This window comes from Arvicola amphibius, chromosome 12 (genome assembly GCF_903992535.2).
Source record: "Arvicola amphibius chromosome 12, mArvAmp1.2, whole genome shotgun sequence".
Taxonomy (NCBI): domain Eukaryota; kingdom Metazoa; phylum Chordata; class Mammalia; order Rodentia; family Cricetidae; genus Arvicola; species Arvicola amphibius.
Window position 1 is genome coordinate 149,993,426 of NC_052058.2, and position 71,122 is coordinate 150,064,547.

Genomic DNA, 71,122 nt, shown 5'->3' on the forward strand with positions numbered 1-71,122 from the left:
GTTTGACATGCTTTGCCTTCGTGTGTTCAGGCCTTGGTGATTCCTGACCATGACAGCGCCATGTTTAGACGTCTATGATCCTCAGGCAAGCAATAAGTCTGATTGTTTGGGGATCAATTTTGTCCACTTGGTAATGGATAGGACTTGTTGTAAAGAAAACACTCATCCTCGCAGTGGTACTTATACAAATGCAGTTTCCCTTGTCCATGTGAATAAACCCTGCCCCCTCAGCATATCATGACCCCCAAAAACAGGCAGAGAATGAGCCACTCTGCACCATTTCCTGGCTTGTTGGAAAGCTGTCTGTCTTTCTTGGGTAATAATAATATAATAATAATAAATCATTTTTATTTAAAAATATTTAATTTAATGCAATGTAATTTAAGTTTCCCTCTCCTGGTGTTTTTGCCTGCATTCATGTCTGTGGACCATATGTGTGTGTGTGTGTGTGTGTGCCTGGTACCCTCAGGCCAGAAGAAGGCAAACTGGCCAAACCTTGATTAGAGCCAGAATGAAGGAAGGAAGGAAGAAAGGATGGAAGGAGGGAGGGAAAGAGGAAGGAAGAAGGATAGACGGAGGGTGGGAAGGAGGAAGGAAGGGTAGATAGGTGTCTTCTTTTTTTTTTTTTTTTGGTTTTTCGAGACAGGGTTTCCCTGTAGTTTCTAGAGCCTGTCCTGGTGTCTTCTTAACATTTTCTTTTTCCTTTCTTTCCTTCTTTCTTTTTCTTTTTTCATTCTTTCTTTTTCTTAAAGGCAGGATCTCAGTTATTTAAGGCTGTCCAAAAACTCATCAAGTAGCAGAGAATGTTTTGTATCCTCCTGTCTGTATCTCTCGTGCTGAGTCACTCACCTAGCCCATGCCTGCTAGATAAGTCCTAAGTCCTGTTCCAACTGAGTCAGTCTTTGCACCTATCTTATGTTTTTCTTTTTTTTTCTTTATTTATTTTGATTTTTCGAGACAGGGTTTCTCTGTAGCTTTGGAGCCTGTCCTGGAACTAGCTCTTGTAGACCAGGCTGACCTTGAACTCACAGAGATCTGCCTGCCTCTGCCTCCCTAGCCCTATTTTATGTATTTTAAATATCTTCAAAAGGTTTAACAATAAATTTTAACTTTTATTATTTTTATTAATGTGCATATGTGTGTCTCTTTGTGTGTGTGTGTGTGGTGTGCATTTGCCATGGTACACATGCAGAGGTCAGAAGATAGCTTGTGAGATTCCCAGTTCTCTCCTTCCATCCTGCGGGTCCCAGGGATCAAGCTCAGGTTATGAGGCTTTGTGGCAGGTTCATCTCATCAGCCCTAATAACTCATCTTTAAAAGGCAGAAGCAGTCTCTGCACAAGACGGTTTGGTGGTGGGAACTGGTGTTTGGTCTCGGGGAGCCCTCTTTCCTTAGTCTTACAGCTTCTCTTCCCTCTGAAGCGAATGGTGACCCTCCATTTTCTATGTAGCAGGACTTTGGTGACAATCAAATATATACAGAGAGGGAGCGGGGAGCTAGTGCACACTCGGACCATAAATTCTGCCTAATGCCTGATGCTATTGTTATCGCATGAAATGAAATGGCAAAACCCTAATGAGCAGACAACTCAATCTGCGATTTATAACCGCAATCATTCTAATTTTGAATTAGATTATAGAGAGAAGAAGGAACTTAATTTTCCTCTGTGCTCCCCAGGGTGTTCCAAGAGTGCAGATAAAAGCTGCCTGCCCAGGGATGAGTGCCAGCATAAATCAGTCCCAGCCGCCCATCACCACAGTCTTTTCCTAGAAACTGATAGAGACAGCAACCCAGCTCAGCTCGTAGGAGTTGTGCTGAGGGGTGAGGGTGAGCTGTTGACATTTCGGAGACAGGGAGGCCACGGGACTCCCCCTCTAAGTAATTCAGTGTTGCCTGCCCTTCAGAAGGTAACTGAGGGTCCCCATTTCTACACCCCACCACTGCCTCGGGTCTTAAGTGTTCATCAGGTGACCTCAGTTTGTCTGGAAGAAACAGGTTCCTGGATGGGGAAAGTCTCAGTGAAACCAGTGTTCTCCCATCTTCGGGGGGGGGGGGGGATCTAACTGGTTATTCTAAGAACCTTTCTTTATAGGGTAGTGGCCCACCATCCCAGTAGCCTTGGCCAGGACTCCATTCTGAAATAACTTTTCCTTTCTGTACAGAATGACTCGTTGCCCCAGGTTCTGAGGCTGTGGCCTCTGTGCATTGCTTGGCAGCTGACTAAGTCTGCTATGAACATGTGTATGGACTCTGTGTAGATTCAGCGACTGGTTCAGGTGCTAAGCATGATGGATAGCTTGTCAGTTTGACCGCATTTAGAGTTGCCATGGAAACACACCTCTGGCTATGTCTGTGAGGGTCATTCTAGAAAGATTAAATGAGTAGGGAAGACCCACCCTGAATGTGGAAAACATTGTCCAACAGGCTGGCGTCCGGGGCTGAACAGAAATAAGAAAGCTAGCTGGAGAGCATCTTCCATCCCGTGTGTCTCCTGACTGCAAAAGCAATGTGATCAGCTGCCTCACGCTCCTGCCACCACGAGGGTCTGTACCCTCAAGCCGTAAGCCACAAGCAGCTCTCCCTGCCTTAGGTCGCTTTCCTTATGTCACAGCAAGGAGGGAAGAAATACGGAAGAATATGTTCAGATCTGTAAGAAACTACAAAGCTTCGTCCATGCTGTCACATCTGCATTTCTACCAGCAACAGGTTGCTTCTGACCCACATCTCACAAAACACGGTGTTCCAGATGTTGGTCACTTGAATAGGCACACTGTGGTATCTTGCTGTTTTAATCGATGTTTGTCAAGTCTGTGGTATGACGCTTATTGACTTTATGGATCTCTGCTTTGGTGAGGTGTCTCTTGTGGCCCTGTCTCAGCCTTAAATTCAGCTATTTTCAGGCTGGAGAGATGGCTCAGTGGTTAAGAGCACTGCCTGCTCTCCCAAAGGTCCTGAGTTCAATTCCCAGCAACCACATGGTGGCCCACAACCATCTGTAATGAGATCTGGTGTCCTCTTCTGGCCAGCATGCATGCAGACAGAATACACTGTATACTTAATAAATAAAATTTTTTAAAAATTCATCTATTTTCTTCTTGTTGTATTTCAAGAGTTTCCTGTACAATGTTGGTCACTATCAAATACATCTTTTGTGTGCATGTCTCCCAGTTTGTGGCTTGTCTTCTCATTCTCTTCCTTGAATTAAATAGTAAAGTGATGTATAATTTTGATTAAATCTAGTTTATCAGTGGTTTTTTTTTTCTTGAATTATTCCTTGAACGTTGTACTAGCTCAGCAGGTAAAAGCACTTCCTGGGCAGGTCTGGTGACCTGAATTCCATCCCCAGATCTCACCAGCTCCTGAAGGTTGATCTCCGGCTCCCACATGCACACCATGACACTTTTGTGCCCACATCACGCACACATAACACACATACACACACACAGATACACACAGAGACACACAGAGACACACAGAGACACAGACACACACACATCACACACAGACACAAATGCACACAGACACACACACAGAGACACACATAGACACACAGAGACACAGATACACACACACAGACACAAATGCACACAGACACACACACAGATACACACATAGACACACACAGACACAGATACACACACATCACATACACACAGGCACAAATGCACACAGACACACACACAGATACACACATAGACACACACAGACACAGATACACACAGACACACACACAGATACACACATAGACACACACAGACACAGATACACACACACACAGGCACAAATGCACACAGACACACACACAGATACACACATAGACACACACAGACACAGATACACACACATCACACACACAGACACAAATGCACACAGACACACACACAGATACACACACACATAGACACACACAGACACAGATACACACACACATCACACACAGCACACACACAGGCACAAATGCACACAGACACACACACAGATACACGCAGACACACTCAGACACATACACACAGACAGAGACACACACACAATTAATTTTTAAAAGGTCATTACCGTGTCCAAGGCCATCTAGGTTTGCTTGGGTGTCCCTCCCTTCAGTTGCTCTTTCGGGTTACTTTGTCACAGACAGGAGTAAAGTGACTACTCTGCCTGTTTCCAAAATCAGCAAGGGACATACTTATCACTTCAGCTCTGGAGGGAAGTGTGGTCAGAAACAGAAGCAAGCTTAATGGAGGAGAGGCTGGGGCCAGCTGTGTTCCTGAGTTAACCAAACAACCAAATGTCCCTTATCAGCCTTTTTGTTGATAAACGCATGCTATGTCGTGATCACTGAACACCCCAGGCAAGATCTGAAGCAACCTCCCCAGGTCCCTACACCTGTCCCAATTATGCCCATCTGGACCAGGGCTAGATAGGGGACAGCGACACAACAAATATCACTCCCTCCCTGTCTCTGTCATAGTACATTTATCTATAGAAATTACACAGTCCTGTTTCAGAAAATTTGGGAAATGGTATAAAAAGAAAAAAATAATAAAAGTTTCTGTGATCTTTTTACTAAAGTATAAATGACCACATGTGATGTGTCTCTTTTCTATTGTTTGATATATGCATGCTGCACTTATTTTTTATTGTTTTTATTGAGCTATATATTTTTCTTCACTCCCCTCCTACCCTCCCCCATGGTCCCCATGCTCCCAATTTACTCAGGAGATCTTGTCTTTTTCTACTTCTCATGTAGATTAGATCCATGTATGTCTCTCTTAGGGTCCTTATTGTTGTCTGGGTTCTCTGGGATTATGAATTATAAGTTGGTTTTTCTTTGCTTTATGTCTAAAAGCCACTTATGAGTGAGTACATATGATATTTGTCTTTCTGGGTCTGGGTTACCTCATTCAGTATGATGTTTTCTAGATCCATCCATTTGCCAGCAAATATCAACATGTCATTTTTTCTGCTATGTAGCACTCCACTGTATAAATGTAACATGTTTTCCTTATCCATTCTTCGGTTGAGGGGCATTTAGGTTATTTCCAGGTTCGGGCTATGACAAACAATGCTGCTATGAGCATAGTTGAGCACATGTCCTTGTGGTATGATCGAGCATCCTTTGGGTATATACTGAAAAGTAACATTGTGGGTCTTGAGGAAGGTTGTTTCCTAATTTTCTGAGAAATCGCCATACTGATATCCAAAGGGGCAGTACCAGTTTTCACTCCCACCAACAATGGAAGAGTGTTCCCTTTATCCCACATCCTCTCCAGCATGCTGCTTTTTAAATGCTGCAGGAAGAACACGGAGCCTTGTTCTTTGCTATTGGAGAGAGGAGGCTACAGCCCTGGAACATCAAGGTAGAGTCAAAGGATTTGAGGCTTCCCAAGGCCGAATTCTTGGCAAGGGCCATTATGGTGATCCACAGAGTCAAGCTACTTACAATGAACACATTTGTCCCTATGCCATACAGCATACCATCAAGCAGTCCAGGCAAGAGCAGTTTCTTGCCCAAATGGCAAGCTTTGTCACACTGAAGGCAAGTTTCATAATGAATTTCTTTGATGCCCATCAACTTCTCTGAAGTAATTGGTGCTGCCATCGTTAAGAATGTGGGCTAGGATTTAGCTTTATTTTTAATTTACCTCCCAGTGCTGGAGATGGTATGGTGGAAGAGTACTCGGGCCTTGCGGCCGCTGTAAATTGGCTAGTTGAATTCATTGGGAGATAATTTTACATTTTGTATCTAGAAATTCACTCACACCTACCTACATCAGCCCAAGGGCCGAGTACTCTTCCACCATACCATCTCCAGCACTGGAAAGTAAATTAAAAATAAAGCAGGAAATGAAAATGTTTGTGTGTCAGGGGCTTGGTGGGCTGCCCATTTCAGAGCCTACCAACTGAGCTAAATCCTAGCCCACATCCTTAACGATTCAGTCAATGAGGTGATAACTCATACAGAGGAGACAACTGGTCTTTTCAGTAGAAATTGCTGTAGTTACTGTGAGTGAAACAGTGTATGATCTGCCTCTTCATACACAGAGCAAACAGCCAGAACTCCGTGAAAAGATGCTGGTCAACTACCCACCCAATGCTCTGTGGAAATATTGGTGAACCATCTGCCAGATACACTGTGAAAATGTTGGTGAACTATCCCCCCAGAAACGCTGTGAAATTGTTGGTTTGAACTATCCAGCCAGAAACTGTGAGACTGTGGCTGAGCTTTCCAGGGTTCCAAGACGATACTGAGTGGATTAACATGAGTGTCCTTAGACTCACAAGTGCCGTATCTTTAAGAGACCGGCGCTGTGCTAAGGGACAAACCAAACAAAATAAAAAAGAGCTGGAAGAGTCTACTTACTACCAGAGAACTAGGACAATCCAGCTGAGAAGGATGAGCTGCAGAAAACCCACACCGGAATTGATCTAGTGTAAAATTACCTTGGTGTGCATTCAGAACTTACAGATATTTAAATAGGAGAACAAATCCATATAAATAAAAGCCTGCTTGTCCTCAGGGCGATTATACTGCTAGGGAAAGAAGGTAATTTCCTCCCACACGGGTACATGTACTTAAAATGTCCATTACGACCAGTGTGTAGGAGCTGGAGCAATGGCTCAGTGGTCGAGAGCCTATGTCCTTACCTATTTGATAAATGGTTTAATAATGCATACAAAAGAGACAACTAGTCTTTTAGTTGCCACCTGGATGTGCCCCTGAATTTGGTTCTTAGCACCCACATAGTAAGATTCACAATGGCCCATAACTCCAGCTTCAGGAGATCCAACACCCTCTTCTGGCCTCCTTGGGTACCCTCTCACACAGGACACTCACTCACACAGACAGATACCCTTTCACATGGATAAAAATGACAAAGATAAATCTTAAAAACAAAAGCAGCGACGTCTGGAGCCCATTAACATCCCAACACATTGGGGGGAGGGGCTCACGAGGCCCCACCCCTAGCTTAGGAACTGTTGTCCTAATAGCTGCTGCTAGGGAACGGTGGGGGAAGGGGTGCTCTTCAGTGGCGTCATCTGCTGGTAAATTGGTCATACTTCAGTAGATAATCCCACACTCATGTTCATGCAAGTAGACCTAAGTCAATTCAGTGGGTCAGGAAAAGAAAATACATGCAAGTAGGAGAGATGGGGACTTGATAAGAAGAGGGGCTCCAGAGGGAGTGGGGGAGGAAGAACAGTGGAAAACAGGCATGGGTATGATCAAAGTGCACTGTGTGCACATATGAAATTATCAAAACATTAATTAAAACATTTAAAAGGGGTGGGATGTGCTGATCCCAGCTCTTGGGAAGCCGAGGCAGGAGTTCCCAGGCAGCCTAGACCACATGACAAGACTTTGTCTCCAACAGAATTATTAATGACGGATCAGGTGAGAGAGGGCATGATGTGCCCAGTGGTCTTTGCTCTTGGGAGGCTGTTTGTGTATTTGTGTGTATAGTGATGGGTTGCATTCATGACAACGGTTTTTACAGCTGTATTTAATCTGCCAAGCAGAAAATGTAAACGTTACCACGCTGTGTAAGAACAAGTAAGATGGGGGGGGGAGGGGCGGTGCTTTCTTCCTATTTTTCGTCTATTTAGGAATAAGATGTTTATTATTCCTTAAACAAACTAAAGGATGTTCTTTCTTAAGACACAAGCTGCAATCCCCAGCACTACAAAAGAATGTTCCATGTGACCAAATCCCTCAGTGATAAAGGAAAACCACAATTCTTAACTGTTTCCAAGCACCTGAATATTTGACCTTGAACTTACGGTCCTACCCCGTCAGCATCCCGAGTGCTGGGACAAGAGGCAGACACAGCCATACCTGGTTTATGATCTTTTAAAATAGAAAGAGGAAAGGATCGTCCCTACACACACACACACACACACACACACACACACACCCCTAGCAGGAGAAGTCCCCTTGCTTGTGTTGTCTGGATGGAGACCCCTGTGTTACCTGTGCCTTGATCCAGTGTCGGGGCTGCAGGGCACTCCCCAGTGTGAAGCGGGAACTGGCCCTGAGGGAAGCCGCCATTAGCTTCTGAGCAGTGTGGGTCACGAAATCCACATGCCTCCAAGACCCCGCTAGTAATGTCAGTCAAATGAGGCAGGTGAGGATGAAGCACACGTCTCCTCCCCTTAACTCTAAAGGAAATCTATGTGGATGAGAGGGTGGTAACAAAATAGCCTTGGTAACCCTGCCAATAAGGAGAGGCAGGCCTTGAACCCCCAGCCCCTTCAACAAGGGAAGCAGGCATGACATCAAGCCTCCGTTGAAGAGGAAAATCCAGATTTCCATTATGAAATTCTCCAGTCTTTCTGACCAAGGAGGGGGTTAGTAAATGCGTCTGTGTCTACCGAGTGCGTCGCTATGAGTTTGACACCTAAGATCCTAGGAGGGCTTGCTATTTCCTGGTTTGGTTGGCTGCTTCTGGAGCCCTGGGCGAGCATCCGGGCCAGGTATGAGGAAAAGAGACAGGTGGTTGGTTCTGCGTGGGTGCCGCCTCGTGGGGGGAGCTCAGGAGCGCTCTGGTCGCTGGAAAGGGAGTGGGAACCTTGGGCTGCCAAGTCCCAGAATTAAAGAAAATCGCTGTGTGTGGTCAGGTGAGCTGGATCTCACCGGCTGGGTGGGGGTGGGGTAGAAGGCTAAAAGTGCTGGATTCTGTTAGGTAGCCTCTGGGAGCCTAAGGGCAGCTGATTTTAGGCTCTCACCAGCCTGGGTAAGGACTACGAGGAGGACCCTACACTGACTGCCTCGCCAGGTGCAAGCAAGGCTAAGTTCAGGACTCCTGCATCCGTACTAAGGGGCCCTTAGTGGAGAGAGAGAGAGAATCCGGGCAGGCGCTGTATCCCTTCGCCTCTCCTCCGAAGCTGTTGCCATGGCCACAGGGGACTTTTGACGTGAAGCGCAATGACCCCCTCCTCTTCCTCCCTCCTCCTGCCCCCCTCCCCCCCAAGTTCGCCTTCAAGATGACGTCACAGACGTCCGCCTCCCTGACAGGCCACCTGTAGGCTGGCCTCGGCTTTAAAGCTGCTGTGCCCCTGTCCCCCAGAAGTCCAGCGAGCGACCGCCATATCCACGCTTGGGAGAATGCTGCGACTCCAGACCTACCTACCTCCCCTCAGCGAGAACACTGCGGCGGACAGTACAGACGACCCGAGTCAGGCAAGTACCCACCGAAGTCTCCACCACCGAACATCCTCCTCACCCACCCAGTCCCCTCGCCCACGCTTTGACTCCGGGATGAAGGGGGTTTCTTCCAGATGGAAGCAGAGAGCAGAGGCTTTCCCCTACGGCTGTCTTAATCCCAGCCAGTTCTCCTGTCCAGTCCCTTCACTTGGTCAAGGGTTGAGACTGGAGGAGCAGCCAACCCCAAGTCCCAACCGGATTCGCGACGTCGAGCTCCCGGGCTGCCCTGGAGGGGAGGGGAAGAGGCGGCTCGGCTCTAGGTACCGCGTCTCCCTTCCTCCAAAAGGGAGGGCTGGGAAAGCGGCTCCGGAGCTCGCCCTGAGCACTCCTGCCTCCTGGGGTAAAAGGGTTGTGTGAGGGCGAAGCCACGCGCTGCCACCGGGTCTTCCGCGCCTTTCCATCAGACCGTAGGTGTAGCCGACCTGTTGCCTGCGGGAAAGCGTCCCACAAGATCCGAGCGCCAGGAGTCCACGCTGGAGTCAGCGGTGATTCCACGCGGGAGTCAGCGGTGATTCTGCTGGGGAGCAACCCGAGAGTCCAGCGCCCACAGAAGGAAAACATATACAGTGCCGGGGAAAGCAGCGGGTAACCATCCCAGTGCAGCCATCCCCACTTCCTACCCTCTAGCCCGGGGAAGGGAAGGGAGAGGCTTCGAGGGACTGTGGAGGCCGGGGAAGCATGTCCTGAAAAGGTGAATACGGGGCAGATATAACCCAGTCTCGCCTTCCCACTTTCAGGGTTTCTGTCTGGAGGTCAGGATTCGGCTATTTAAGGTCCCTGTGGCTCCTCCCTGAGGATCCCGACTTCAGCACCAGAAGCTGGACAGCAGCTGGTCCGCACAGCGCGCCAAGGGTCGCTTCCCAGGCTCTGCTCAACCTGAGTGTCGGGCACATGCCCACACTCCCACAGAGTCCATTCAGACGAGGCCAGGAGGTGAGATGCAGTTTGTAGAGGAAGTGTGTGGGGGGGGAGGGGTCGGTTTTCTCATTTCTCCAAGGGTTAGAGTGCCTAGGGAATTCTATGTCGCCTTCACTACCTAAACCAGAGGGGAAATAGAGATGAACCCACAGGGTCTGGTGGGGTCCCTGAGCACTAGTATTCTATGAAAAATCACCACATTTGAGTCTGTCTTCTCCCTAAATCTTACTGGGAATAAATGAAAAAGAAAAAGACCATGAAGTTGGAGAGAAAAGATATTGAGACTATGGTAGGAAATAGTACACTGTGTCTGGGTGCCAACCTTTGGGAGTAGATGATTGTCTGCCCAAAATGAACATCCAGGTACACATTTTTTTCAATCTGAAGAAGCCCTAAGGGCCTTTGTAGAGGAGCACAGATGATTGTTTTGCAAGGGAGGAAAAAGCGGGGGGAGGGTGGGGGGGGGAGGCTGTCACAAAAGGGCTAATGGAGGTGGGGGAGGAGAAGAGCAGAGCGGACAGGACGCCAGCTCGAGTGTGGTTACCAAGCAACCACCCGCAGCCCCTGCTTCCTGTTGCCTTGGTAACAGTGAATGGAGGGGCTTCGGCTACTGTTTATCTGTGAGCACCTTGATTCTCTAAATTAAATATCTCCTGGTAGCCCCGCCTCAGCCTGGGCTGCGTGGGAGTCACTGCCATTCCCATATACTGCTCACTGTAATTACCAGTGAGGACGCCCTAGGAGGTGATTTTTCCCCTTTAAATCAAGGAGGTAAGACCCATGAAATCCTTCCCGCCCGTACCCCAGCCTACTTCAGGGATGAAATCAGAACCTGCCCAGCCATTTTCTCTGGACTTGCAGTTTAGGGTCCTCTCATTTATCCCTTTATACTAGAGGAACTGATCTCCTCTAACCTGCTCTCCCCCACACACCCTTTCCCCTTTAAATGATGAACATTTAAAGAGGTAGACATGCCTCGCCCTTAATGTTTAGTCTCTTGTACGGCAGCACTGGATTCTTTAAAAGTCTTCCCTGTTTTTTTCCTCCTCTGCATTGGCTTCCTTAAAGCCCACACTTGCAGACTCGGTCCTCTGGCCCTTTCCCCTGTCCCTGTTAGTTAGTGTCCGGCAAGCACTGACTCTGCTTTCCATCGGTCAACATCACTTGTCAGCACTCATCTGGAACACGTGGGTGAGAAGTCATGGTTCCCACAGACTCTCAAAGGTGACTGTAGCCTTCTCGGGGCCCGAAGGGAAAAAGGAAATGCCTAGGAAGGCACCCGAGTGACCTGCTGTAGGCATTGGTTCATCTGGTGGTTCTCAGTAAGAGCCGAGAACTTGCTGCTTCTGAAACCGAGTCGTTTTCACACTGCTGTCACCTGGTGACACAGATGGAGGGAACCCTCCCGTTTCAGGCAGTAACTCCCAGGATGCCTCACACCAACAAATGCAATACTTCCATCCCTCCATATTGCTCAGACAGTTTTATAAAGAGCCATTCTAAGTCCAGTGTATGTTTTAGTTCTCACTCCCCAAAAAGCCCATTTAGATACAGTATAGGGGGCATTTACATCAAAGTGCCTTTCTCTCCCATGTTTCTGTAGAAATTTCCTTTTACACCAAACCAGACAGCTGGTCTGCTTTTTTTTTTTCAGTTTTCTGCTCAGGGAACTGCTTTTCCTTTACTAGTTCTCTGGACCAGCTATCACTGATCACATTGGTGATGTCCCATGGCAACAATAGTCTTTTTACTTAAAAAAATTATTATTCTTTTTTTCTTATGTCTTTATTGACAAAGGGTTTACTTTCCTTTCAAGAAGACAACTTAGACCTTATTAGCCAGAAAGGAAAGCCAGTCTTTCATTGGTTGGTATGTATCACTTTGTTGACCAATAAGAGGATGCCATTTATCCTTTACTGACTAGCTGAGAGGAGCAGGGGTACCCAGAAATGAGCAAATCTGCCTTAGTTTTACCCAGAGCCAAAGGACGGGTTCTGAATTCTGGAACCCAGGATCAAGGTTTTGCTTTGCCCAATTCAGACTGCACTTGATTTACCTGAATTAAGTTTCCTGCTTAGCTATTGGTGGCTCACTCGAACATATCACAGAATACATTGTTCTGTATTTTCCTGTTTTGTGATGCCATCATAAATATATTCTAAGCCAGTACAGGTTATTTCTAGCATCGGCACACCAGGGGCACAGGGATCTGAAATCTCCAGGAATACAGATTTGGTCCTTAAGTGTGAGAGGGAGGGATTTGTGAAAATTTGGAGGGAACAGGATGGAGAAGAGGAGGAGGAATGCCGCCTCACCTGCGATGGGCAGGCATTTCTGCATTTTGGACTCACTCTGCTCAGCCTTGTGCTCCGGGGTGGTTTGACTTTTGCACTTTGGCTCTCGGCTGCCCTTTCAGTGTGAGACCTGGGAGGAATGTTGACAACGACTCCGACACGGGAGAAGAGCGAGCTGACCACTGCCCAGGAAGGCTCCTGGCAGGTAGGTGGGGAGGGTCCCTGGAACTGTCCTTGGCAGGTCAGCTTTTCTGTCCCTGTTTTCTTCTCTCCGCTCCAAGCCCTGAAATGCTGATGTGGATTTGCACTTCTCAGGAAAAAAAAAGGCAGGCCAGGGGAGCCCACTGAAGGTCCCGTTCATCTTGGACAAGAGCCCTGATGACGGCTTGGAGGATGCCTGAACGTGAGTACTGGCTCAGTTTGTCTCTCCTTGGTTCTTGGGAGTAGTCAGACACCTGACCAGGATTTCGCCATCAAGGGGCACCCCCTTTGCCCCTGCCCCATCCTGAATACAATTGGGACCATGCGCTCCAGGGCAAATCAGAGACTCTGATTCCTCAGAGGTTAGCTGTGCTCAAAGTAGAGGCCTCAAGACTCAGTCTTTCAGGACAGTATCGAGAAAGGCCCCTGACTTCTCTGTGAGAAGGGTAGTTCAAGTCATGTACCCACCCCCACCTCGGGCTCTTCCTCCATATCTAAAGCTTCATAGTCTCCAGCCTGCTTCACAAAAGATACATGAAGGCTCAATTAATTGTTACCATGGTTACGTGGAGTGGCCATACTGAGGATTCCTATCACCCATTACTGTCATGAGGTAAAAGAGAGGAGGGGTTTGGGGATCGTTGTCATGGAGGAGGAAACCATGGAAACCAGGGTTGCTAAGGGGACAGCTCTAAATTCAGAGGAAAGAAATGAGAAGTGGGGAGTGACAGTGGGCTCAAGGGCAGGTCACTTTTCCACGATGCAATCCTCTCAGACTATGCAATGGTTTGGGTACCTCGCATCTTCCTCCAACTCAGAGAGAGCTGGAGTTTAAGAATTTCAGAGAACCTGAACACCATCAGGCCAACCATTCTCACCGGATCTATCAGGAGAAAGGCAATAGTAATGGGTTGGTCCCACTCACAGTTCTGCCTCTGGGCTCTACCTCTTTGCCACTGTTTTGCCAGGCTGGTTAGTAAGAGCCTCCACTCCCTTGGGGAGCTTAAGGTAGGGCAGTGACTCAGTTGGTGGCTTTTGAGTCTGGGGTTCTCAATCCAGGTCTGCAAAGTGATATACAGATCGCTTCTCTCTGAAGTTCTCTGTCCTGTCCTTAGCAGACCTCTTATCATCTGAAGATCATCAGAAGGTCCCGAAAGAAAGTTCCACATCCTCCAGAAATACTGTAAGTATCAACCTTTCCTACTACCCGCTCATGGCTCAGCAGCCCTGTTAGACTGTTTGCTCTTTAGCGTGCGCTGAGGTCTCTGAACCTCCGAGCAGTCCTGCATTAGGACTGGGGTCATGCCTTGCATCCTCACAAGGAACGCCTTGGGGTTCAGTCAGGTCTGTGTAGATCTGTGCCCCCGTCCCAAGCTCTGGACTCTGAAGGGGTTGGACGGGAAAGGCCTTCTCTAAGCATTCCACCCGATCTGTCACTGACTTTCTCCATGTCCAGGCAAGCCCTTCCCCAGGCTAGGATGAACAGAACAAATCAAAGAATGGAGGAGGGGTGGGGCGAAAAGGAAGAGCTAGCAATTAAAAGGCAAAGAATTAAAAGCACCGATTGGGAAGGGTAATAATCCTTCAGCTGCTGCAGAAATACAATTAGGGCCATGCGCTTTTGGAGTTGCCAGGATATTGTGGCTTTTCCTAATAAGGAGCGGATATGCCCTGCCCGTGTAATTAGAGGCTTGGCTCAGCAGTGGAGGCCTCTCCTACTTTCTATCAGCAAGAGGAAATTAACCAACCATACAGTCTACGTCCCCTGCCCGCTAGCTCCACTTCACTCTGAGTTGTGGCTCATGAGCACTGGGACGATGTTCATCTTGGGCTCTTGGGACCCCCTTGGGAAGGGGAGAAAGAGACTGGGGTGGGCCACTACTTGGAGCTCTTTCTTTCTCCTTTCTCTGCACAGGCTCTTGTGATACTTGAAGAAAATATAGCGACGAGCTGCCCACCTGCATCCCATGAGAATAAGATTTCCCTATGATTAGAGGAAGTGTCTTCACCATGGAAAATAGGGCACTCCAGAGGGAGAAGAAAAAAGTAGAGAAATTATTTTTTTCCTCCGTTTGGAGCTAGAGATTCTGGGGAGTTCTGGGAGGGCTGGGAGGTACGCCTGGGGAGGTGGGCAGTGTCGTGGAGAACATAGGGATCGTGGGAGCGGAGGAAAAAAAGCTGGCCTTCGCTACAGGAGTGTCCAGTTGCTGATGACAGGTGGGGTCAAGGCTCAGAGGAGGCGGTCAGCAAGGCCATGGACCGGCCAGCCCCATATGGAAGACTAGTGATTTTGTTGTTGTCTGTCTATACCCAACAACAAGTCCCAGTCTACCACATGGTGCTGGTCCTCTCGGCAGCTGTGGGGAGGTGGGGGGGAGCCCCGTTTCTGGATGTATTTTCTCTGCCTCCTCCTTTCCCTAGCAGACACCTCCAGAAACCACCGAAATATTCCTCTAATGCTGTGACGACTGACAACTGACGACACCTCAGAGGGACACCTCCAGAAACAAGGGCACGGTACCTAGAGTGGGACAGGGGACAGGATGCCTGTCCTCGGGGGGATGGTGAGCTGCTCTGCATCCACAAAAACTCCTATGGGCTTATTCATTCACCCTATAAACTCCACCTTGGTGAGAGGCACCACGGGGCCAACACACAGGGCTCGCAGAGGGCAGATGACCGTGTAAACCAGCACAAGCACGTGCGCTGCCAACCTAGGAGTCCAGGAGATTATTCCCTTGTGGGCAAGTGTGCCACGCAATCCTGGCTGGTCCAGAATGTCTGTGCCTGCCTGTGGGGAGTGAGGAGACAGGAAGAACTTCTTCAATGCCAATAAACAGAATTTTGGAAGCCCTGTCCCCTGCCTGTCTTTGGAGACCACCTCAACGTCAAAAGTAGTCATTTTCCCAAGAACGTGGTGGCACACACCTTTGATTCCAGCCCTCGGGAAAGCAGAGATTAGCCTGGGCTACACAGTAAACATCTATCTCAAAAGGAAATAAATAAGTGAAGGACCAAAGAAAGCCTTCCCTGTCCTCCATCTTCTTTCTGGGTATCCCGTAGCCCAGGCTGGCCCTCAATTACCTTGGTAGCTAAGGATGGTCTTGAACTCCTGATCCTCCTGCTTCTGCCCCATGAGTGCTGGAATCACAGGCATGTACAACCATGCTTGGTTTATGCAGTGTTGGGGCACAAACCCGAGGCTTCACACAAGAGAAGTAAGCACACTCTACCCGTACTTTGATTTTTCCGCCTTTTTTGAAAATTTTGCTTTCTCTTCTTTTCCTCCTCTCCCTTCCCCCTCCTTCCTTCCTGACATTCACTCATTTATTCTTTTGCTGTACTAGACACGGAACCTAGAGTCCCGTGCATGTTAAGCAAGTGCTGTACCCCAGCTCCTCCCTTTCTTGATGCCCCTGTCTGGAGGCCACCTTGCCCTAATTTGGGCCCCAAGTCCTGATGTTGACACCCTAGGTGGAAATAAGTTTCTCAGCAACAAGCTCGAGTCCTTTCCGTGCTGAATTGCACTGTTGTCCCGAACCCGTGAAGCAGAGTGGGGTGCATCACCTTACACTGAGAGTGGCCAGTCGCCTTTAGAAATCATGATCTGTAGCCTTTGGCTAAGCGCAGCTCAACGGGGCAGTCTACCACTTGGAAACCGTTGTGACCTTTGGAAAAGGCACTTAGCATCTCTGAACCATGTCACTTCACCCCCGTTGCCACCGCCCCTCCTCCAAGTGGCTCTTTCCAATTTCCAGCCTCTCAAGTTTCCCCTTGCTCCAACCCTGCCAGTAGGCAGCCACTCCTATTGAAAATCTCATTCACACTCAAGAAGGCTACAAATTGGGTCACTCAGCAGGTGTCCGTCCTGCTACCAGCGGGCGGCGCGGACCTGCTTGCACCTGGGCGCGTTAAAAGAGAGGGCGTGCAGAGTTGGCAAGACGAAAGGAGGGAAGCGGAGCCTCTCCCCAGGTGCCCTCCGCATCCAGGGGTGGCACGGGGATGAGAAGGATTCCATCTTGTGTTCGTGAAGCCAGACTTTAGGAAAGGGAAGGAAGTGAGGTATATCTCTCATCTGAGAGCTGGATAAAACCCATCTATGGGTGTGGAGCACAGTCCTGGCTCTGAAATCAGACTCCTCTGGTTCAAGCCTCCTTCCTCTGCTTTCATGCTGTGTGGCTTCGAGATAGGCACTTGCCATCTCTGAGCTTCAGACGTAACTGATCCCATCTACCTATCTGGGTGGTTATGATAATTAGGCAAGGGGTGGGGTTTTATACAACGGGATGGCATTTGGGTCTCTGTTGCCTCTCACCAGTTTTCCTCTTCACCAGACTCGGTCACCGTCTTTTACTTTGAAGCTGGAATAAGTGAGAACCACATTTTCTAGAGCCTCTCTTGCCATGTAGCCTTATCAGTCCATTTAATATTAATCTACCCCATCCCCAGGGCAACATCTTGTCTATTTCAAGCCAATCGATACATAATAAAAAATATATATGGAGTTTGATCAAACCTCTCATTTTAAAGACATAAATCAAGGTTTAGACAGGTGACAACTTTCCTCTTAAGTTACTTGGCAAAATAGACAATTCTTTACTAAGACAAGGTGACGTTTTAGGAACTCTACAACACAAAGGGGTCGTCGACTCAAGCAAGGGTCAGAACCTCTGGTAAGTTCACCGTGCGGACGTTTGCTTTAATACACAGGGCTGCAGCGCCCTCTGCTGGTCTCTGGGCACACGCTCTTCAGCGGCCGCTCTCGGTGGGCCAGGTCAAAGACTCCAGGTCAAAGTCAGAATCTTGGGCTGTGACCCAAATGTCGGTAGTTTTCCAAGCTCTCCAGGATCAGACGGAACTGAGGACTACTGTTTTAAGGATTAATTTGATATGTGAAAAAGATGTGGCTTAGCAAGCAACAATGGGGAATAGAATTCTCCAGGCGGAAACACCCCAGTCTTGCATAATAAAAAGTAAAGTGTAGTATTAACCCAGGCCTGAGTGCTGCCACCTTCTCAGGAGCTGGGAGAATATAATGGCACCACAAATGTCTAGGTCCAAAGTCCGGCTCAGCTACCGTTGAGTTTGGAGTGCTGTTGGAAGGGGAAGCCGTGTGAGCGTACACTGTTAATATTAACAGCGTATACTGTTAATATTTCACCGGATTCTCAGAACCCAGAGGCGGAACGGGCTGCAGGTCCCCCTAGACAGACGTGGGTGTGCGTGCTGCGTGTGTCACTAGATCTTAAAATGCTGAATATCACTGGGCATCAGATCAGAAACCGGACGCCTTCGTGGGCGTCAGTGGCAAAGGGCGCCTGTGTCATTCGGTCTCTGGCAAACCTCCGAACACCGCCCTCTCCCCACACAAGCCACGCCCCCGTCTATAGCTCCTCCCCTTCTGGTCTCTCACACCCACTCAAGACAGACCAATCAGAAGAGGCCTTAGGCGGGCACTACGGCACAGCGAACCAATAGACAGACAGCAAAAGCCGGGCTTGTCCGGGCAAGCAGCCGGCTCAGCCGGCAGGGATTCCACGTGTAGGCCGGGAAACGCGGCCGGGTCTTCAGGTAAGCTGGGGGTCGGCCGTGGGGGGGTCCCGGGCCGCCGGTTCCTGTCGCCAGTCGCCTGCAGCTCTCAGGGCGGGGCAGAGCGGTGTGCAGCCTGGCCTCACGCGATCGTGGCCTGGCTTGGGAGCTGTGGGCCTGAGGAGGGGGCGGTCCTGGCGAGGAGCATAAACCGGATGGCACAACCACTGGGGAGCACGGGCTCTCCTCGCCCTTTTTCTTTTTTTTTTTATTTTTTCCTTGGTCTGGTAAGCTTTTGGATAGCACCGGGAACCTTATTGCACCAGACCTCCCCAAATCGGGGTGATTGATTATCAGTATCGTGACCTGAGGATAGGGTCTCAGGTCCTGTCCCCAACCTTTGCCTTCTAACTAGTCCAAGCTCGCGGTTAGTGGTTAAGGGACAGTGACTTTCGCCGAGGTCATCTGGCTAGTTCACGCTAGAACAGGGTCTCGACCGGCCCCTCTGATAGACAGTCTGGTCTACCAGCAGGCAGGCGGCCCTTAGACTTTGCAGTTCCTTGGGAGCCGTCTCATCTGAAGACCTTAGGACCTGGGACCATCACCGGAAAGCCAGGGCGCCTACCATATTGACTCTTGACCAGAGTTAGGGTGAGAAAACTGCGTGCCCTCGCCGACAGTGGCCTCTACTTCTCTCCAGCTAAATTGAGCTCCATTCAGGGGCCGCCAGCCCCTAGACGTGGGTTCGCTTGATAATTGTTGGTTCCGACATGTCCATAGGGCCAGGAGGACGGTAGGAGATGACCGCTCTTATCTCTTCAGATACGAGGCCACACAGACGGCTTCTCGAGGGACCCTAATTTTAGCTTCTTTCAAACCTTGCCAGCAGGGAAAGTCTGTCCTCCTCCCCAAAGGTCCATGATCAGCAGGGCCAGTGCAGGGTCCTGTAGGCCGGTTTTCCTCCCACTGCTGGGCCAAGGCAAAACTGAGATAAAGTTAAGTTTTGTGGATAGGAGGGAGTTGCTGACAACCTCTTGAAAAGAGGGGGGTGCTCTTTTGAGACCGGAGGAGCAGGCTGAGAGCAGGTGAGTCAGCAAGAGTCACTGAGTCTCCCCCTGGCTAAGTGGGTCAGTACTCCTCATGCAGATGTCTGGCATCAGCAAACACAGGCGCTCCCCTCCTTTTGGCTTCCTCCTCCTGTGCCACTCCTACCCAGGCTCCCAGTCTGACCTCATCCCCGAGTGAGGTAGCTGTGATGTCCCCTAAAGCCCTCCTGTGACTTCCCTCTCCTTGTCTTACTGAGCTCATGCCTGTGTCCTTTGCAGTGGCTCACTGTGCCCACCCACCTGTCTCCACGCCCCCATGCTACCTCACTGTTCCCAGGCTGCACCCTGATTCTTGGCCCTCTCTCCTTCGGCTCTTGGCTTTGTGCCTGTTGCTTCTGTTTTCTGAGCAGCCCGTCCCTCCCCTGGGCTGCCTGGGAAAATCCATCTGCAAATCCCTGCAGCATCCCCTCTAATTGCTAGGCTCTCCTTAACTCTGTGCTTCCTGTTTGATGCCTGCCTAGCTTCTCAGTTTCCCTTCCCGTCAGTCCCTTTGCTCTATGGTTCCAAGGACGTTGAGCTCTGTGGTAACCCCAGACCAGACACCTGGGAGACCCAGCTTGGGCTTCTGAAGAGAGTCTCCGTCCGAGAGGGAAAAGCGGGACATAGGAGGGCTCTGCAGCTTGCTGCCATGAGGGAGCCCTGAGGAGGACCACCTGTTGCCCTGAGGAGGCGGAAAACCTCAATGTATCGCAGCACACAGGGTCAATGGGTCACTTCTTTGCTCCCCTGATAGATGGTTAACGAACATCCTGGATCAGGTGCGACTGGTCCAGTGAGTGTCATCAGGCCTCCCGTCACCTGACCAACAAGACGCTGAGGACACCAGCCTGGGGTAGGGTTGGCTCGTGGAAGGATCACAAGGTCAGTGGCAGAAGATGAGTGGTACAAAAGGAGCTGTATCCGTCTTATACTTTTTAGTGTGACCTGGACCTCAGGTGGCCCCTCTGCCCCAGCACCAGGTTATATCCTCTGACAGGCCTTCATCCTTGTGTCTCTGCTGCCCCCTGCCCTCTTCCCCGCGGGGTTACTGTTCCCCATGTACACGGAAGGACTTCTAGGAACCATCCGCAGGCCCTTAGTCTTGTTTCCTCCGCCTTCCTGGTGCTTCTACCAGCCCTCGGCACACCGTCGGCTGCATCTCTGTGTCTCCGGGCAGACCAGGGCTTCTAGGCCCAGAATTCATCTCTCAGCCGCCCATGCATCTGGCACAGTTTGGGACCCCAGAGAACCTCCTGGCCACGTTGGGAGATGCAGGGGTTCATAGCTGCAGCTGGGTCGGCAGGCCTTGGAGGGGTGTCTATTGGGAGTCCAGATGGCGGCAGCTCGGCCTAAGGATAGCTGGCTGTCCAATGTAGGACGGAGAATCGCCTCGCTGAGGAAGGGGGGCAGAAGAGCGATCTTACTGTGGTGTGGGGTGTATGTATGCCAGACCCGGGGGGTTGGGGGGCATAGCAGGTATAGAGACCTAGGTTAAGCCTTGCTCTGCAAATTTCAGCTTTGGGGGGTTTTCGGCTGAGTGACGTTAGCTGGAATCGGTTGCTGTAACCTTTGCTTTCCTGTAGCTATCCTCCTAACAGTCGGGTAAGCTACCACTTTAGAAGCGAGCTTCAGCGTGGACTCTGGAGTCCCGTCAGCCTTTACCAAGTTCCTCAGCTCCCGGGCCTCATTTCTCTTGTGCAAAAAATAAGGGCGATGGTACTAGGTGTGGTCAGTAGGGAGGTGGAATGACAGCATGTGGCATTTTGGCAGAAGGCATGTACGGTATGTGCGGTGTCATACCGTGCAGTTCTTAGTAAAGGTGTCTGAGTTGTTCACGTGCAGTTCTTAGTAAAGGTGTCTGAGTTTCCGTCAGGGTGCGTTGAGCTGCAAATACCACAGGATGAGCGGCAGTGGTGGCCTGGCGTCCTCCTCCCAGCCCCTCTTCCTATGTGATCTCTCTCCAGCGCCCTGTTCCGTTGGAAGATAGCCTCCCGGGCTCCTCTTTGCCTCTAGCTGTGAGCTGCCTGGCATGGTGCTGGAGAAGCCCTCAGTCTGCTCAGTGTCCATCCCTCACCGGCCTGAATACCAAGGATGTGTTTCGGAAAGGCACAAGAGGAGGAGCCGGCAGCACCAGCGGTTTCATGGCCCGCAAAGCCTTGCTCCAGGAGCAGGAGCTGCCAAGGCATGGCCCCAGGGCCAGGATCCTGCCCTCCGCCCTCCCCGTCACAGACGCCATCAGTCAACGAGAGGCTTCGGGCAGCAGAAGGCAGCGTCCCAAGGCCAGTCCAGCACCAAAAGGGCCTGTCCCCAGAGAAGCCCCAAGGCCTGGGCCCAGCAAGTGTGTCGCCATTGACTGTGAGATGGTGGGGACAGGCCCCCATGGGCGTGTGAGCGAGCTGGCCCGCTGCTCTGTGGTGAGTTACAACGGTGATGTTCTCTACGACAAGTAACTGCCGGCCTGAGATGCCCGTTGTGGACTACCGCACCCGCTGGAGGCGGCGTCACCCGCCAGCACATGCGCAAGGCCATCCCCTTCCAGGTGGCCCAGAAGAGGTGAGGACCAGAATGGTGCAGGCTGGGGAGAGAAGCCCTTGATTTAAGTCGGCCACCGAGGAGTGTGGGCGCCTTGATAAATCACTTCAGGCAAACACGCAGTTCCTTTTCCAAGACTGGGTTGTTAAAATGCAGGGGCTGCCAGGCTAGGCAGGGAGGCAGCTGCTAGGAAGGCTTCGTGAAAGGGGAAAGGCACAACGTCTCAAAATGTTTGGAGGGCGTAAAATTTGCCTACGTCCGGTCACATTCAGGGCCTCTGTTTTTGCCCATCTCCTTATGGCTCCTCAGTGCTTGGAGAAAAATGATTACTATCTGGGGGATCCCACTAATATACTAGGAATCTGCAAAGGCATGTACCTCAGGAAACGTTAAAGCCTTGTAAGTAAGTAGACTGGGATCTTTGCCCCAGGATCATTTATGAAGACTGTTCCCATAGGTCTCTAGGGCTCTGATATGGTTGTCTAAAAATCATAGATAGATGGGCATAGTGACCCACGCCTTTAATCCCACCCTAGGGAGGCAAGGCAGGCTTACCTCTTTGAGTTCAAGGCCAGCTTGGTCTACAAAGCGAGTTCTAGGACAGCTAGGGCTATACAGAGAAATCATGTATTGAAAAAAAACAAAACCAAAAAAAATTATGCTAAGAGCAAAGCTTGCCCCATAAATAAGCCACAGGGTTAATTAATCAACATGAACCATGCCTAGTATTGGTAAAATTAGTATCAAAAAGCCCTGTCTTCATGACCCTGCTCCCTTGCTCATCTGTATATTGGCTCCAGGCTCTCCATACTGTCCTATGCCAGGGAAATGCTAGTCAGGGCAGGCACATACTGAATTAGAGGAGCTATTAATAGTTGATATAATTATATGCAAAAATATTATAAGTAGTACATATATTAATGTATAATGTATTACAGATATATTTATAAGGCACACACCTCAAAGACTTGGTGATGCCACAGAAAACAAAGAGAGACCTGATTAAAATGCACTACAGTTTTGCCTGTGGTTTAGGAAATGCAGGGGACACACGTAATGAGACCCGTGACTAGGAAAGGCCGGAAGCTTGCTGTGGCAGCAAGGGCAGGAGGAGGCTGGGGCTGTGGGCCGTGGGGTGGAGGTCCTGAGTCTGACACTGTTAGACTGCCGTGGCTCAGCACCAGGCAAGCAGACAATTGCTGGCAGATGTTTGAGATCTGTAGTGCTGTCTGCTCTTGGTTCTGCTCAGCTGGCAGCAGCTTTCTGCAGTCACGTGGTGTTTCTTCAGGGGTAAAAATGCAGAAACAAAGGTGAAATTCACACCCTCAAGTAGTACCCTGTCACAGTTGTGTTAGAACAAATACTTTTTCAAAACGAGCATTAGAACAGAACTGCTTTATTATTGGGATTAGGACGGTTTGGGAAATACTGATAAACCTCATCTTGTGACCTTTGTCACAGTGTGCCGACTACTTTTGTTAGCTTGACATAAGCCCAAGTCATTTGGGAAGCATGAACTGAAATTGAGAAAATGCCCCCACCAGACTGGCCTGTGAGCAAGCCTGTGCTACATTATCTTGATTGATAATTGGTGTGGGAGGGCCCAGCCCACTGTGGGCAGTGCTACCCCTGGGCTTGTGGTCCTGGGTGTATAAGAAAGCAAGCTGAACAAGCCAGTAAGCAGCACACCTCTATGGCCTCTGCAGCAGTTCCTGCCGTTGAGTTCCTGTCCTGGCCTCCCCAGTGATGGACTGCAGCATGGAGCTGAAAGGTGAAATAAACCCTTTCCTTCCCGAGTTGTTTATGCTCGTGGTGTTTTGTCACAGCAGTAGAAACCCTAAGTTAGATACGTTCCATGATGCCCGAAACATTGCTTTGGAAAGACTTGATCATGAATAGAAGCAGTAGAAACGTAAGTCCACGTGAGCCCTCCAACTCTGATCCCCGCCATCCAGGTTTGTAGTTGGTGGTGATCCCCGGAGCAGGCTCACTTAGGCTAGTGGGGGACAGGTTTGATCTCTGTCCCACTTGATGACACATGGGGTATGATGCTGGGGGTGATCCCAACCAAAAAAACCTAAATGTACCCTATTCATCTGTCACAAAAACTGGGTCCATGCTAACGGGCAGGCTGTGGGAGACTAACAGCTGATGATAGGAGTTAGCATGCCTTTAGCCCTGTTTCCCTGAGTGTGAGGGAAGGTGCTGGGCAGGGAGGAACAAGAATGTGCCCAAACAGAGCTGCAGAGCAGGTTAGAGGGTAAGGAGGAGGAGCCAGTGCCCACAGGAGCAAGGAACAAGGGCTTCTGCTTACTGTGTATCTACCAGGGCCTGGCACGGTTCTGTAGGGTTCATTCAACAGGTCTTTATTGTTCTAAAAATAAGTTGGCTGGGGAGGCTGAGTAGTAGGGATAGATGTTGTAGCTTGAAACTGCTGAGCGTGAGCCTCATCTCCAAAGGGACCATCCCAACCAACAAAAGCAATCAGTAAATGTTATGCTCCCGTAAGCAGCACTGGTCAAGAAAATGGAGCTAACGGCGGGGCCTGGGTGGGGGCGGGCGACTAGATTATCCCAGAGCTAACTGTGAAAGCCAGATCCATACTTAGAAAGTTGGGTAGCTTAAAGGAAGGACCAGGCTCCTAGGTAGATGAGCCTCATGGGAGCCCCTCCAAGGAAGGGCTGATGAGCTGAGCCTGAAGGGGTGAGAAGACCTTGTAGCCAAGAATTAACCTGTGCCAGTGGAAGCCGCTGATGCATCTTCGATTGAGGCTGGCTCACATCCATGGCTTCCTTACGACCCTCACAACTGTCCCCTGAAATGCCGAGATAGTATCCCTTTTGCATTGGTATTCAAACTTGGAGCATCACGGTTGACTGGGGCACCTAGACTCACTGCTGCCTCCTATAGAGGGGTCCGTGCCCAGTGCCACGGGTTGCTCATGTGTGTCTGTCTCGTGACAAGGGCCTTCCTGCCTCCTCTCCTCACAGATCCTCAGCTCTTGAAAGGGCAGTTGGTGGTGGGGCACGCACTGCAATGACTTCCAGGCCCTCAGTAACGTTCATCATCCTCGGAGCCAGACCCGGGATACCACTTACGTCCCAAACCTGCTCAGTCATCCCAGCTCCCACACCCGAGCTCGGGTCTCCCTTAAGGACCTGGCCCTGCACCTGCTCCACAAGAGATCCAGGTATGTGGTGCCGAATCTCTTGGGAGAGGGGGAGGCTCATCTGACTGTCATGCTGCTAACTGGGGATAGGGCTGTGGGCCGTCGTTTGCATACAAGCCACAACCGGTGTAGCCCCTTCCTTTCCTGTATGAAATTCCCCTAGTGGTCGTCAGATTTTTCTAGGCTAATTTCCTTTAGAGTCTTAGCCCACCTGACTCCCTGGCTATAATCCTGTATCCCCATAGGAATTGTTCTGACTCACACTTAGATCTAGGGGCCTGTGGCTTGCTTTGGGGGGCTAGAAGAGGGCATGAGATGCCTCTGGGACTGGAGTTATTGACAGTTTGAGCTGCCATATAGGTGGCTAGGATTGAGCCTCAGTTCTAGGGGATGAGCAGCCAGTGTTCTTATAGCCACTGTGCATTCTCTCTCCAGCCCCAACATAAAAGGGGGGGGGTTATTTTGGTTCACTGCTAAGGACAGAACCAGTCATGGTGGTGGGGAGCATGTGCAGTTATATACATCCCCACAGTGACTAGGAAACAGAGGAAATAGGGACAGAATACCCCCCCAGGTCGTTCTCTGTGATCTGTTTCCTTAAGCTAAGACCCACCTCAGAGTTTCTAATGTCTTTCAGAATAGAACTGTCAGCTGGGGAACGACCCACAACACAGGAGCCTTTGGGATATATTTCATTTCTAAATCATAATAGCCTCCATCCTTGGGATGTGTTGCTCTTGACCCTTAGAAGTTGGCTTCGTTTCTGTGTTATGGTCAGGCCCATGTTCAGCACCTAGTGATGTCTTCTGCTTCCTGTCCACAGGTAGGACATCAGGGACACTCGTCTGTGGAGATGCCATGACAGCCATGGAGCTCTACAAGCTGGTAGAGGTGCAGTGGGAACAGCAGGAGGCCGACAATGCCAAGGCCCCACCCCGAGGACGGGGCAGCCGACAGCAGCACTGACGTGGAGGGAGCAGTACATGGAGGACCAGTACTGGCCGTGACGAGCTGGCCCAGAGCACCAGTGGAGACATAGGGGAGTGAGAGGACAGGAGCCTGCGGGTGCCGGATGGGGCAGGGAAGCCGGGAGTGGTCTCTCTAGGCAGACCTGGGAGATGGGGTCAGGGCACTCCCTGCCCACATGCAGTCGGGTTCACAGCACCTTTGGTATCTAAGGGATGCTTTTCTTCAATACCCTGTGGTTTTGCAAAGGACACTAGTGTCGGTAGTGCCCAGGAGGTGCAGGAAAGTGCCACAGGACTGTCCAAGGCTGTCCCTGGCTCCCTGAGCCAAGTCTGGGCTCAGTGCTCTGCTGCTCTGGGGATAACAGCGTCTCCCTGGGGTACTGAATTGCTGTGGGTGTCCCTGGAGCTCCCTCTCTCCCTCTGGCAGGGTGAAGTTCCGCTGCTGTTGCCACCACTCTCCTCTACAGATATGTTTAGGATCATAATAACTTAAATAGTTAAGAAAGCCCTTTAAAGAAGACACCCGTTTCCCTGTCCCTTACTTTCTTAGATGTCCTATGCCCTAAGGATAACTTTGGGTTCCGATCACAAAACAACGACAAAACAACACGTTCCTAACAAGCCTCATCGTTAGGCAAGCCTCTGGTGTCTCCGTTGAGCCTGTTTCCCCCGTAAAATGGGGGGAGAGTGATAGAACCTACCTCGTGGTATTGAGGTGTTTCGGTGTGTGTTCTCGTGATAAAAGAGAATCTATTCCCGCCACTATGCCTGACTTCCCAGCCGCTGTGGCCCAGGCAGGATTCTGGCTTGGCTTTTCCAGCAGGTGAGGTGAGCCAGGGCCCCCGGGCACTGCAGGAGAGCAGAGTTGTCTGCAGGTCTTGCTACCAGTGTCTGGCTTCGTAGCAGCATCCCGCCCGCTGTGTATTTGGGGAAAGTGACAACAGTCACCCAGACAGGGTCAGAAAGGAAGGGACACTACTGAGACCACACTTGACTGCTGTCAGCCAAGCCCTTATTGCACAAAACCTGAGTCATGGATTGTTTGCTGGCCGGCTCCTCCCTGCCAGGGAAAGAGAGGAGCTGGCCGAATCACATCACCACTTCTGGCCTGGCGCCAGGGGCGAGCTCTGGTTTCCTTAAAAAGCAGCAGCTTGTGCCAACCTCGCTGCTGGGTGAATCTTGATGGCTTCATTTGCGGTTGAGGGTTGGGTGGATGGTTAGCCTGTGTACCAGGAGAAACCTGCTTGCTCGTATAGGGTCATTAATGCAGAATAAAGTTCGATTGGACAAGTGGCTGAAGTGTTCTCTCTAAGAGTCAGGCTGGGCTGAAGGGGGGGTTGCCTGAGGGTGGGGGGGGGGGCTAGAGAGCACCGAGTTTTGACTGGGTGGCCCGGTCTTTAAGGTGGCATCTTTCAAGAGTGGTAGACGTTAGAATCTAAAGCTAGCTTTCCGGCTTCCTTTTGGAGTGCCCGCTACACAGCATGATCTAATTTGATCTCTCCCCAAAGCTATGTTCTCACATTAAAAATCGGGGGATTTTTGTGTTGCTGTTGGGAAAGTGATCTCATGATAGAGCCCACGCTGCTATGACTCCTTGCGGAGGCTCAGCAATCCCTCCAGCCTCAGCCCAATGCAGTCAGTGCTGGCACTGAAAGCACATGTTGCCATTCCTGCTGGACTTCCCTCTAGGAGTTAGAATTCCTTTGTGTGTAACAATAAAGTCCACCTGGCCCTGCACACTTGCGCAGTCATTTCACCATTGGCCAGTGCGAAGAAAGCAGCCGTAAGCATGACATACAGACATCAACTCATCCTGCTTTCAAATTAGTTGGATAGATTCCCAGTAAGGGAACTGGCTGGGTCCTGTGGTAATTCCATGTTTAGTTGTCTGGGCAGCTCACTCTTACCGCAGCAGCAGCTGCGGCATTATATTCCCAACGACAGCTCACAAGAGCTTCAGTGAATTGAAGAGGGTCTCACCCTATGACCGAGGTGGACTTGGAGCTTGTGGAGACCCTCTTGCCTCCGCCCTCGATTCAGACATTTGAGCTTATAGGGCAGGTTGCCTCTAGGGAGAGCTGCCTCTGGTGCGATCAATTGTCTTAGTCTATTTTGTGGCATATAATTAAAAGGCCTGAGTCTGGGAACTTGATGAAGACTTAAAGGCTTGGGGTGCCGGGCTCTGCTCATGGCCCTGTGGTGGATGACTGATTGTGGGAGCACACGTTGAAAGGGCCTCACGACGAGACAGGAGGTGGGGGAGAGTGGCGTCGCTCACCCACTGAAACCACTCTAAGCCCATGTGTACCATGGCAAATACAGTTCACGAAGGCCTAGAACTCCCAAGAGAGACCGTGTTAATCCGTTTGTGAAGACGGCGTGTGTGTGTGTGTGCGCCCTCACTTTCCTCCCGCCTCTTCGTGACTAACTGGAAGTAGCTCTCCAGAATGCTGAGCAGGTATGTGGTGTGGAGCCCTGTTCCTTAAGCAAAAGCCATATGAGCTGCACCTGCTTACGGTTACACGTTCTTGACGATTGATACTCCCTCGGGGAGGGGCTCGAGGGGGGTCTTGAAGCCCGCAGCTGAAATTTCAGCCTGCTCTCCCAACCATCAGTATGCACTTCTGCCCTAATCACAATGGGGCCTGGGGGCTGGGCGGTGGTAAGGTACTCTGTGCTGGGGAAGACTGCAGCGCCAGCAATGCACTCAACGGGAAACCAATCGTCCGAGTACAGGGGGAAGCCTTAACCAATGGGTTTTTGTTTGACGACCTCCCAGGCCTCTCGCGCCCTTGTCCTCCCTAAGTAAGCCCCATGAATTCATCAGTTCCCCAAGCTGTACGTACCTTGGTAGAATTGTTCTTTGGCTTGTTGGGGCCTTTCAAAGGGAAGTAATAGACACTGTTTCCCCGAAAGTGATTTTTGAAAGGGCAGCAAATGCAGGCAGAGATATGAGCATGCCGGAAAGTACCCTCATTCCTGCCACGGGACTCCCACCTAGAGTGATTCCGCCAGTCCAATGTTTCTCAGCCTGTAGGTCATGACCCCTTTTGGGGTCAAATGATCCTTTCATGGGAGTCACAGATAACTGGCTTATCAAATATCTATATTACAGTTCTTAACTAGCAAAATTACGTTATGAAGTAATGACAAAATAATTTTTTGGTTGGGGGGTCACCACAGCAGGAGGAATTGCATTAAAGGGTCGCAGCGTTAGGAAAGCCGAAGACAATAGAGTCTAATCACTGGTCCTGGCGCTGGGGAGATGGTTGATGTCGCCTGAAGAAGGCCGTGAGACCTGTAGGCCTGGGAAGAGTGGCCGCACAGAGCCCCAGAGCTCAGGTTTAAACTAGAAAAGGCCATGGTTCAGAGGATACGAAAGGACTGGAAGGGGCCAGTGGGACAGATGGACGGACATCACATGGGAGATTTGTTTTAAGGCAGGGTCCAGATTGGTCTTAAACTTGCTCTGTAACTGAGGATGACTTTAAATTCCTGATCTCCCTACCCCAATCTGCCAGGTGTTGGGATTACATGCTATACCACTACACCTGACTACCATTAACATCGAACCCAGGGCCTCTCGCGTGCTCAGCAAACAATCTACCACACTGAAATACACTCCCAACTCCAGCATTTGATTTTTGAAACCTGTTCAAGTCAGACATCTAGTTTGGCAAAGAAACCACAGATCTGGGCAAGTTCCTTTCCAAACCACAAATCTTGGTGGCGTCATATCGGGCTGAGGGCTGTTACTGATGTAGATCCGGGCAGGGAAGCAGCCAGGCCTCTCCCCTTGTCGGACTCTCACCCCAGCGCACAGTGCAAGAGCGCTCCTTTCAGAAAGCCCAGTCTGGTTTTGATCCAGGTGTACCTCGTTTGTTTATCAAAAGAATACTGGGCATTCCCCTCATGACAGCTACGAGCAGAGAGCTCGGTAAAGAAGCCGCTGAAGCAGGGGTTTTTATTGTAGTATGAGACAACAGCCAGAGGCGTCCAGAAGCATCCAGAGAAGAGAAGGAAAAACAAAAAAAAAAAAGCAGATGGGCCAGGGCCAAGAGAAGAGAATATAGCAGGAGAATTGGGGGAGGGGAGTGAGCTGGGACAGCTTGGGAACTAGCATAGTGGAGAGGTGGGGGAGGGAAGAAGGCCCGAAGGCTGGCATGGTCTTTAAAATGCTGAGATGCATGGCAGGTACATGTGAATAGGTATGGCAGGAGTCTGGGTATGTAGCCGCCATTACAGGCTGTCCTAGGTATCCCAGGTGTGTTCTGGCAGGCAGAAATCAAAACAGGTTTCTGAGGAACAGTGCCTCTGAACTTTGATTCTATATACCAGAAATCCTATAGTCCAGCTGAGCTGAGCCTAGGTTTGTCACTGTGCACAAAGGCAGTGAGCCTGCCCCTTTTGGGGCTTCTGGGATTTCTCTCTTTGGACCTAATAAGATTAGGAAATTAGGAAACCACTCTTAAGAATTCTAAGTTCCAGTCCAGGGAGTCTATAGCCCGGCTGAGGCCCTGTCAAGGTCTACCGTTTGTTTGTCAGACTATCCCAGGTAAAGACTGGCCCACTGAGGCACTACTGAGCTGGTAGAAGCCACCAATGGTTCCAACCACCACCACCCCCTGCCACCCCCACAGCCTCCACTGCCTTCACTGGGGCAGAGGCCAGGGACCTGCCCCCTCCTATCCAACCAACTCTCCCGTCCTTCCCCAGTTAATAGCCCACTGTTTCAGAACCGGCTTGCTCTGCCCTCAGAAGACCTCACTGACAGCAGTGACAGCAGATCCCAGAAGTTGTAGGACATTCCTCGGGCTCCCATCCCGGGATGTTTATTCTCTGGGTGGAGGGTGAAAAAGAAAGATGTTGCAATCCACTCCATCCACGTCAGACACAGACACGTCATCTGAAAGGGAGGAGGGCAGGGCCAGAGGAGGGACACCTGAGGCAGCCAGCCCTGGACTGAAGCCTGCTGGCTGGCCCCCCACCTGCTTAGCCTGAGGGGATGGAGCAGCCCAGCCTACAAGGCCTGCCCCCCCCTCCCCCGACTTCCCTTGATAACAAAGCAGAAACTGAAACTAAAACAGGCTCAAGTTAGAGATGAGTCACTTCCCAAAGTAACTGCAGTAACCGAGCGGTGACAACAGAAAAGAGAACCCGGGCACTGAGCAGACAGGTGAGAGCAGGAACCGCCCACAGCAGCCCAGCCTGGGAAGCAGAGGGAGGGGGTTGCTTGTTGGTGGGACAGCCAAACAGGACGTGCAGGGGTCTGGCCAACCTAAGCACCGAGAAGCTGAAGGGTCCCCTGTGGCCAGGTGCCATTGGGACAAAGGATAGGGCTGAGGGTGGTTCTGGCAGGGTGGTGGCCCAGGATGCCTGGAGTCTTGTGGGTACTTGAATGACACCCTGGTCTTCCCCCGCTTCCATCCTCCAGGACTTTCTGAGGGTCTCCAGGAACATGGCAGGCAGCCCAGATGTGGTGGCCATAGACTGCGAGATGGTGGGCGTAGGGCCCCTAATGGTGAGTGGCCTTGCCCGCTGCAGCATCGTGAACCTCTATGGCACAGATTCTGTACGACAAATACATCCGGCCAGAGGGCGAGATCACCGATTATAGAAACCAGGTCAGCGGGATCACACCTCAGCACATGATGAGTGGCTACGCCTTTTGTGAAGCCAAGCTAGAGGTAAGTGAAGGGGACCAGGAGTCAAGCCAACGGAGTGCAGGGAGCCCTGTCCTTCCTCCTCAGCACCTTCCCTAGGGTCTGTGACTCTACCATGAGAAATTCCTCACCTTTCTGAGACATGAACCCTGGCCTTGTTATCACAGCCCCAATGAGATAGTTCCCCCCCGCCAACAGAGAACCTTAGGCTCCCATCTGGGGCTGCTTCCAGAGCATCTATCTGGTCTAATTTTCGGGTCTTGTGCTGGGGAAGTTGAATTGCTGCTGATCTCTCTCTCTCTTAGACCACACTGCCCTGGTGAGCCTGGGAAATGAGGCTCCGAGGCAGAGCAGGCTTGAGTTCAGGTGCCAGAGATTCCTGGACTGGAGTTCTTGTTCCCTAACCAAGTGCTCTCTGGGCAGTAGCAGGCTACCTCTTGAGCTTGAAGACCAAGGTTTTTACCCTTTAGCCTGTGGCCACGTCTCCCAGATACTTTCTGTTTCTTTGTATGACTGAAGGGAAATAAAAACTCAAGTGGAAATTTCCCCAGGGGTTCATCACCTCTAAGCAGTTCAGCAGGAGCTTGGGGAAGTTCAAGATCACAGGAACTGAGGTTGGTCTCCACGGAGACATGCCCAGTATGTACCAGAGCACTGAAGGCTAGACATAAAAAATTCCAACAGTGATGTTGGACGGTGGTGGCGCAAGCCTTTAATCCCAGCACTTGGGAGACAGAGGCAGGCAGATCTCTGTGAGTTTGAGACCAGCCTGGTCTACAAAAGCTAGCTCCAGGACAGGCTCCAAAGCTACAGAGAAACCCTGTCTCAAAAAAAAAAAAAAAAAAAAAAAACAACAGTGCTATTACTTACTAGTTAGTGGGGGTATTTTCTCTCTCTCATCTCGCCATCTCGTCTCGCTCTCTCTTCTCTCTCTCTCTCTGTCTTTCCCTCCTCCCTCCCTCCCTCCCCCATCACTCTCCTTCTCCCCCCTCCTTCCTCCTCCCACTCCTCTTCTTAATCTTCCCCTTAGCCTTTCTCCTCCCTCCTTTCTTAGCTCTCCCCATGCTCATTCACTCTTCCTGAGCTCATTTCTACCCCAATCCAGCCCAAGTGTTACTCAGGAATTAACTGTCTCACTGGGAAGCAGACACTCTTGAGTCATGACTCCCTGCTGCTCCAATGCAACACTTCATCTGTATCTACCAAGTACATACTGCTTAGACTTTGGAAGGTGCCCCGGGACTGTCTGTGGGATAAGAGCAGACCTGAGTTTGTGCAGCGACGAAGTTGCCTCTATTCCACCATCCACCCTTTCGGGAGTTGCAGCTGACACACACAGGCAGCCAGGGGAAGGGGCCAAGAGCAAGCAAGTATTGTCCCCGGGATCCATTCCCAGCTCTGCCACCTGCCTGCTCTGTGTCCTTGGGCTTGATGGCCACCCTCTCTGAGCTCTCTCATCAAGGGTCTGTGATATGAGGATGATACATCAATATGAATGTATCCGGTGCCATGCTCCATATCCTATCCTAGGCAAAGTCACACCACGTTCTTCACTCCGTGGCACCGGCAAGAATGAGGTAGCCAGTCTCATCGCTCCCGCTTTCAGATGAGGGAGACCAAGGGGCAAGGTCAGTGGTACGCAGGGAGGTGGAGTGGAGCTCATTCTGACTCAGGCTTGGAGCTGTAACATTCCAACCTTCTGCATCAGTGTCCAGTATAAGGGGCAGTGGCCAGCACAGCACACTCCATCCATCGCAGCCCAGGCTACTTGAGCCCTTGACTGGAGCTAACCTAACCTGACCTTAACCTTTCTCAGCCTCCTAGAACAGGAGCCTAGAAACCGTATCTCATATCCCCTCACCCTGCTCCACCACTTCCCAATGAAGTAGCCTTGCCAGAACCTGGCCCCACGCCCCATCCAAGGCCTTTACGAGGCTGCCTGTGTACTAGGTGCACAAGCACCAAGCTGTCCTTGACTTTCAGGAACGTGGGATCGACCAAGATCCCTGAAGAAGCTGGTTCACGACCTGCATGACTTTGGGATTGGCCAGGCTAGCGTAATGAGGAACGAAGACACGCGTACAGAAAACATGGGGTGGGGTGAAACCCCTTGGCTCTGATAGAGATGCACCATAATCAGGGTCTCAGACTCCTTCAAGGCCCAGCTAAGGCACTACATCCGCAAAGGAAATTAACTAAGAAGATCTGAGGAGAAAAAAAAGATTAACGCACCACATTTTTCCTTAGCATGTCTCTTTATTCTTTTTTCTGCTGCAAATGCTTCTAGTTTATACACTCTTACAACCAGCAAATTTCCCAGCCCGGGGCTGTCCAGGACTAGAATTCTTTTTTTGTTGTTGTTTTTATTGATTTTTATTGAGTTCTACATTTTTCTCTGCTCCCCTCCCTGCCTCCCCCTCCCCCTTCAACCCTCTCCAAGATCCCCATGCTCCCAATTTACTCAGGAGATCTTGTCTTTTTCTACTTCTCATGTAGATTAGATCTATATAAGTCTCTCTTAGGGTCCTCATTGTTGTCTAGGTTCTCTGGGATTGTGATTTGTGGGCTGGTTTCCTTTGCTTTATGTTTAAAAAAACCACCTGTGAGTGAGTACACGTGATAATTATCTTTCTGGGTCTGGGTTACCTCACTCAAAATAATGTTTTCTAGCCATCCATATTGCCTGCAAAATTCAAGATGGTTGTTATTTTTTTCTGCTGTGTAGTACTCCATTGTGTAAATGTACCACATTTTCATTATCCATTCTTGGTCGATGGGCATTTAGGTTGTTTCTAGGTTCTGGCTATGATAAACAATGCTCTATGAACATAGTTGAGCACATGTCCTTGTGGCACAATTGAGCATCCTTTGGAGGTGTACCTAAAAGTGGTATTGCTGGGTCCTTGAGGAAGGTTGTTTCCTAATTTCTGAGAAATCGCCACACTGGCATCCAAGGAGCTGTACCAGCTTGCATTTCCACCAGTAAATGCAGAAGTGTTCCCTTTTCCCCACAACGTCTCCATAAGTTGTCATCAGTGTTTTTGATCTTAGCCATTCTCCCTCTCTCCCTCTCCTCTCCCTCTCTTCCCCTCTCCCCCTTTCTCTCTCTCCCCCTCTCTCCCTCTCTCCCTCTCCCCCTCTCTCCCTCTCTCCCTCTCCCCCTCTCTCCCTCTCTCCCCCTCTCTCTTTGTTGTTGTTTTTTGGTTTTTGAGACAGGGTTTCTCTATAGATTTGGAGTCTGTCCTGGACTAGCTCTTGTAGCCCAAGCTGGCCTCGAACTCACAGAGATCTGCCTGCCTCCGCCTCCCAAGGGCTGGGATTAAAGGCATGCGCCACCACCGCCCCACCCAACAATCTTGGCCATTCTTTCAGGTGTAAGATGGAATCTCAGAGTTGTTTTGATTTGCATTTTTCTGATGACTAAGCATGTTGAACATTCCTTAGTGTCTTCAGCCATTTTAGATTCCTCTGTTGAGAGTTCTCTGTTTAGGTCTGTACTCCATTTTTTTTTATTGGATTATGTGATCTTTTGATGACCAATTTTCTTGAGTTCTTTGTATATTTTGGAGATCAGACCTCTGTCTGATGTGGGGTTTAGTCAAGATCTTTTTCCCATTCTGTAGGCTATTATTCTGTCTTGTGGACCGTGTCCTTTGCTTTATAGAAGCTTTTCAGTTCGGGAGGCTCCATTTATTAATTGTTTCTCTCGGTGTCTGTGTTGCTGGGGTTATATTAGGAAATGGTCTCCTGTGCCAATGCGTTCACGTGTACTTCCCACTTTCTCTTCTATAAGGTTCAGTGTGGCTGGCTTTATGTTGAGGTCTTTGATCCATTTGGACTTGAGTTTTGTGCATGGTGATAGATATGGATCTATTTTCATTCTTCTACATGTTGATATCCAGTTATTTCAGCACCACTTGTTAAATATGCTTTCTTTTTTTCCACTTGATATTTTTTTGCTTCTTTGTCAAAATCAGGTGTTGAAGGTGTGTGGATTAATATCTGGGCCTTCAATTTGGCTCCATTGGTCCTCCTGTCTGTTCTTATGCTAATACCAGGCTGTTTTCAGTACTGTAGCTCTGTAGTAGAGTTTGAAGGCAGGGATTGTGACGCCTCCAGAAGTTCTTTTATTGTACAGGATTGTTTGGGCTATCCTGGGTTTTTTGCTTTTCCGTGTGAAGTTGAATACTGCAGTTTCTACACTCTTAGAACCAGCAATTTCCCAGCCAGGGGTGGGTGGTGTCCAGGACTGAAATTCTTTAGGGCCATAAAAGACAGATAGGACATAAAAGACACACACACACACACACACACACACACACAAACACACAGCTGTGACTGTCAGCTCAAAGATGGGAGTGGCTTAGTGAACATGTGTCCCTCCCCTCCCCTTAAGGTTGATTAAGGAGGAGATTAAATCATCAGGGAATTCTAGAAGGGGAGACTGGTGTGCTATGCTATATTTTTAGATGGTTAGATAAAAAGCTAAGAAGTTTATATTCAGTAAAACCATGAGGAAGGCAAAGATTGTCTTTTTATTCAGTGCTCTGCTTTTGTCCCCCCCCCCCCCCCCCATCATGCATAGAGAGTATCGAGTAATCAGGCAACCTACGTAAACAAATGGGAAGCTATGGCCCTTGATCCATTAGCACATTTGCTAGATGTTGCAAGCTCTCAGGCCTTTTAGATCTGAAGTTGACACCTTTGCTCTAAGTGGTTGAAGCAAAAAAAGGAGACCCAAACCTCTAAATGATCAGATCTGGGGCTTGATACTGATTAGCCTTTCTGATCCTTGGCGGTGTGGGTCTGTGGGGCCAGTGAGAAGAATGTCTTTCTTGCTGCCTCTGAGAGTAGAGCACAAGCAGTACGTTTCCTGAGCTAAGATCATCCGTAAACTGAGGTGAAGGTGAGCATAACGCAAGGTTAGTCTTAGGTCGCCGCTTTCCTTATCTATAAGTGAGGTAAAACCAGGGCATGCTGATTTTTTTCTATTTATCTGAGCAGCTATGAATCAACAGCTTTGGGCATATAATAATTCTATGTTTGGAAATGTCTTAAATAGAATCCCTTTATCTAGATTCTAAACACTGCCCAAATGCCTGTCAATAAGATAATTGCAGGAAGCCAGACCCCTGTGTTTACATAGGAGAGAGGAACTGAGACCTGGTAGTGGAAACTGTTTTCACACATAGCTGGGGAATGTAATCAGTACACCCCAAATGCATAGGGAAAATTGTGCTCAGTAAATGATCAAATAGTGCTGGATTGTGGGAGATAAATCCTGAATTTGTAACAGATGGGAGGAAGCTACAGCAAGAAATTTACAGCAAGAAAACAGCCACTTTATTCCCAAGGCAATAGTCACCATCAGCTCAGAAACCAAGGAGGCAAGTTAGCTAATCTTGGTTGGTGTGTCTCTGTAGGGGACTGGTCTCAAGCCACAGTCATCCAGGGGGAGGAAGCTGTGGCCAATTATTTCTGTACATACTGCTTTTTAGCTAAAGGTTAACCATTCATCAACAACTGTCGGACCAGGGAAGGCTTTGCAATTCTCCTGAGCCAGACCTGGGTAAAGCCTCTCTGTCTCCATGAGTCTGCAGCATTTTTTATCCTTGGCATGGCCAGGCTCGTGTCATGAATGTTGTAAGAGAGGGTGCAGGGAAACCACCAAACTGAACCACACCGGGGGTGAAAACCGAAATTGTGTTCAGACTGCGACGCTCTCTCGGGTGCAGGAGGAAAGAAACTTGGCATGGGTGTCTTTGGGATGTCGGTGGGTACATGCTGGTAGAGACTGGTGAGCTTGAAAGATCGCATTGGCACAAGTGTATGTCAATAGAGAGCTATGTCCCCTTTGCCAGAGGCAAGGGAAGATATGGAAGTGGCTCCTTCTGGCAGACAGAAACCCTTCTCACAGGTTCCTGAAGAATGCTGTGTAGGAATTCCAACCTATCACCTGGAAACCTTAGTTTCTCCTCCAGCTGGAGCCTTTACTGTCATCCTGAATCTAGTCAGAGGGCCTGCTCTTTTGTGTGTGGGGGGTGGGGTGGAGGGGAGTGTTTGGACCTGGACAAATGCTTACTCACACAGAGTGCGCTGGTTCCCCACACAGCTGGTTCTCACTCACTAACCACGGTATTTGTTACTTGTTTCTGTGGTGCTGGGATTGAACCAGGCCCTTGCACATGCCAGGAAGGAGTTTACACCAACTGAGTCACATCCCCAGCTGTCTTTTTTGAGATACAGTCTCACTAAGCTTCCCAGGCTGACCTTGAACTCACTAACCAGGCAGGTTTTGAACTTTTGGTCTTTCTGCCTCAGCTTCCTGAGTAGCTGAGGGTACAGACATGTACTTCCAAACGCATTCTTCATAATTGTGTGTGTGTGTGTGTGTAGCCTGTGTGCACTTGTTTGTGTATACACGCGTGGGTACAGGTCTACACGTATGTGGAGGCCAAGGTCCATCAGTGTAAGGTGTCTGTCTTGATTTCTTCCCACCTTATTTTTTTGCAACGGGGTCTTTTTGAACCTGAAGCACATTGTTTTGGGAAGGATAACTTATGACCAGCTAATGAATTTTGGAAATCCCTTTGTCTCCATCTGGCCCCCAGCATGAGGCATATAGACATGTGCCTACACATCCAGTTTTTAAGTGGGTGCTGGGGATCCAAACCTAGGTCCTTAATGCTTGTGTATCTGGCCCTTTCTGACTGAACTGTTTCCCCAGCCTCATCTATGTTTTTACTCCTAAAAGCAGAAAATACACATGGGCCCCAAAATGTCCTGGAGACCCCCAGAAGAAAAAGCTGCTAGCCTTTTCTCAGATCCACAGGCAGTGGAATCTTTCAGGGGCATCTTGGGCTTGCCAGAGTTGAGTTCTGGGCAGGTTTTCTGTTCAAAGCTCTTCAACCCCAGGTTAAAGGGACAGTGAGTAGGCCCAATTCATGGCAAGCAGTAAGCCAGCCTGTGGTAGCCAGGAGTGCTGTGAGCTAGCCTGAGCCCCCTGACTCTGCCCAGGAATGTTAGAGCACTGACACCAGCTCCATTTTCTTTGTGTAAGACAAGGACTCATGTAGCCCAGGCTGTCCTCAAACTCACTATGTAGGCCAGGATAGCTTTGGACTTCTCCAGGGCTTACAGATATGCCCTCTTCTTGCTTTTTCCCCCTTTTATTAGTTTGTAATGTGATACTATTGCTTTCACAGGGTAAAGCAATTGTTCTATATCTCCCCACATCCCTCAATCTGCCAATCATCTGGAACACTGGTTCTGAATGAGATGAGAATTTGCATACACACACACCCATCCCCCCCCCCCACCAGAGACATTTCTGGCTGTCACTGTGGCCGGAGCAGGGCTGCCACTAGCAGCACGTAAACAAAGGCTGGACGTGCTGTTCTGTAGCCTCCTCCCCAATCCGATTCCACAGGAAAGACAAAATGGGTGGGCCTCGGCCTCAGATGCCTATGGAGCTCTAGTGGAGAAACACGGGTCTATAGAGACTCTGACAAATCACAAACAAGGAGCCCAAGAAGGGCAGTGACACGCTGAAGACACAGGCAGGTGACTACATGTCAGCCGTCAGGCTCAGGGCTCCTTCCTGGCAGCTTCACGTGGCTCTACTTCCTGGAATCGAAGAGAGGTTGCTTGTAACTGATCTCTTGCTTTTGTCGGCTCTCCAAAGTCAGAAGGAGGTAGTCTGTGGTCAGGGAGTGGTATCAGCTGGGACCAGCCCCGTGGCTTCACTATGGTCAGGGTGTGCTGCTGGGGCTCTGCCACCTGGCAGATTCCCGCGGAGCTTAGCCAGGTCCGGTAGGCAACTATGCTGCTCCTCTTTTAATCCAGGATAGCAGTGTGAGCCAGGGGCGGAGCAACCCGGGAGTCAGGCAAGAGACGAGAGGAAGCAGGGGACTGGGACCATTCCTGATGACAGGAGGACTCTTGATCCTCTGGGAAGACAAGAGTCCTCTCCAGTCCGCTACTTACAGCCACCTCTGCTGGTCGCCAGCAGCGAATAGCCAGATATAGGAAGCAGTGGAGGGCTGAGGGTGTGGAAGAAACAAAGTAACGGACTCCTAGAAGCTGCCAGGGTTCAGGCAGGTTTCACAACTGATCAGCAAAGTGGAACCAGGGGGAGGGTTCCCAAGGGCCCGCTCCAGGCCCTTTGATCCTGTGCCTCTGCAGCTGGTCCCCGTGCTCTGAATTAGATTCATCTGGGAAATGCTAGGACCTAGGCTCAAGGAGCCCGTGAACAGGGGGCACCAGCACCTGGTCTTCTGACTCAAGACCTGGGCCTCCTTTGCATCTGGGTGCCAGTTAGCCAGATAATGGGACAAGCCCCCACCTCAAGCTTCTTGGCTAAGTGTCAACACAAGCCCAGAAAGGTCCTTTAATGTCCCCAGGAGAAGCAGGCAGTAGAGCAGTGTTAGGCAGGCAGGAAAGTTTCTATAATGCAGGTTAAGGTGCTGGTTGTGTACAGAGAAAGCAGAAGGCAGGCAGAGTTGTCTTGAAGCCATAGCCAAGGCCAGACACCCTGTTTTGTTTCCAGATACCTCTTTCTAGCCAAGTTAAAGAATGTTGATGTGCTGTGTGCCAGGGTATGGGAGAGAGGCCAAGGGGAGGCTTAGAAGTCCATGTAAGACATGAGGCTGAACGCTCCAAAGGTTGCCCTTCTCTCACTGAGCTGTTAGATGTCTGGATCAACCTTGCTCATCCAGCTGTGTGACAAGCAGATGCTCTGAAGCCAGGCTCAGTCACTACCTCTCTGTGTGGGGAATCCCAGCATTCCGATGTTTAGCACATCATCCCCCAAAATGGCCCAAACACTGGTAGGTAGCATTTGTTGTGCCTGTGTATCTGTGATTGAGCAGGGCTAGGTAGTAGGGGCAGTGTGGCAGGGCCAGCAGGCAGGAGTAATGTGTAAGGTTGCTTGCTGCTGTACTAGATTTTCTCAGCGTGTCTCTACATATGACCTTTCTCCAGGGTTTCCCCAGCCAGGGGAAGTCCATTCCTCCTCCTTTGTTTGCTTAGGGTTCCATGTAGCTCAGACTGACTTTGATCTCACTGTGAACTGATCCTCCTGACTCCAGCCCCCAAATTCTGGGATTACAGGTATGTGCTGTCATACCAACTTTATATGGGATAGAACCTAGGTTCTCCCATGAAAAGTTTTTATGCCCTGATACATCTCTCTGCTGACACAATAATCCAAATCAGACCAAATCAAACCAAATTAGAAAAGCCCAGGTTTAATGGATGCCAGCGCTCCCCGGTGGCCTTCCAGGCCCTTAGAGAGGAGATGGGGAAGGAAGACCAGAAAATCATGTGTTTATTCTCTGGGGATCAGTTTAAATACGCTGTGGGTGTGGTCTTGAGCTACTCTGGAGAGCCGTTTGACGGGCTTTGTAGGAGGTGGAGTCTGGACTGAGGCAACTCCCAGAGAAGGGGGCCTGGGATGGAACTTTTCACCCAAATATTCCAGACTTTTTTAGGATATATGAATGCCAGGGGCTGGGGTGACGCTTCCAACCAAACATCCCATGCCAGGCAAGTTCTCCACCAGCTGACCAGCCTGTAGTACAAATTCTAATCAGTCTTAATAATAAAAACCCAGAGTCAGATATCAGAGCAAATGTTGAAAGATCAGAGAAGTAGAGGAACCAACCACTAGAGAGTCTTTTTAACCTCTATGAAATCATCAGACCAAAGCAGGCAAGATCTTGTCTCCATGAATCCTCAGACTGAATGGCTTGAACTCCTACTTCCTCTCACCTTATATTCCTCTTTCTGCCCAACCATATCCCTTTCTGTCTCTACCTTTCTAGTGCTGGGATTAAAGACTCCCAAGCACTGGGATTAAAGGTGTGAGCCATCACTGCTGGCTGTTTCTTTTTTAGATTGGGTCAATCTCAAGCAGCCCAGGGTGGCCTTGAACTCACAGAGATCTGTCTGTCTCTGCCTGGAATTAAAGGTGTGTGCCACCACTGCCTGGCCTCTATGGCTAACTAGTGGCTCACTCCACACTCTGATCTTCAGGCAAGCTTTATTTGTTATAGCACAAACAAAATATCACCACACCAGCCCTAATACTGTTTTTAAAGAGCACTATGAAAGAATTAACAAACATTTAAAATGGTCAGAGACATTTTGGGAAAATGATTTTATTCCTCTGTGTTTTCGGTTACCATTGTTTTCTTTTGTAGAATTCTGTTAAGCCTGGGCCTCCCTCCTAACTGAGCTAGCTGCTGAACCGAGCCAGCAACTTAAAGCTTTAAAAGACAATATGAATTTGTTATCTTAATGTTGTTCTTCTCAGAAGTCCAACCTGGGCCTTTTTGGGACCAGAGTTAAAGAGTTTGCAAGGCTGGTTTTTCATCCCTTGCCAAGTTCTGGAGGCAGCTTGAACACCCTGGCCTTGGTCCTTCCTTCTGTTCAAAACTACCAATAGCCCACAAATTCCCTCCCCCCCCCCAAAAAAAAATCCCTGACCTTCAAAATGAAGGGCCCTTGATAATGGGGGTCTATTCTGGAACTCTCATTCTCTGGCCAGTGTTGGGGATTGGATCTAATAACTTTCCCACTGAGCCACAATCCCAACCAAAAGCTTCCCTATTTTAAGATCAATATCTGGCTAACAGTTTAAGTTCCACACGCACTTATACACACACACACACACACACACACACACACACACACACACCCCGCCGCCCAGGTATGTGTTCACAGATTCCCCTCAGAGGGGTGTGGACACCTCTGGGAGGTCATTTCTTGTCCGTTTGTAACAGCAGGGTTGCTCAGCAGGTTAAAGGACAGAGTCTACGTGCTGAGTGTCCATGCAAGCCCTTCCCATGAGCCTCGGGAGCAGCCCAGGGTAGGGGTCCTCACAGAGTTAGACTACTTTGAGAAGGGCTCTGGACCTTGTGTTTCTTCAGTGAGGGAAGGCGATTTGGCCCAGGGTCCCATAGGAGCTCCAAGAGTGGCCACTGCCCACCTAGCTCCATGACTCCGGGGAGGGGGGGTACTCTGCCTGGAGCACCCAGGGTGGACATGTATGGGGACACCTGTCTTCCTGAACAGATCCTGCAGCTTCTGAAAGGCAAGCTGGTGGTAGGCCATGACCTGAAGCATGACTTCAATGCACTGAAGGAGGACATGAACAACTACACCGTCTACGACACATCCACAGACATGGTGCTGAGTCATGAGGCCAAGGTGGGCCATTACAAACGGGTGTCCCTGCGGGTGCTGAGTGAGCGTCTGCTAAACAAGCGCATCCAGGTGAGGACCCCCTCCCCCCCAACCCCCCTCCCACACCCTCCATTACCCTCCTGTCGTCTCTCTTTTCTCCCTCCTCCCCCTCAAATTAAGAGTAGCCCGCTCTTGCTCTTCCGGCTTTCTCTCCTCTTCCAAACAAGGAATCCCCTTCCTACTTTCTCCTTAGTCTTTGCTCTCTCCTAAAAGTGAGGCTCCTCCTCCTTTTCTTTCCCACTCCGCCCGTCCCCCCTCCAGGTAAGGAGCCTCTGTAGCCTGCTGGACCTAGGCCTATCCTCCAGGACTCTCCACTCTGGAACTCAGGAACTCTGGTACAGACATTAACCCCAAGATTCTTCCCTCCACTCCTGAGAGGCTGTATGTTTGTGTGTGAGGTGTCTTTGGCTTCAGGAGATCAGAGTTAAGGGAATACAGAAAACCTCTTGTGAGGTGATCCCAGGAGCACTGACAGGGAAGGAGAGGGGCGAGCCCCTGGTAAAGGGTTCTTGACTTAAATCATGTGAACCATGGGTCTCATACCACTGCAACCCCAGAGGAATGATGGAAAGCCTGCACCTCCAATGTGCCATAGTGGGATCTGAGAGCTGGGGTCCCTACCAGCCTCAGCAGAGAAGTGGGGCTCGAATCTGGGATGTCTGGAAAGCAAAATGAGTACACGAACACAGGATTCTGATGCAGGGTGACAGGCTATCAGATGCAGAGCAAGATCTTCTTCTTCTTCTTCTTCTTCTTCTTCTTCTTCTTCTTCTTCTTCTTCTTCTTCCTCTTCCTCTTCCTCTTCCTCTTCCTCCTCTTCCTCTTCCTTTTCCTCCTCCTCCTTCTTTTTACCCTGAGCTTCAAACCTCAGTCTTTTATTGTAAAGTTCACACAAGGAAAATGATTTTTTTTCTTGCCACAGGTTAATCATTACCTGGGCAAAGCAGGTCACAGGAAGTATAAAGATTCTTTGAAATCAGAACATCATCATTCATTATGACACTTCCCCAGTTCTCAAGAACCATGCAAGCCACTATATTCTTAATTCTTGGCTGAGTTAATCATACAACAACTTCTGAGGCTTTCACCTCCCTGGCTAACTACTTGCAGTTACAGAAGCATAGTTCCATGGGTTTTACTCCATTGTTGTACCTTTCCCATTGTTCCTCACAATTCTAATTTTGATTTATTGGGTCATAGGCAGTCAGCCCTAAAGCCCTAGGTTCCTCAGAAACTTTATTCATCATAGCCAAGTTCTTTTCTGTTTCACTATAATTCTTTTTTTTTTTTTTTGTTTTTCGAGACAGGGTTTCTCTGTGGGTTTGGAGCCTGTCCTGGAACTAGCTCTTGTAGACCAGGCTGGTCTCGAACTCACAGAGATCCGCCTGCCTCTGCCTCCCGAGTGCTGGGATTAAAGGCGTGCGCCACCACCGCCCGGCTTCACTATAATTCTTTTGCCAAGTTTTATAATCAGGCGAAGAGCAATTTCTGCATTTTCCCCAAATTTCCCCAATTCTTCCATCAGTTAGGTTTTTTTATCCCCATGACCTGCTTTACAGCTTCAATGCCTGCCTGCTCTGTCAGATCAGGAAGACTCATATTATCATACAGCACATCCCTATTTTCAGAAGCCACTGGTGTGGAAGGAGAAAAAGAACTTGAAGAAAGAGTACACTAGTAGAATTGCTATAACCAGAACCATCTGTAACATTGCCAAATGCCTATGCAGACGCCATCGAAGCAGTCCTCCGGGCGTAGGAGTTTCCTTTCTGGCCCTCAAGTAACGCTCATTTAGCTGCCGCTGGGCTGCCTGGAGGGAATTGCTTCCTGCATCTCAGGAACCACACGTGGAGGGGGCCCGGCTCAGGCACCTATGCACCAGTTCCTGTCATATGTCCAGTGTTGCTCCAGGGTGCTACCTCCTTAGTTTGTGGGGGTGGGACTCACCCTCCTCCAAGTGAGAAGAGCTGTAGGTAGGGGGCCCACCTTAACAGCCAAACACTACACAGGGAACACAGGGACCCTCCTGGTCAACAATTTTGTTGTTGTTGTTGTTGTGTTGTTTTGTTTTTTGGTGTTTTTTTTTTTTTTTTTTTGGTTTTTTTTTTTTTTTTTTTTTTTTTTTTTTTTTTTTTTTTTTTTTTTTTTTTTTTGAGACAAGGCTTCTCTGTTTAGCCCTGGCTGTCCTGGAACTCTGAGATCAGACTGACCTCAGACCCAGAAGTCTGCCTGCCTCTCTGCCTTGAGAGTGCTTGGAATAAAGGCACGTGCCACCAGTGCTCAGCTGGGGGGGGGTTGTTTGTTGGTTGGCTGTTTTTGTTTTTGTTTTTTAACTTTTCAGCATTGGGAAGCAGACCCAGGAACTTGAACATAACAAGCTGAACAAGCATCAGCCTTTGTTTTCTTAAAGCAGGGTCTGGCTGTGCAGCCTATATTCCCAACTCTGACTCCGCCTTGTAAATGCTGGCATTGTAGATATATGAGCAGCTTCAGTAGCACTTCAAGGAGCACCTACTCTGTGTTAGATGCTGAATGTGAAGGTGCCACGCCCCTGCCTGGGAGAAGCTCTCGTTGACTGGGAGGCAGCCCAGGAGCAGGCATTGTTGGGGAGAGATAGTGCAGTGGGTAGACCGCTTTCCTAGCATGCACTACAGAGACCAAGCATGGTGCATACCTGCAATGCTAGCCCTTGGGAGGTAGAACAGGAAAGCCAGCTTTCCTGAGGACAGCTTCATAGTAAGTGGGAGGCTAACCTGGACTATAGGAGCCAGGAGGACAGTATCCTGGGGATGGGGAGAATGGTGGTCTGCCCCCTAGGAGAGCAAATCCCAGTATGGCTTTCAGGGCCAGAGTCACAGCGGTCTGGAGAAAGGGAGGAGCCAGTTGGAGAGGGTTCCATGAGCCAGCACCTGTAGGGTATGAATGACTTGTCTTGAGTGGCTGATGGTATGAACCCCCACCCCACACCTCTGTTAACTGTTTTGGAGGCAGGAGTGGGCCTGAATCTGCCTGGCTTCTGTCAGTCCCCTGACCCATGAGAATGGTCTGGCTTTTCTTATACCCTGGGGGCATGCAGTGATCTTTTATGCCTGCACCAGGAGCGTGTGTCTTCACACCCGCCCTTCTGCTACCCTCTGTGGCTCTCAGCTCAGGCCTTGTCCCGGAGTCCTTGAGTCTGCTCTGCAGAACTGTTAGGCTCCATTCCTCAACCTTGGTTATTTCAGGGACTCTGTTTACCCTCCTCACTGGCCCCTACCTGCACTGCTGTTCTCAGAACCCAGCCTCTGGCTCCTGACTGAGGACTTTGCTGATCACCTCAACAGGAGATGAGCCAGTTTTGTCACAGTCAGAGGTGCTGATCCCTCCCCTTACGGGAATGAACCCCACGGGGAAGGAAAGTTCCTGGTGTACTTAGCCCTTGGGCCTGCTGGGAACTGATAATACTTTGATTCCTTATAAGGCAGGTGTGTCCAGGTCATTTTACCGAAGAGGAAAGAAAAAAAAAACCTTGCCCAAGGCCATGAGGTCCTAGGAGATAGCTAGAATTGGGACCAAGGCCAGGGCTGTCCACTTCTCCAGGCTGATTGGTAGAGGATGCTCCAGCCACCAGCTGCCACTGCCACAGAGAGTGAAGCAGTGACATTTGGTGCCCTGTCCTCACCTGTCAAGCGAGGGTGGTGGTGGCACCTAGGGCAGTAGCACTTGGGATGTAGGCGTCACCGCAGATACCGGCTTATTAGTAACGCAGAACGCAGAACGGGATGTTGGCAGCCTGTCTGAGCTGGGCCTCCCCACAGATGTCTGTAACACCCAGTCTGAAGAGTAGCAAAGGAGCCCTTGGACAGGCGGGCTGCCCTAGCAGAGGGACATGGGGAAACAGCCGAGCTGAGCCCTCTAGTCGGGTTGCAGGTAAGACTTGAGGCCAGGAGGTGAAAGATGGCGCAAGGAGTTGGCCTGGCTCTTGGATGTGAACCCTCACTCTCGAATATTTGTCGTGTTGAGCCTCGGTTTCACATCCAGTAAAATTGGGGATAGCCAGATCTAGCTCCTGGGGCTTGGGAAGGTTCCATGGGCCAAAGGATTAGCACCAAGGTGGCGATGGCGGTCATTTCTTCCTCAACAGAAAGTCTAGAACCCGGTTCTACCCCATGCTCTGGTCCTCTCTTCAAAGGGCTTCTGGTGTAGTGGCTCGTCCTTCTCTGTCTCTCAAGTACTCTCAGCCTCTCAGGGGACTGGGCCAGGCACCGATATCCACCCAGCCTACCCTCTATGTAGGAGATGGATAGAGTTGCTGGTCTCCACTTGGTCACTCCCTTTCCCTCTCTGAGCATCTTTGCTCCGCCCCGCCCCACCAGCCCTTCATTGGAGTTCCCTGCCTCCTTGTAAGCTGCCATATTCAGCTCCCGCCACCGACACTCTCACCTACTGACCCACTCCAGGACTGGGGAGGACAGTGTGTCTCCAGAGGCAGCTCCCTTAGCTCTCGCTCTCCCTTGTGTCTACAGAACCACTGGCTGGGTCACAGCTCTGTGGAAGACGCCAGGGCCACGATGGAGCTCTACAAAATCTCTCAGCGACTCCGAGCCAGAGGCCAGCCAGGACTGTCCCACCTGGGGGCATCATACTGAAGGTCATCCTCTTCCAGGGACCAGAAGCTTCCACTCCTTAAGGACAGTAGTTTTTCACAGACGAGACCCGTTTCTAATAACAAAAGCAGAAGCAAAGACAAGAACACTCCTCCATGACAGGATTTCTCTTGCTTTTGGGGAAAAAAAAGAACAAACAAACAAATAGAAAAAAAAAAACAAAAACAAAAAAAAACCTTTAGTAATAAATGACCCTGTATTTTATCTAATCAATCATTGGAACTTGTCTTTTGTCTTCTTTGGTGACAGAAAGAAGATTTATGCCCAGGAAGTTAGCAAGTGCCTCTCCCTCCACCCCTTCCCCCCCACTTTCTTCCCTCTTCCCCTTTCCCTCCCCTCACTTCCCCCAGGTCTATTTTATTAGTTTGCACATTGCGAAGAGAGCACCAGGCAGGCAGTAATAGGAAAACTTGCTTTTTTATTCTTCTTGAGCCCAGGCCCACCTTGAGCTCGTGACTGTCCCGACTCAGCCTACTGAGCGCGAGCATTACAGGAGTGTAGTACCGCAGCCAGTTTAGATATGCGGAGAGCTTTGCTGATGCTTTCTTTCGCATACTTCAGGAGGTTGAACCTAGGCTCTCCTCTATGTTAGGCAAGTGCTCTACCATTGAGCCACATCCCCAGCCCTCCCTCTCCCTCACTCAACCTTTTGCCATTAATCACTTTTATTTTTGAATTTTAAACCTTATTATAAAAAAAAGTTGCAAGAAAAAAAATCACGCACCAAAATTAGATTCCAAGACTGTACAACTCAACGACCATCTGTATAGTTAAGAGTAGCCATTTGGGACGAAAGCTGTGGAGCATCAATTTGATTTTATGCTTTCACAATGTATTTTTAGGCAGTGTCCATCACCAAAACAAACAAACAAAAAAAACCATGACAGAGTGAGAACTAGAAGAAACAGTTCGCTTTATATCTTCCTTCCTGCCGTGTTGATGCTGGTTTCGGTACTTCCCCAGCATTCTATCACATCTCCCTCCCTCCTTCCCTCCCTCCCTCCCTCCCTCTCTCTCTCTCTCTCTCTCTGTCTCTGTCTCTCTCTGTCTCTCTCTCTGTCTCTCTCTCCCTCCCTTTCCTTTCCCCTTCCGTTCTCTTCACTGCTTGCTCCCTCCCTTCCACTCCCCTCCCCCCACCATGCTATGAATGCAGGCCACTGTGGCCCATGTGTGGAGGTCAGAGCACAACCCTTGGGAGCTAGTTCTCTCTTACCACATGGGTCCCCCGGATCAAGCTCAGGTCATGAAGCTTAGTGACTAGTGCCTTTACCTCCTTCTCCCTGTCTCCCCCCCTTTTTTTTAGTACTAAGGAGTGAACCCAGGGTCTTGTACATGCTAGGTACTTTATCACTGGGCTACACCCCCCTCCTTTTTTAACTTTGGAAAGGGTCCTCACTAAGTTGCCCAGGTTGGCCTTAAATTTGCAATCTCTATGCCTCGCCCTGGCTACTAGTGTGATTATAGGCCTATGCCCCTGGCCTTTCTCGGGAACTTGAATCCTGTGTATCCAAGGAAACTTTGGAATCTGAGTAACATATATTTTAAGGCCCCTCTCTTCTTGTTGAATTTACATCGAGGGGCACTGTTTCCTAGGCTTCCTGCTCGGGTGTCAACCCACCCCATCTTGAGACTGGCGCTTTGAAGCAGAGAGGCTGCAAGTGTCTTGGAGCCACTACCTTCTCTTTTCTTCTTCTTCTTCTTCTTCTTCTTCTTCTTCTTCTTCTTCTTCTTCTTCTTCTTCTTCTTCTTCTTCTTCTTCTTCTCTTCCTCGTCCTCCTCCTCCTCCTCCTCCTCTTCCACCTCCTCCTTCTCCTTCTTCTTCTTTTTTGTTTTTTGTTTTTCGAGACAGGGTTTCTCTGTAGTTTTGGAGCTTGACCTAGCTCTTGTAGACCAGGCTGGCCTCGAACTCACAGAGATCCTCCTGCCTCTGCCTCCCAAGTGCTGGGATTAAAGGCGTACGCCACCACCACTGGCTTCTCCCTTCTTTATAAGATGAGAAAGTCTAGAGTCCGAGGGAACTAGCCAGGAGGCTAGCTTTGCCCTTTAGGAGCTGTGTGGCCACCAGCAAGCTCCTGACTTTCTTATGCCACAGCGTCTCTGCCAGTGAAACAGGAAGTCCTAACGTGGCATCATGTATTTATGAGCTGTTGTCTGCAGACTGTGAGCACTGCTCCTGTCTTCTCTTAACAGGCCAAGGGTCAGTAACTGTTGTCATTATTTCTTGGGCTGCTGCCAGAATCTCCATCCCAACTCCCATCTCTAGCCTTTGTGATTTTCAGTGCAAGAATTCAGACATGAGCCACAGAGCGCAGTGTAGAAAGTAGGATTTTATTGCAAAGTAGGTGCCAGTAACAGGGAGAGCAGACAATGGCCAAAGAGACCAGTATCTGGACCTACGCACCAGGCAGGCTTTATAGTATGTCTATTATCCCCAGCAGTCCTTTTAGGCCTTTGTTCTGCTCCATGGTGGGAGATCTTTTTGGACTGGGTCTCTCTGACTTCCAGAAAGAGGCTCGGTGGTGTGTCACGTGTGGCGGGATGATGCGTCTTTTATTCTTTACTAGAAGGCTTCCCTTCTGTGAACTTCAAGACTCCATAGAGCCCATTTCAAGTAGTTACCTCAGGCTGTCAAGGGAGTCATGTTAGCCTAGGAGGTCGCTTTTCTTCCCTCAGCAAGAAAAACGATTCCGGTCCCAACCTTGTGTCCCTCACTACCCAGCAGTCCCTGTCCTTTGTGTTTCTAGACTTTAGACTAGGAGAGAGGGTCCAGCTCCTAAATTCTCCAAGTCTGCTGATGTCTACCTACCTGACTGGGGCTTTAACCCAGATCAGCAGACTGGGAAGCTGTCAGTACCTGATACATACTGAGTGTGAGCACACTGTACTCAAGTCCTGGGGTTCCTCAGGAAGCACCTCCTGGCTTCAAATGGCAGAAGATCAGGCTTGCACATGGAAGCCGGAAAACCAAAGACGCCTCAATCAATCGGACTACAAGTGCCGGGTCCTATTTCAGTGGATCTGCCATGGGACACTGGCACGGATGAGAACGGCCATCGCATTTGGTACTAACGGGCAGGGACCTTGTCACATGCTCAACTTGCCTCCCAGGCCATGGGAGCCTCCCCGGGAGGTGTGACCAGCTTTGAGAAATGCTGTTTGAGTGACAGGTGAGTGCAATATGCAGCCGCAGTTGACAGGTGGCCTAGGCAAGGGAGGACTTGGCCACCCACCCAGCCTCTTCTCCCGGGACAGCTGATACAGAGGGAAGTCCGAGGCCCTGTACGTTGGATAGTCCTGCTTCACAGATGAGAGGCTCACGGTAAGAGGGCGGAGGATGCAGCTAATTTGTTAGGGTGAGCACCTAGCAATCACAAGGCCCCGGGTTCATTTCCCCAGCACCTCGTAAACCAGGCGTGATGATGTACACCTGGGATAGCACTGGGGAGGCTGAGGCAGGAAGATCAGAAGTTCAAGGTCGTCACTGGCTACACAGCCAATTTGAGACTAGCGCACTTGAGATCCTGTCTCAAGCAACACAGCACACAACATGATACAGCAAGTAAGGCTGGGATCTGAGGGATTCTGATCTGGTCCTACCTCCCCACAAACCTGAGGTGCTTTACAGTGGTAATGCCTGCCATCTGAGCTCCTGAACTCCGGGCACTTGGGGACTCCCCCTCAGGAGGGGAAAGTGCAGCTCTCATTTCCTGTGTGCTCCCCCAGGCCTCACACCCCTCCCCTCCCTCCACCTTGCCCAAGAACTTGCTGTCCTATTGTTTTCTATGAATCTGGGAAATCCTGGGTTGCATTTGCCCTAGCTGGCTGCCACCCACCACTAGGTGGCGGTCATGGACTATCAGCCTAACAGGCCGCCTTGGAGGCACAGAGCTGTGAGACGCTTTTAAAAACTTGGGCACTGATCAGGTACCGCTGGCTAGTCACTGGTCTTAATCTCAGAAGGCGGCCAAGATATGACCCAGGTCCAAGAAGGCTGGCTCCAGGCTCTCTAAATCACAACCTACCTTTCTTTCTGTGGCTTCCAGTTCTTTTGAAAGGCAGGACAAACCTAGATTCTTTTTTGTTGTTGTTTTTTTGAGACAAGTGTTTTTTTTTGTTTGTTTGGTGTGTGTGTGTATGTAGCTTTGGAGCCTGTCCTGGAACCCGCTCTGTAGACCACGCTGGCCTTGAACTCACAGAGATCCACCTACCTCTGCCTCCTAAATACTGGGATTAAAGGCATATGACACCACTGCCCAACTCAAAACTAGATTCTTTTTTTTTAAATATTTATTTATTTATTATGTATACAATATTCTGTCTGTGTGTATGTCTGCAGGCCAGAAAAGGGCACCAGACCGCATTACAGATGGTTGTGAGTCACCATGTGGTTGCCAGGAATTGAACTCAGGACCTTTGGAAGAGCAGGCAATGCTCTTAACCTCTGAGCCATCTCTCCAGCCCTCAAACCTAGATTCTTAAAGGAACTCTAACTGAACTTCCTGCTTCAGGCTGGCATGCTTGGATGCCTGGGAGCCCAGCTGTTACCCAGGGGGTACAAAGCCTATGGGAAGAGCCTGCATCTTGCAAGACACTTGCTTCTTGTTCCCAGCTGTCCTAGAGGGGACTCTTGGGACAAGACCCGGGAAAGAGAAGGATTCGAGGTTAGCATCTACTCTGAGGGCCCAGAATGTATCACATGTTTCTTTAATGGTTTTTCTCAGACCCCTGGCCAACCCAACATCTTATTCTCTACCACAAACCCACCCTCCCCACTTTTCTCAGACCTCACACATAGTAGGGTCTTTGATCAATGGCTGTGGGGGATGGTGATTAGGCTTTTTGGGGCCAGGAAAGATAAGTGTCTTCTATCTGTCTAGGGCTGGTAGAGGGCTATTTGGGATTGAAGATGAGTCACCCCCTTGCCACCTAACCCTGAAACATAGAGGAAAGTTTGGGAAGGTACTGGAAATAACGGTTTAGAAATGACCCGGCCTGGCTGAACACACACCTGAGTCAGCTCTGACTCAGCCCCAGACTGTAGGTCGCCTGCCCCTGGCAAACTCCTGGTTCTTCGCTCCTCCAGCCCAGCAGCTGAATGAGAAAAGCACCCGGCCCCCCCCCCATCCATATGAGAAACTGTCAGCATCCTCCTGGACCCCCACCCTGGAAAGTTCAATGACCCAGGCATCAGAACCCACCAACCCGGCGCCTTCCCATCTTCTTGGAGGGTGCCAGCCAACTCGGCCTGGTCCAGCTTCCAGGAATGGGAACCAGTGCTGCCCAGCTTCCTGCCCAGCGCTCTGCGGGCTGTGCCAGCTTCATGGCCAAGAGACTTACTCACTCTCGGAACAATTTCTCCTCTATATGGAAAGAACATATGCTTTGCCTGCTGTGGGATGAGAAAGCTGAAGGAAAAGGCAGGGCGCTGGCCCAGCCCCAGCCCTAGCCCTTTCCTTTCAAGCCACATGTGTTTCGTGGCAGAACCTGGAGGCCTCCGCTCCAGGGAGGCTCTGGAGACACAGTCTAAACCCATGATTGTAGGCGGGAGGTTCCAGCCCGTCTCCTGTCCCATTTTCTATATTTGAGACTCAGTTTCCACTTTGGAGCCTAGAACATCTCTGCTTGGTTGACCCCCTCCTGTGTCTGGGGTGGAGGGGGGAGTCCTGGATGAGGGGTAAGCATTTTTTTTTCTATGGAGTTAGCATCGGTCCTGCAGGGGATACGGAAGGACTGGGATCACGCAGTACAGACTAGCGTGCCTCTGAAATCCTGTAAGTCTGGCATGGGGTGCCGCTGAGAAAAGGGGCGGAACCTGCCAGGCAGTGTGTAGACTGGGTTTGGCGGGTTTGTTTCTTGGCTGGGCGACTCTGAGCAGACTCTGTCCCTTCTCTGGTTCTTGAGCTGTAGCTGGAGAATAACAGTAACATCCCCCGAGGGCTAGTGTGGGGGTCAGAGGCTGCGTGGCACACGCTGAACTCCATCCACCCCGCTCAAAGGGAGGCTCTGCTCAAATGGGCAGCAGGGCTTGCCCTGAGTGAGAGACCGGCTGAAGCAGGAAGGAGTGGCGTCAGTGTGGAGTCAGCTGGTCCTCCGACACAGTAATGTCCTGGGGCACCTACTCCTTAGTCTCTAGTTAGAATACATATGTAACTGTATTTACATGTGTAACTGTATTCCTGGGCTTTTATCTTAGAGACAGAAGTGCATGTTCGCAACAAAAGCCTGAACACAAGTGTTTCTAGCAACCTCCTTAGAGTACTCCCCAAGTGGAAACAGCCTGGCGTCCATGGGTGAATGAGTGTTTAGATAAACTATACCATGTCCATAGCATGTAATTCTGCTCCGAATGGGAAGGAGCAAGCTACTGCACATTCCACGGCATGGGTTAGTTAGTCCCTGGAGAATTATGCCAAGTGAAAAACGGGTCCCAAAAGGTAGAGGCTGTATGGTTCCATTTATGGAAATGCCTTGGAATGATATAACTCTCAAAATGAGATTGGTTTTTGCAGTCATCAGGGCCTAAGTCTGGGGGACAGTGTAGCATTCTGAGAAGGGAGCCCTCTCATAACCACAGAATTCTCCATGCTGTAGCCGAGAATCTCTGTATTCTGTCTGTATCTCTTGACCCTGTTGTGAGACAGAAGGATTTCTCTGAAGAAGCTGGCCAAGCCAATGGCCATGACCTGCAACATTGCTGACTAGGATCCTTGTAGTTTGGAATCTAAGTTTTCCCCAAAGGCTCCTCACTGAAGGCTTGGTCCCCAGCCTGTGATGCTATTGGGAGGCGATAGAGACCTTAGGAGATGGGATCTAACGGAGGAAGCTGGTTCACTATCTAGGTCACGCCCCTGGAAGAGACATTGGAGACCTCGGCCTCTTCCTTTGGTCTCTATCTGCTTTTCAGGCACCATGAGGTGAGCAGCGCTGGTCTACCACATATCCCCAGCATGATGCTCTTCCTTCATTACGAACTCTGAGTGACAGGGCCAGTCATGGACTGAGACCTCTGAAGTTGTTAGCCCAGATAAGGCTTTCCTCTTCAGATTCCCCACAGCAGTGGGAAAGCAGCTAAAACAGAAGCACAGGGCCCAGCTGTGCTTCTGTCTCCAGCTAGGTGAGGCCAAGAGTCAAGGCCATTGCAGCGGGAAGGAAGCTCTCAAGCAAACCTAGTGTACCACTCTTCAATGTGAGGGGCCAGCAAAGGATGAGAAGCCATAGCCAGACAGAGGGGGAGAGTTGAACAATAGATAAGACGTGGGAACTAAACTCAAAGAGAAAAGGGGAGAAAAATGAAACTATAACTAATATACTCAGAAAAGCAAGAGGGTTTTGCACCCCCTAGTAACACCATTTTAAAGAAATATTGCATGAACTTTAAATTATGTATCAAAAATGTCAAGAGAGAGAGTGACAGACAGACAAACACAAACACACACAGAGAAAGAGAGAGAGAGAGAGAGAGAGAGAGAGAGAGAGAGAGAGAGAGAGAGAAAGGGATTCAGCAAGGAATTCAACATCTGAGAGAAAATGGAGACAACACAAAAACACAACTCTTGCCTCAAAGGGGACAAGAGAGAGTTTATTCACAGATACAGGTTATCCCAAATTCCATGCTCTAATGCAGCGGTGGTTTTTTGAAGTTTTTGCAGCAACAAAACCAAGAAAGTCATAAATCAAGGAACTTTTCAGACCTCAGGCAGGTTGCAGGAAGGTAATGGAATTCCTGGTACAGGCATGATGTTCTTATCCCTTTGAATGGTGAGAGCTGACAGTCTGTTTGTGCACACCAAAGGATTTACCTAATGGTCACAAAGATGTTGGGTCACAGGCAGAGGTGGGGAATAAATGCCTACTAAGGGAACTAAAGACGGCCCGAGCTAAGTTACAGTTAGGCTCTGGAGCTTCAGCATTAACACCCCAAGCTCTCCGCAGTGCTTACAGCTGGTCAAGTATTCTCTCTTGAAGAAGCTTCCGTGTAACATGAGGTTCTTTCCAGGAACTCCTCATTCACAGTAGAGAGGAAGAAAAATTCCCAGAACTGGGGAAACTTCACCTAAGACTAGACCTAAGGCTTGAGAATTGCTCAGCCAGATGACTAACGAAAAGCTTCCACTAAGTAACACCACTGCGGGAGTTAGATTACTGTGGGTTAAGAAAGGACCATATAGAAGTCTTCAGAGAGGAATCTCGGGGTTCACTCCACAGACTAGACAGCTAAAGGGTATCAGGTGTCTCAGGACTGTTAACTTGAAGACAAGAGCGTGAAGCCTATTGCTGGGAGTTCAAGTTAGCTTAGGCTTCATATCGAGCACCAGGCTAACCAGGGCTATTGAGACCCTGTTCCAACAACAACAACAATAAATCAGTACTTCTGAATACTTATTTTTCAGATTTCCTTTTAAAGAAGCAATTTGTGTGTGTGCGTCACATGAATGAAGGAAGAAAATGAAAATTTTCTGTGTAAGAGACAATTAGTTAGTTAGTTAGTTAGTTAGTTAGTAAGAGATTGAAAGGTGTGCTCAGGAGAATGGGGGAGGCTTGCCTCCAGATCAAGCTTATGGGTGGAGCCCAGAGAGGAGCTAGTCCAGAGTACAGGAAAGCTGTCTGGATCCTTGAATCTTGTTAAACAGAGAAGGGAAATCATTCCAAAGAGAGAATATTGGTTGGTAGGAGCCAAGTTGATTATAGGCACACTGACAACACAGTTTTTAAAAATTGAGGCAATTATTCCCAAAATAATTTTGAAATAAAAACTGTACAGGAATAGCAAGTAATGTTGACACGGACTAGTACCACAAATGTTGAAATGTTGATTTAATGCCCTTACCACTCCCCCCCACCAAATGATGTCACTGTTTGGGGAGGATGGGGAGAGTGTGAGCATGCCCACTAAGTACTTTCACTTTTCACACCAGGGAGTCAGTGAGATTCCAAACAGGAAATGCCCAACATGTGGGCGCTATTGAGAAAAGAGAGGTAATCACCAGAAGAATGAGTTATGTACACTGGAAATGCTCACCGTTCAACAGCGGTACCGCCGATGCTCACCACGGAACAGCGGTACTGCCGATGATGGGAGCTGGGCCAAGAGCCACTGTTTGCTATGATAGGATTTGTTAATATTGTCTTACTTCTTTTAAAAATTACTCAGGTGTTAACTTTATGGTAAAATAAAATTTAGTATGCTGTAATTATGGAGTTAAGGAGGGACATGAAGGTGACTTCAACACTATTAATGCTTAATTTCTCAGGTGGCGAATGCGACAAGACTATTTCTGGGCATCTCAAATATATAACCGAGATTTCATTACATTTATTATTTACTTATGCGGGCATATGTGTGTGGTGGTCAGAGTCGTGGGTATTGGTTCTCTCCTTCCACCATATGGGCCCTGGGGCTGGAACTTAGGTTGTCAGGCTTGGTTGCAAGCCCCTGCCCCGCTGCGCCCTCAGACGCAGTTTTTATATAGCAACAGAGACACAATGCTGTTCCGAGGGGGTAACCGAAGCTTAGGGTCATGAGTGTGGGACATGGGACAGGAAAAGGAAGACAGCTGTACTGAGCGAGTAGTGGGATGCCGTGGAGATGTGGATATCTCGGATGATAGTTGGGAGAAGCGGAGACAAACTCCACTGCAGGAAGTGGAGTTGGGTCCTGGTGTCCTGCTGAACAGAGCTGAGCTACGTGCTTCCCCTCCTCCTCCAGCCCGCCCCCGGGACTACTATAACAAACTGCCACAACCTTGAGGGCTTACAACGATACAGGATTATTCTCTCGGTGCTGGAGGTTGGAAGTCTGAAGGCAAGAGCTACTTTCCCTCTGCTGAGTCTGAAGGGTGCTATGAGTTAGATCTGGAATGTTCCGGGCTGGCTCACAGGGTGCTGAGTCTCCCGCTGGCAGCACTGCTTCTGGAGATGGGAACTTCCGGAGGTGGAGCCAGTCTGGAGAAAGTGGACTCATGAACTGTGTCTTTAAAGGTTGTACCTGCTTCCCAGTTCCATTCTCTCTGTCTGCTTTCTGGTCACCAAACGTGAGGAACCTTCTCTACTACACATTCCTGCCGCTGTGATGTTTTGCCTAAGTACGGGGCAAGGGGAGGGGAGCAACCAGCCAGCCATGTGTGGAGCCTTCAGAAACCTCGAGCTACCAGAGTAGCTTTTTCCTCTTTGATGCCATCCTGTCAGGTATTTTGGTCACAGCTAACAAAAAGGTATTGATATGAAGAGGTATTCCTTGCCTTGTGGGAGCATTGCTCTCCTCTCTGCCTCCATTTTCCCGTGACCTTCCTTATATTCCTGGCTGCAATGGATGATCCCCTCCCGCCTCTCTTTTATGAGAGCTGGAATGGCATCCTGGGACCATCCAAGTAACCCAGGAGCAAGACCCATTTGCAAAAACTTTCTTCCAAAACAAGGGAACATTCACAGGTTGTGCAGGTAAATATTTAGTAGATCAATTTTCAGAATACCACCAAGGGTGACTGACTTTAAGGAAATAATCTTCAGTGAGATTTTTAAGGGAAAAACAACATGAACAAAAGAATAATTGCTGAATAATAAATAAATGGACTCAAATCAGCCAGCGTGAAGTTTTTGGATGTGTATCTTTTCGATAATTCTGCTGTGGTCAAATTTCAAGTTTTAGATCCAATTTCTTTAAAATTGTAAATGTGTGTGTGTGTGTGTGTGTGTGTGTGTGTGCACATGTGTGTATGTGCACATTTCTGTGAGTACCCAGGAAGGTACCCGTGAAGAAGGCATTGAATCCTCCAGAGCTCAAGTTACAGGTAGCTGTGAGCCATCCAACCTGGATGCTGGAAACTGAACTCCGGGCCTCTACAAGAGCAAGTGTTCTTAACCCCTGCGCCATTTCTTCAGCCCTCAAATGTCTTTTTTTATTGACTGTGGCTACTTTACCACTTTGAGCAGCAAGAAAATTGAAACATTTTTCTTAAAATATGTGTAGATGTTAGTTATTTCCCATCAGGGAAATTCACAGGGGTGCCCGGGAGCATTTGGGAGGCAGTTGTAGGAGGATCAATACAGGTTTGGGGCCAGCCTGGTTTATACAGCAAGTTCCGGGCTAGCCGGGGCTACATAACAAGACTCAGAAAAAAGAAGAGATTTTAAATACACCAGGAAATGAGCAAACAGCAGTTTAGAGAAAGATATTTTAGGCAAGCTTAAAGCAAATAAAGCCTAGGTTACAAGTTGAAATTCTGGCAAACATTGCTTTATTAATTTTATAAATTAATAAATATAATTATAAAAATTTTATAAAATTTAAGCATTTTCTAAAAAAATTTATGAGTTATAAGGAGCATTTTATAAATTGATGGAAGAAACAGAGGGCACGAGGAAATGATAGACACGAACATGCGCCTTTGGCTGTTGAAGCAGGGTAGCCCAGTGAACCTTTGGGGCAGCAGGAGGAGCATCATGTCTCTTCACTGTTTACAGCAGTGACCACTGACATCACATCGTTACTGGAAACATGGAGTCTCAGCAATAAACAAAGAAAAAAGTATTTGCGGGGAGATGTGACCTAGTCCTCACAGGAATGGATTGATGAATGAAGCAAGAATGAGCCAGACATAGTGATGCATGCCCGAAATGCCCACAGGACGGAGGACCAGAGGCTCAAGGCTAGCCTTGAGATGTATTGTAATTTGGGGACTAGCCTGGGCTACACGAGACCTTGTCCCAATAAAACAAAAACCCCAAAGCAAGAATGATAGCTATGAGCTGGTAGCAAAGGATTTCTCCATTAATAACTTTTTTGTTTGTTTTTATCTGGCCTCCTGTTTTGATCTAGAAGAGCTGGACCACTTACACAGGTTGATAACAAACAAACCCATTCTGCTATTTACAGAACAGACCCAATCTGCCGTCATCATGATTCACGGGTGATCATGTTCTAGGCGGTAAAAAATATTTTCCCTTTTGGAGCCTCGGGTCAATATTTGGATGTCCTGTTGGGACGATGTCTCCAAATAGTGGGCGCCACACCTTGCACTGTGAGCCTGGCTCCTCTCCAGCCATAGCGAGATGCCTGAGGTCGCAGCACTATCTCCTCGTCCCTCTCCGGTACTGTATCCTTCTCTGAGCATCCGTCCTCAGGTTTCCATTGCTGTGATAAAACACGGTTGACCAAAAGCAGCTTGGGAAGGAAAGGGTTTATCTCAGCTTGTAGGTCATCATCCAGGGAAATCAGGGCAGGAACTGAAGGCAGGAACTGAAGCAGTGGCCATAGAGGAATGCTTCTGACAGGCTTTGTTCCTGATGACTTGCTCATGCTGCTTTCTTATGGCATCCAGGATCATCAACCCCAGCAGCCACGGTGAGCTGGGCCCTGGAGCTTCTGGGTTCTAGTGTTTGTTGCACATTTTGCTTGGAAATGAGTGTCAGTGTCTGCATCCTGTTTGGTGGAGGAGCAGGGCAATGTACCTGTCATACCAGGGCTTGCTTCAGTACAAAAGCAATTGCTTCCTACAAAAAGGGTAAAGTGGCTGCTCCCCGCTTCATGTGCCTAATAAATAGTAAATGGAGCTTCTTATTTGAGCACATTTTGAGTGATATAAAGAGTGGCACTTAAAGCTGGGTCAGTGATGGAGAGAAGCCAGGGAGCCGGGGCAAAGGATGAGGGATGATGAAGGGATGTGGATCCTGGCAGCTTCTGCCAGGGTCCAGACACAGGATGTTTTAGAAGTCTTTCCTACTGCTTGACACATCAGAAAGAATCTCATGCTCTTCTTCTTCTTCTTCTTCTTCTTCTTCTTCTTCTTCTTCTTCTTCTTCTTCTTCTTTCTTTCTTCTTCTTCTTCTCGAAGCGGAAGGACAAAGAAGAAAAGCCTCTATGAGGATTCTTCTTAGCTCTTCTTTCCTTCCCAATCCCCTTCCCCTTCCTCCTCCTCCTCCTCCTCCTCCTCTTCTTCCTCCTCCTTCCTTTTCCCCTTCTCCTTTTCCTTCTCCTTCTTCTTCTTCTTCTTTTTCTTTTCAGTGACAAGTTCTCTTACAGCTCAGGTTGGCCTTGAGCTCCCTTGTAAGTAGAGGATAATGTTGAATTTCTGATTTTCTGCCTCTACCCACAGTGTGTGCCACTGTGCCCAGCGCTGAGAACAAAATGCAGAGCTTTGCCATGATAGGCACGCACTCCACCAGTGGAGCTGCCTCCTTAGCCCAAACATTTTCTTTAAGGGACTCTTGTGGAGAGCAGCCCCAGACCGACAGCAACCGTGCTCTTGGTAGCCACAGTTCTCTACGGTGGGTCACAGGCTCCTGGCACAGCTTGCTCTCCACCACTGTGGTCATCAGGCAGGCTGGAGGATGGCATGCAGCTGGCAGCTGTGCCAACCAGGAGCCAGAGGGGCAGACACCACAGCCGGTACGTAAGGAAGCCGCCTCTCTCCAAAGCCGCGCAGAGAGGTGGCGATGGCTGTAGGGATTGTAAGGCTAGATGCCGAGTGGGCAGAAGGCCCAAGGGACCTGCCCATCCCACAATGGGTGGTTTGAAGGGCTTTGTCGCCTAAGGCATAGAACTGAAGCTGTTTATGAAAACCAGCTGTGGCTGGGAGAGGGGGAGGGGAGGCCCAGCTTCTCATCCTGAGGAGGTTTGGATGGAGCTTCCCGCCCTTCCCTGCTCTGGTCAGAAATAGACCCAGAAGAGAAGAATTGGCATGGTCCAGGCAGCCTGGAGCAAGAGCGATGGGCCAGCGCTCTAAACCTCATTGCTTTCTCCGGCACTGCTGTGCACCGTGTACTCACGATCCCTGTTTACACAGACATAGGAAGTGTAAAAAACTTGACCAAGATCACACAGCTTGCAAGGCTCAGAACCAGGGCGGTTGGCTTTAGAATCTTACGCCTCATGGGGTGCTAACCTTGCACCTCCGGCCCCAGAGGCAGAGGGTAATAACCCCTCTTCTTCTTCCGCACCCACTGTCTGACTAGATATTTTACACCTCTATGTCATCTCTTCTTCAGGAATGCCATTATTAGCATCCCATAGGATTGACGATGAAACTGGGGCTCGGAGTTCATGTCTTGGCTGCAAAACCAAGATCCCATGGCTCACAACAGTCTAGATTTTATCGGTTAATTTGTGTAATGTGTGTACATGCGGGTGTGTGTGTGTGTGTGTGTGTGTGTGGTGTGTGTGTGTGTGTAGGCTTAAGCTAGGCATTGAGTGTCTTCCTTAACTGCTCTCCACCCAGTTTTTGAGACAGGGTCTTTCTGTGGAGCTGAATGAAGTACACCAGTTCCTCTAGGTTCCTTGGGTGTCCAGAATCCTCCCGTCTCTGCCCTCTCGTTATTGGGATTACAGGCACATTCCACTGTGCCTGGCTTTTACTTTTTACTAGTAGTAGCAATGTTAAGTTTTAATTAAAAATTATATTAATTTCTTTATTGTGTATGTATAGATGTGCATGTGTGTGTGTGTGTGTGTGAATGTCACAATGTGTACATGCAGAGGTCAGGGGACAGCTTGCACAGGCTCTTCTACCTGGTGAGGCCTGGGGACTGAACTCAGGTCATCAGGCTTGGAGACAAGTGCCTTTGCCCAGAGTTGTGTCCCAGGGAGCATCCTCCCCACCTTTTTTTGTGTGTGTGTGTGTGTGTGTGTGTGTCGGGAATAGAACTCAGGTCCTTGTGCTTATACCAAAGGCACTTACAGACTAAGCCAGCCCCACCCGAGTCCCAGCCTCCAGAGTCTTTATTTTTTTTTTTTAAGGCAGTTCTGTTCTCTGTAATGCTTGGCAGGTAAGAGGACCTCAGTGGACAATGAGTCGTCCCCTTCCCTGAGACCAGGAGTGTGTGTTCTGGTCTGGCTGAAAGGCCCAGTTTAGGGGACTCGGGGGTTTTGCAGGTCTGCCCCTCACCTCAGCTAGACACCTCCCAAAGAGTAAGGCAGCCAGAAAAAGCCAGAGACCTTCAGACAGCGCCAACTGGAACCTGTGTTGCCTTTCTCAGTCACCGCCTCTCTGCAGGGACTTCGGCCAAGAGCCAGCAGTACAGACAAGGGCCGCATGGACCTGCAGCCTGCGGTTCGCCCCCGAGGGCGGGCAGCCAGGTGCCCGCAGCCACAGGAGAGAAGGGCCCCTCTTCTCTCCACTCAAAGGTGGATTGAGGAAGGCTGGCTCCAGGATTTTTTCAAGAAGCTCGTTGGGAGCCAGAGAATAGGAACATCTGTGCCCTGGGTTCTGTCCTGGCCTCGGCTCAGGCCACAGTCTGGAGCTGGCGTCGGCTGGAGACAGGCCTGCATCCTGCTGTCAGGAGGGTGGGGCTGCTTCTGGTCTGCTGGTTGAGGAAGGCAGTCCCTAACCTCCACCCATGAGAGCCCAGGAGTGTGGCCTGGCATGGGAGGGTGCAAGGAGCTCTCAGGCCTGGGGTACCAGGACTGTGTGCGCAGCAAGGCCGAGGTAGGTCCTTGAGTCTCAGCAGGTAGGCTTCCTGAATCCTAGGCCTTCCCTTCTCCCTCGGCCCTCAGCGACAGGCATTTGTGGTCATTCGTGATGTTCCTCCCCACCCCTTATCCCCTTTCCCAGCTGCTCATCAAGGCTGAAAGACAATCTAGAAACCATCGAGTCTACTGATTTTCCCCTGACCTTTTTTTTTTGTTGTTGTATTTAGTGTATTATTTTTCATTTAAATTTTATTTTGAAAAGGTAGTGTATTGTGCTGGGATGCAGTTCAGTTGGCAGAATACTTGCCTGTCATGCACCACTGGGCCTGGGGTTTGAGTTCCAGTACCACATGAGCTAGGCAAGTTTGCAGTTCCAACACTCTGGAGGTTTAAGGCAGGAGGATCCAGAAGTTCAAGATCATCCTCAACTACCTATCTAGTTCAAAACTAGTCTGAAAGGATATAGGGTATTTACATGGTTCAAATTTTTAAATGTTATTAAATGGTACGTGTGTGTGTATGTGTTTGTGTGTGACTATTTATATCTATCTGTAACAGTATAGAGATAGATAAGTAGATAGATAGATAATAGATAGATAGATAATAGATAGATGATAGGTAGATAGATAATAGATAGATGATAGATAGATAGGTAGGTAGATAGATAGATAATAGATAGATGATAGATAGGTAGGTAGGTAGGTAGATAGATAGGTAGGTAGGTAGGTAGGTAGATAGATAGATAGATAATAGATAGATGATAGATAGGTAGGTAGGTAGATAGATAGATAGATGATAGGTAGATAGATAGATAGATAGATAGATAGATAGATAATAGATAGATGATAGATAGGTACGTAGATAGATAGGTAGGTAGGTAGGTAGATAGATAATAGATAGATGATAGGTAGATAGATAGATAGATAGATAGATCGATCGATCGGTAGATAGATAGATAGATAGAGATCTCTTTCACCTAGATTTCATCAGTCATTTTCACCACCGTCTCCCACTTATAGCACACAGCAAGATACACACTAGCTAAGGTTTGCTGCTTGGTGGTGCACACTTTTAATCTCAGTACTCAGAGGCAGAAGGAGATAGCTCTTGTATCTTGAGGCCAGCCTGATCTACATAACAAGTTCTGGGCCAGCCAAGACTACCTAATGAGACCCTGTCTCCAACAAACAAATTCTTACAGGGTTTTGGTATGAAAATTGGGAATTTGCTGCTATGTTTACTTTAATTTCTCTATTTTGTTTTAGTATTATAATAAAGGGCATGCGACACAGTTTTCCGTGTTTTTGTTTTGTGGGTAGACGTATTAGTATTAGGAAACCATCTTGCTTGTTCTGTTTTCATCCAGACCTTTTGAATTTATTAAGGCACAAATAAAATGCTCACACATATCAGATAATAATACCCCTTTAGCATCTTCATTTTCCCAGCTGTGTAATAGTCCCGTTGTGGCTGTGCTATTATCATGTGTTAACCAGACTGTGAGAAGGAACACTCGGGTTGTTTCAGTCTTCCTGTGTGAAGGCTGGGCTTATGCCAGCTTGTTCCGGTTACAGAGGACAGTGAGTGAGGCCAGTACTCAACTCACAGACTCCACCATTCATGCCAGCCAGGCCTCGGAAGAAGCACACAACAAAACCTCAGCACCCATAAGACACATCTTGTAGGCCACGATCGGAGCCCCGTCTGATCGTTTCTTAGGTAGGGAGCTAGGGCTTAGGTTAGGGCCAGGCCTGATTGGAGGCCACAGGGTCAGCTGTGGGAGAAATGGGACTGCAGAGCGGATCTGGTCCTGCTCACCACTCCTGACAGCAGAAGGCCCATAATATGCCTCTGAGGCTACTCGGTTAGAAGGACAGGTGGGTTACTGTGGCCCCAGGAACAGGTCATCCGGTCATCAGCCACAGGATCTAGTCCCAAGCCTATCCATGGGTCCAGCTGTAGCCCAGACTACAGCTTCTCTGAACGAACCCATGGGCACAGGCACAGATTTGGCTATGACACTCAGCCATGGATTCAGCTGGGTATCCCATTCTGGATCTGGCGCTGAACCTAGCTAAGGAACTAGCCCTGGGGTCAGTTCCAGTCCCGGTTATGGATCTTACATTCTGTGATACGGATTCAGTTCTGGATTATCCCTAATCCCTGCCCTAGCTCAGTCTTTCAGTCATCCACAGACTCAGTCACAGACTCAGCCCTAGCTAGCTCTAGCCACAGATCAGGCACTGACAGTCATAGGCCAGGCCAGGGACTTGCTCATCAATCAAGCCCAGCACTTAGCAATGGACCTAACCACGGGTCCCAGATCTGCCTCTCACTTCCTCTGGGTTTTTGTTTCTTATTTCTCCCTTCAGGAAGGGCTTTTGGTTTGTTGGAAGAAAAGTCACCCATAGTGAAGGAGAGACTCAGAGCTGCTGAACTAGATCTTAAGAAACGGAAACTTGCCGGGCGGTGGTGGCGCATGCCTTTAATTCCAGCACTCAGGAGGCAAAGGCAAATGGAGCTCTGTGAGTTCGAGGCCAGCCTGGGCTACAAGAGCTAGTTCCAGGACAGGCTCCAAAGCTACAGAGAAACCCTGTCTCGAAAAAACAAAGCAAAACAAACAGAAAGAAAGGAAGGAAGGAGGGAGGAAAGAACGAAAAAAGAAAGAAAGAAAGAAAGAAAGAAAGAGAAAAAGAAAGAAAGTCTAGAAGATGTGGGAGCAAGGAGTAGGAGACCTCAGTCTTTACAGGCAGGTGTAGGAAATCTGTAAAAATCTTTAAAAAGTTCTGGAGAGGTTTTGTAATTAGGGAGCCATTAGGAAATGCATTTTGGGGAAGAGAAATGTGTTTATGAGGAGCCAAAGTTGGGACAGAGTGCCAGTCTGCCTAGTCAGAAGGGACTTAACTCCGACAGGGAGATAAACAGAGGAGGCAGGCAGAAGGGGTAGGGGCCAAGGTGTATCTAAAAAGTGGGGTCTCCTAGACCGGAACCTAGGGAACTCTGCTACCTCCTACCCTCATGTTGTAACAGAGTTCTGACTCACTCAGCAGTGATGTGACCTCCGTGGGTTCACGTGATAGATTTGATCCACCTGGGGGAAGTGTGACGTAACTCTGGCTTGAGGATGCTGCTTTCACAGTGGTAGTAACTATGAAGCGGGAAAACTTTGGAGCATTGTGGGATAAATACGCTGTGGCTCTAGACAGGGAACCTTCTCCTCGGGATCTAGCTTCACTTCTGTGACAAGAGGGATGGACTATATGGGCATTTAGGGAAAGGACTGGACCTTGGCTTGGGAGTGATGACAAATGACCCGTGATTGGCACTGTGCAGGGAGGGTGTGGAGCAGCCGCTGTCGGGAATCATGTCGTAGGTTTGGACAATGAGTGTCTTAGAGGTCCCCAAGCGGAGCCCATTTCTCAGCAGTCTTGTGCTGGAGCAGAGGGGAAGGTTGGAGGTGAAATTTCTCACCAGCCTTCAAAGTCAGGGAGGCAGGCATTCAGGGTTGCTTCGGTGTGGTTTAGGAAAATATAAAGACATTGGGTCTTTGTGAAATAAATGCATGTCAGCACCATGAGATGTGTCTGGGACGGGACCATTACCTGGGAGCCTCCTGCCCTGAGCCTGGTGGCCCCCCCAGGGGCCCTCGAGGAATGAATGTGTGGGTCTTTGCCGCGAGGAGACATGAGTGACTGCATTGAGGGCCCTTTCCTGCCACTCTGCTTGCCTAGCCCCTCTAGCCCAGCTAGCAAAGGTTTTTTGGGGCTTTGTGGCTGAGAATCAGACAGAAAAAAAATGGCTTATAACTTCCCAATTAGTGATGACCATAAAGGACCCCAGCCTCACACCACACAGGCGCATTTAGGCATGCCCTTAAAGAAGGGTTCCCAGGTGTTGGCAGACTCCCTCAGGAGCCAGGAGCATTCTGGGAAATGTTCAACTACCTTGTCCCCAAGGCTATGGCCCTAGAGGGGGAGGAATGGGCCCTAGTGTCCAGGGCCTGGCAGAGATGTCAGTGTGGGTGAAGACGTACTTAGTTGCTTCTGAGCTTCAGGTGGCTCTAGGGTAAACTGGACCCCGTGGTTTGGCATCTGTGACCCAGAATCCTGCGATGGCACACCGATTCAGTTACTCACCCCACCCAGCACCCTGAGTTTGTCATAGGCTTGTCTTACTCCACATCTCCTTTCTGGGTGTGGTCTAGGCTCAGATCATGAACAAATATTGACTTCTTCATGCTGTGTCGTTATCTGTGGGGACTCAGTGTAGCCTGACCCTTATCCATAACCACAAACCTCCAAGACTCTGAACATTGAAAAGAAAAATAAAGAATCCATTGAGCAACACTTGGCCTATACTCTATTTAAAAATATAGTAAATATATATATTTTCCATCTAGAAATTCATCTTAGTTTTGTAGGATGGCAGCAAGAAATTACCACAGGGTCCATGAAACCTCAGAAACTTCTGGGTGCCGTGGAACATGCCTGATTTCAGTTCTGGGGAGCCTGAGGCAGGAGGATCATATGTTATTGAAGTATGAGGGGCTGGGAAGATCATTCAGTACACTGCTTGCTATCTAAGCATCAAGACCCGAGTTCAATCCCCTGAACCTGTGTAAAAATGTTGAGGGTGCAAGCATGCACACACACACATACATACATACACACAGAGAGATCACAATTCAAACAATCTGAAATCAAAGTATGAGCAGGCTGTACTTTCTCTGGAAGTCTCAAAGTCTTCCTTTTGGAACTTCTGGAAGTTGTTTTTTTTTTTTTTTTTTTTTTTTTGCTTGCAGTCACAACACATTATAGTCTCTGCTTCCATCTCCAGCTTCCTTTCTTCTGTTTGAAAAGATCCTAATTCCTAGTTAGGGTCACATTCCCAGGTTCCCAGTGGCCATATTGTTCAGTCCTTGAGGTTGAACGCCCCTTTCCGATCTCCCTATCCTTTCCTCCATGGTGCCTGCTCTAGCGTGATCAGCAGCACTCTGGGTATCTATCTGCTGTAGCTCTTGCAGAACTGTATTCATTGGCATCCTTGTGGCCCCGCCTTCCCTCCCCAAGGAAAGGGTTTTGTGAGTTTGTGTGAGTTTGTCCATTTTTAAAAACCAGTTCTGGTTGGCAGGACCCCTTTGTCTTGTGGACACTCTTTGTTGCCTGAGTTTCGGGAGCATCTGTTCAGGGTAAATTTGCACTAGCTCCTCTCGTCTGGGCCCTGAGGGGCATGCCGTTAATTTGAGCAACTCATTACGTTAATTCCTGACTCAGGAACTTTGAGACTTCAAAGGTTGTGAACACTTTGGTCAAACCCCATGTGAAGAACAAACTTGGAATTTTCTTTCTCCTTGTGAGTTTCTATTTTTTTTTTTTTTTTTTTTTTTTTTTTGATTTTTCGAGACAGGGTTTCTCTGTGGTTTTTTGGGGGGGGCCTGTCCTGGAACTAGCTCTTGCAGACCAGGCTGGTCTCGAACTCACAGAGATCTGCCTGCCTCTGCCTCCCGAGTGCTAGGATTAAAGGCGTGCGCCACCACCGCCCGGTGAGTTTCTATTTCTTTATTTTGGTTTTTCGAGACAGGGTTTCTCTGTAGCTTTGGAGACTGTCCTGGAACTAGCTCTTGTAGAGTAGGCTGGCCTCGAACTCACAGAGATCCGCCTGCCTCTGCCTCCCGAGTGCTGGGATTAAAGGCGTGCGCCACCACGCCTGGCATTTTTTTTATGTGATAGCATTGAGATAGTATCTGGTTACGTAGCCTAGACTAGATGGGAGCTCACCACTCAGTCCACATTAGCTCCAAACTCATAGCAATCCTTCTGCCTCAGTCTCCTGAGTGTTGGGATTCCAAGTGCATGATGCCTTTTGGATTCTGTTTGTCCAAATCTCACATGGGTGGGGACAGACTGACGCCCTGCCGTTTCTTCCTGCCACTGGATTTTTTCAAGCCACTGTCCTGGCTCTGAGGCTGCACATCCAAGTGTCCTGGCTCTGTTTAGGTGTCTTGGTGGCAGACTCAACTTGTGCCCTCCTGAGCTTTCTTTCCCAGCCCAGGTAAGCATAAAGATCTTGGGCTGCAAGAAGCCAGGCTCCACCGTACCCTCCCACGTCCTAGGCACCAGCATCGTCCCTCACTCATGATCCATACACTCCTTACGAAAACCATTTTGCCTGAACACCCCCTTGTTTTTTGCCTCGTTAACTCTAACTTGTCTAAGACTTGACGCCACCATCACCTCCTCTAGGAAGCCCTCCCAGACAGCACAGTGCTACTGCACAGTGCTTCCGAGTCTTTCCCTGCTATGAAGCAGTGCGCCTGGGCAGGATCCCCCAAGCTCCATAGATTTCACAGAGCGCACTGAGTCAGGCGGGCAATGAAGGAGGCACCGCAGGGGCAGCAGATAGGACCCAGCTTGGGGAGCCTGCATGCCAGGCAGGAAGGGGCACTTCAGCTACGAGGACCATGCTTCACTGAAGGTGTTTGAGGAGCAGTTGCCCCACTGAATGACCAGTGGGCTACTGGAAGAAAACGCAGTGGCTCCTACAAGAAAAATCAAGTCATTGGTTTGGGGGCTAGTTTCACACTCCTCTGGGGGGATGCTGATGAGCCTTAAGGAATGGCAGCTTGGGGGACAGGAAATAGAGATGATCTGTAGAATGTTGAGGAGTCAAACACCAAGTCTTAGTCATGAGGGAGTTCAACAACTCCAGACATTTGGAACACCATAGAACAGAAATAGCTTTCCCCAACTCTCTGGACCCCTCAACCATCCTCTGAGCCCCTGCTTACTGCTTCCTGTCTGCCTACACCCACCTCTCTACTCTGAGAGCTCAACAAAGACCACTTTGGGGAGGAAGACACAGAGAAAGATACTTGAGCCCAGTTCAGGGCAGTGAGTTTGGCTCCTGCCATCTGCCCTCTCCCTGAGGGACTTCCCAAATAGATGTCTTCATTTCTCTCTCTCTCTCTCTCTCTCTCTCTCTCTCTCTCTCTCTCTCTCTCTCTCTCTCTCTCTCTCTCTCTGTCTGTCTCTCTCTCTCTCTGTCTGTCTCTCTCTCGTCTGTCTCTGTCTCTCTCTCTCTCTCTCTCTCTCTCTCTCTCTCTCTCTCTCTCTCTCCATCCCGTCCCACCACCTGTCCCTGGGTGTGCATTTCAACATGGCTTGGATTTTTTTTAACATAAAATTCTGTGGCAGGAGAGCCAACTCCAATGAATGACCGCACAGTCAAAAGTGACAAGGACCCCTTTCACAGTCCTTGCTGCACGGAGCTGGCCAGGCGGCTGGAGGGCACCCTTCGTGAATCAGCCTATGTTCGAGGGTCAGTCACTCCAAGCCTTCCGCTGCCTTGGGAGTCTGAACAGTGACAGTCACATTCAGATGATCTGCGTGGGGGTGTCTGCGCTGAGCTGGGTGAAAAGATGTTCCTGTCCGTGATGACTGGATTGAGTTATTCATTTAACCAGATGTCCCGCGTCTTGTCTCAGGTACCGTCCTAGTCCAGGTGATGAGGACTTTACCTACGAGATAACACTGGAGGTAGGGACAATAAATACAGCAAAGTCATATGACGAAAAGCAGGGAAGGGCCATGGGAGGGAGGATGATTGGACACCTCCTCCCTGGAGGTGGCATCTCATCTGAAAGCTGAAGGAGGGGAAAGAAGTGACAAGGGTCTTGGCCTACGGAACAGCCTAGGCAAAAGCCTTGCAGTGGGAGCTAAGTGTCCGTCAGGACGTGAGTAGGAAGGTTGTTGGATGTGGAGCGTGAACATTACCCCAGGAAGCACGAACATGTGAGATTGGATGTCACAGACGAACCACCATACTGGCTATAGGGCTCACCGGTGAAGTCTAAAGATAGAGGCGAGGGTATCTTAATTCACCTGTGGGCCACACAGCCATTTCCTGAGCGCCAGGCCCTGGAGATGCAAGGGATGTTCAGTTCTGCTCCCGAGGCCCAGAAGTGCAGTTTGGAGGATGAGGGAGAGGAGGCTCCGGGACAGCGGTAGTTTTCCAGGAATGTCTTCAGTAGGAAGAGAGATGGAGGTGGCATTTGCTCTGCGCTTCGTCAGACGGCTGGAACAGGAAAGCTGTGAGCTCTGAGAAGAAAAGCTGCCTGGGAAGGAGATGGACCACAGCGGAAGGGACTGTTGGAGACGTCCCATCCAACACTGGTCCTCGTGGAGGACAGTATGGCTCAGGAGTCTCCAAATGTGTTCCAAGGAGTGCCCATCCCTCAAGATGTGTAATGAAGGGTTCTCTGACCTCCTCAGT

General features: G+C 49.4%; 2 protein-coding genes across 2 annotated transcripts; both read left to right on the forward strand.

Annotated features, from left to right (window-relative positions):
- Positions 1-21,349: 21,349 nt before the first annotated feature.
- Positions 21,350-26,476, forward strand: Aen (apoptosis enhancing nuclease). Its single transcript, XM_038314259.1, is given in 9 exon segments — positions 21,350-21,676; positions 21,678-21,716; positions 21,718-21,776; positions 24,720-24,788; positions 24,790-24,949; positions 25,748-25,772; positions 25,775-25,869; positions 25,872-25,928; positions 25,930-26,476. Coding segments are annotated over 9 exon segments (858 nt in total). The 5' UTR covers positions 21,350-21,364; the 3' UTR covers positions 25,972-26,476.
- Positions 26,477-31,350: 4,874 nt separating this feature from the next.
- Positions 31,351-47,661, forward strand: Isg20 (interferon stimulated exonuclease gene 20). Its single transcript, XM_038314216.1, is given in 4 exon segments — positions 31,351-31,458; positions 31,460-31,579; positions 42,632-42,832; positions 47,308-47,661. Coding segments are annotated over 4 exon segments (552 nt in total). The 3' UTR covers positions 47,431-47,661.
- The last annotated feature ends 23,461 nt before the right edge of the window (positions 47,662-71,122 follow it).